Source organism: Vicia villosa, linkage group LG2 (assembly GCF_029867415.1).
Source record: "Vicia villosa cultivar HV-30 ecotype Madison, WI linkage group LG2, Vvil1.0, whole genome shotgun sequence".
Taxonomy (NCBI): domain Eukaryota; kingdom Viridiplantae; phylum Streptophyta; class Magnoliopsida; order Fabales; family Fabaceae; genus Vicia; species Vicia villosa.
In genome coordinates, this window is record NC_081181.1 from 201458037 (window position 1) to 201530125 (window position 72089).

The 72089-nt window shown below is 34.5% G+C and overlaps 3 protein-coding genes and 1 long non-coding RNA gene across 8 annotated transcripts; 1 reads left to right on the plus strand and 3 right to left on the minus strand.

Annotated features, from left to right (window-relative positions):
* Positions 1 to 685: 685 nt before the first annotated feature.
* LOC131653606 (disease resistance protein Roq1-like) lies at positions 686 to 6851 on the minus strand. Of its 5 annotated transcripts, none has more exons than XR_009299110.1 (5): positions 6696 to 6845; positions 6528 to 6611; positions 5769 to 6354; positions 1634 to 3748; positions 686 to 1427 (listed from the first exon to the last, which is right to left on the minus strand). XR_009299110.1 is itself a non-coding variant. In XM_058923849.1 (3 exons), exons 1-3 carry the CDS (start codon positions 6565 to 6567, stop codon positions 3310 to 3312), a joined length of 1065 nt encoding a protein of 354 aa, XP_058779832.1. In that variant the 5' UTR covers positions 6568 to 6851; the 3' UTR covers positions 686 to 3309. The 5 variants fall into 5 exon arrangements, 1 of the variants encoding a protein (XP_058779832.1); XR_009299111.1 differs by having other exon boundaries at positions 6528 to 6606; positions 6696 to 6841; XR_009299112.1 differs by having other exon boundaries at positions 1682 to 3748; positions 6528 to 6851.
* A 12125-nt stretch (positions 6852 to 18976) lies between these two features.
* LOC131653605 (fructose-bisphosphate aldolase, cytoplasmic isozyme 2-like) lies at positions 18977 to 20402 on the minus strand. Its single transcript, XM_058923848.1, has one exon. It carries the CDS (start codon positions 20280 to 20282, stop codon positions 19206 to 19208), a length of 1077 nt encoding a protein of 358 aa, XP_058779831.1. The 5' UTR covers positions 20283 to 20402; the 3' UTR covers positions 18977 to 19205.
* A 10388-nt stretch (positions 20403 to 30790) lies between these two features.
* On the minus strand, positions 30791 to 33263 carry LOC131651083 (toll/interleukin-1 receptor-like protein). Its single transcript, XM_058920754.1, has 3 exons — positions 33256 to 33263; positions 32436 to 33086; positions 30791 to 31257 (listed from the first exon to the last, which is right to left on the minus strand). The coding sequence occupies exons 1-3, from the start codon at positions 33261 to 33263 to the stop codon at positions 31233 to 31235; spliced, it is 684 nt and encodes a 227-aa protein (XP_058776737.1). The 3' UTR covers positions 30791 to 31232.
* A 6216-nt stretch (positions 33264 to 39479) lies between these two features.
* Positions 39480 to 40957, plus strand: LOC131647950 (uncharacterized). The gene is made up of 2 exons (XR_009298003.1): positions 39480 to 40468; positions 40567 to 40957. It is a non-coding gene; the product is annotated as an uncharacterized LOC131647950 (long non-coding RNA).
* Positions 40958 to 72089: the final 31132 nt, after the last annotated feature.

Here is a 72089-nt window from a genome sequence, read left to right on the forward strand (position 1 = left end):
ATTGCTAAGTGGGTCGATTTTCCGGGTTGGAACGTGGAAGAATGTATCCCGTTTTTTATGGAATGACATTCGATAGGCCGTGTTAAAAAAATTAAAGAAGGCAAATTGGGGTGTTTTGGTTAGCCTCTTCTTGGATTATTTGGTTGACAAAAAATGATTTTTGCTTTAGGAATGAGGTTTGGAATGTTTAAAATATGATATGAAATATTAAGATTTTGATATAGAGATGGTCTACTTTTGACAATATTGCTCATTCCAATTGTAGTTTTTACAATTTTAGCAAAGACCATTTGTCTTTTATGTCGTAAGGTTTATCTGTTTGTAATATCATTTTTTTTCGGCTTTGGTCCGTTTCTTGTGTATCAAGGTGGGAGAATTGAATTCTTGCTTAAAATTTTTTTTCCTCAAATGTAATTACTTGTAATTGCAACATGTTAAATATAATTTTTGTTATCATTTTCACATGTTCATCGCATACTAAACTATACTAGCACATTGAATTTTTCTTGTCAAATCCTCTAAAATGAAGTTTAATAATATATCTATGATTAATAATGCACTTTACATTGAATTTTTCTTGTAAAGTCCTCTAAAAATGAAGTTTAATAATATACCTATGACTAATAATGCACGTTTGTATAGATATACAAATTTATCAATTTGTGCATGCTGAAGGCCACCTATAAATGAATCAAAGCTGTCTCAATTATAAGACAGTAAAAACATAATTCCATATGGTCTTGGTATCAATATTTTAAAGACAAATCTTAAATTCTGTAAGTATTATAACTAAAGTTTGAACTAAAACATCTCTATAAAACCCAACAGCAAAGGTGTTAGAATCAGCAATGAAGACAAGTTATGCCACAATTACACGATTCGCGTCGTGATGAAAGTGGAAATCAACTCTACAAATCTGCCTCGTAAAATAATAATTGTCTACACTTCTAATAAATTAATCAAAATGTTCTCATTTCTGTGAAAGAAACTGATATAACTGACCAAAACAAGGGATTTGTAGGTTGGTTTTCTGAACTTACATTCACCAATCAACATTACTCCGGAGAAGAATTTTCAAAACAGAGTTACAATCACAATTACAACTAAAAGAAACTGAAGCAAATTACATACAAACAGAAACACTTAACTGCTAAGGAAATACATAATTGCCCGCTAAACTATCTAATTAGCAGTTTCAATTCCCTTTTCTTTTATACAAATTTTGTGTAAGAGGTCTGTCAGAAACTTATACCATCACATTCGGAATTTGTCCAACATGAGACTTGCAGAGTTGAAGAAATTTCCGAGTTGCAACTGATAACAAACATTCATCCTCCACAAACATAGAATAACAGTACCTATCATGTCTTCATTAATCTGATCAGGTTCATGACAAAACCTTAACCTCAAATAATCAGGCATATTCACTGGACAATAATCAAATTATTGAGAAGGTCACAACATATTAAATAATGAGAAATTATTGGATAAACTAGCAAGTTGTAATGCAAGAGATGGATGTGATATACTAATAATAAATATTATTAGTTATAAAATGAATTATTAATTAGCAATGGTAATGATTAATGAATTATTACTTAACAATATGTTACTGCTTAGGTGAGATAATTACCTCAAGGCTCACAAAACATATTGTGCATTTTAACTGTGGTTGGCATACCTAAAGGCCCAGCTTAGAAAGATCAAATTCTTTTGACTTGACTCCAGAATTTTCAACTTCTTCCTCTTCAGTAACCAACCAATTGTAAGAAAGTTGGATTTTAGTTCCAGACTTTATGCTGGTTTTTTGTACATAATCTAAGAAAAGTTGGGGCGCATCTGTCTCCGGTAAGTGTTCCCAGTCGCTAGGGACAGGATATGATTTCCTTAGATCCTTGAATACCAAGCGTAATCCCCATTTCTTTATTGACAAACCTGGGCAGGCTTTAAATGTGATATGCGCTCCAGTTTTTAAGAAATGGCAGTGCTCTTGAGAGATATAGATTAGCCAAAGATGTTTGGAGCCATCAATTTTGTGCAGTTCCAAACTGAGCGGCATATCGAAGCGCTCCTCTGTGTGTTCACTTTCAAAAGAAAGATAAAAAGGATGTGTGACAAACTAGAAATCGCACAACAATTGTTAACCTCAAATGCCACAAAGAAGGCAAAGCCAAACTTCTTGTCAAACTCGTCAAAATCTATTATCCTTACTATTGAATCACCATCAAATTGGTGATTGAACCATTTTGGAATACTACAACTTGACGGAAAATCAATGTTTTCCCAATCCGAAAGAAAGACAATGTCAAAGCTAGATATGTGTCATCGTATACATGTGCTTTTATTATCTAGAGTTCCGTCAAGTTGTGTGTTATTTTTCTTCTGATACCAGAGTCCCCATCACTTCCCTTCGAAACATATCTTCTTTCCTTCGGAACATATCTAGCTCTAATGCTTTTATTATATAATATAGTTTTATAGGAACATTTAAAAAAAAAATTATATTTTCTTAGTTTATCTTTAGAGTGCCATCGTATACATGTGATTTTATTATATAGAGAGACCCATGAGCCATATATGTGCTTTTATTATCTTCTTTAGGATTTTGTTAGGGTTTAGCATTTAACATATTACCAACAAAAAAAATGGAAGTTGTAGTTGTGGATATGGAGAAATTAAAAAACAATCTTTCTAAGGCTAGACGCACATCATTTCCAAACAAGTCGAAGAAGATGGTAGTCCAAGTAAAGAAAGAGATGAGCTTAAAGGATCTGATAATGGTTGGGGAATTTCTCAGATCTAGTTTACTTACTGCAAAACAAGCCAAAGTAACTTTGCCTGTAACTTCAATCTCACCCAGCTTGGCGAAATATTCAAAAACATTGGATCGACTTGTACTGATCTATAACACTCGACCGATAAAAAAAGAAAAAGAAATGAATCAGATTCTACACCATTTAAACAGACTCATGTCTTTATGGAAAACCAACTGTTTCTCATCTAAAAGAGCATTATACTACAGCAATCCAACCCTTTTTAATAGAAAGCAGGTAATTGAAATTAGTTAATGTTGTGATTTATATTTATGTTGCTATTTATTTGGATTCAGTTAATAAGTTCCTAGTTTTTAGGTTCGCTTAAGTAGAATATAATTTGTTTTTAATTAAAATTAGTTAATGTTGGGATTTATATTTATGTTGGGCAAAAGTGAACTATATTAAAAGTAGGCATCATAAATATAAATCCCAACATTAACTAATTTTAATTAAAAACAAATTATATTCTACGAACCTAAAAACTAGGAACTTATTAACTGAATCCATTGTCAAGAACTAGAAGGACCTTAGTGCAACTGTGAAGCCTATTTATCATAATCCCGGAAATTTCACAAGTATCGTATGAGTCAAGATTTCTTTCGTCTAGAGCTTGTCGAAGAATTTGTCTTTGAATAGCAACAATACCACCATCCATATAAAGTTTGCTTGTGTTATTAATAAAACAACGAGCATCAAACTGATAAGAGATTCTATCGTACAAAAGAGTAGCATGAGTTGTCTTTCCTACTCCACTCATCCCCCAAATTCCTAGAACTCGGAAGTCATCATTCTTTGATCCCAATTTTAGAAGCTTTTCTAATTCTTTTATGCGAGGTTGCATCCCAACAAGATCGCTTGTAGACCCTGAGAATTTATGATTCAAAGATTTTATTACTGCTTGAACAATTGTTTCAATCTCTATAGACTCTGGCCTGAAAGAGGAAAAACAAAAGGGTCATGCTAATGGATTGTTTATAATTTAGTGAGAGTTAAAGAGTGCAACTTGGATTATGAAAGTTGATATGATGACATGCTATCAGACATTGTGATTCAAATAAAGGTCTAAAAACGCTATTGTTCTTGAGGCTGCATAGGCCATATTTCTCCACAAAATCAAGGATTGCATTGCAACTATAACTATTATTGCAACAACTACTTAAAACCATGCTGACTAGATATTGCTAATAATTTGAAAAAACAGAAAGGATTGAATAAAACTTATGCGCGGAAACGTCTACAATAAAAATTGTAGTTGCTAGGAAGATGACTAGTTATTTGCTGGAGTAGTACCAGCATCAGTATAACCAGGGGAAAAAGAGTAAACAGAACATGGGATTTTTATATTCTGAACGGGAAACATCACATATTTATTTTCATAAAGAACGTATAACAAAACTTGAGAGAAGATTTTTTTATTTTTACTTACTTACCTCTAACATAAAATCCAACTAATTTGCCTAACTCAGGCAGAGCTCTCTGCCATTGATCAACCTTGTTGCTTAGGCCATATTTGAATTTCTTAGTGTGTAAATAATAACCATCTTTGAAAACCCCAATATAATTTCAAACATGAGACAGATCAATACCGTAGAAAACAGGGATAACAGTCTTCTTCAAGTTTGTGCGGCCTTTTGCGATAGTATCCACATTTCATTCAAACTCAATGTTAACTTAGAATTTTTTTTTTTAAAGACAACTATAGAATCCCTTGAATCTCAAATTGCTTGTAAAAGTTGTGGTGAAATTAATTCTCCTTTATGGAGATAGAGATGATCGGTCAAAGTGTTGTGAGCGTCAGGGCCTTGGAAACTGAGAAATGTGTCGTATTTACAGATTCATAGAGAGCTGTTGCTAGTAGAATCTATAGCAAAAACTCCTGAGAAATGTCTTTTTTTATTCAAGAACATGAGGTTAAAGAAGCACCAAAAAGGATAGATAATGGAAAGGCATTTGGGCCCGACAACATATCTATTGAGGTATGGAAAAGTCTTAGTCTTGGTAATAGAGGTATTGCCATATTGGGTGGCTCACAAAGCTTTTTAGAGAGTCATACAATAAAGTTAGGAGAAAGAGTGATTGAGCAAAGACGGAGAAATGAGATTAAAATTACGGATAATCAATTTGATTTTATGCCTAGAAGGTCGATTACGGAAGTGATCTAATTACTACGACGTGTGGGGGAGGCATGGAGCGATATCAGATGGATCAAAAAGACTACATTAAGGATTAACTCAAAGGCCTTATTTTTTTATTTTAGTAGTGGACGCACTTACAGAACGCATCCAAGTGTAAGCACCGAGATGCATACTTTTTGTAGATGATATAGTCCTACTCGGAGAATCGAAAAATGAACTAAATGGAAGGTTGGAGACAAGCCTTAAAAGCACATGGTTTCTCTTGAGAAGAAGCATGATGATAGGGATCGAAAATTAAGATAAATGAAAAATGTAATATTGGTTGAATTAAGAACTATTACAGAGACGGATCCCTATAATCCCAGAGCAAATGCTCCTCAGAGGAGAGATGATTCTCTCTCTGCCCAAACCCTAATATGAAAAATAAAAAGTAAAATAATGATGATAGCTACTGCCCCATACACTCCTATTTATATGGGGAATACTAACTAAGCCAACTCCTATTTATTTGGAGAATAAAAACTAACTAACTGAGCTACTCCTAATTATTTGGGGAATAAAAACTAACTAATTGAGCCAACTTCTATTTATTTGGTTTGGACTAAGCCCAAACCAATATCCTAACACGTGACAAAATATATGAAAAGCAATTTTAGTAAAAGGCAAAGCATTTCTAACTTAAGGTGAAAGTTGGAGATTATGGCATTTCACAACTTACACGGTTTAAATATCTTGACTTCATAGTACATAATGATTAAATAAAGGGAATTCAAGTAGAAAATGTAAAACAAGTGGCAAGAAAGGGAATAACACTTACTTGTTCCTGACATCCCAACCGACTAAGTTAGCTATAACTTTCATAGCATTCGTCCATCTCACAACCTTGTTTGGATCGTGCTTGAACTTCTTCTTATGTAAAACAAAGTCATTCTGGTACACCCCAATCTGTTTTCGTACATGAGATGGATCGACATCATAAAAAACAGGAAATACTTTTTGATTGAATTCTTTACAACATTCAGCAATAGTAGCCATCTCTTCCAAACACCACGTAGACTCTGCATATCTTTCAGAGAAGACAACAATAGAAACCCTAGAATTTTGAATTGCTTGAAGAAGTTGCGGCGAAAGGGATTCTCCTTTGTCAAGCCTTTTATCATCCATGAAGGCGAAAATACCCTTTCTTGTTAGATAAGCATAAAGATGATCAACAAAAGTATTGCAGGTATCAGCGCCTCTGAAACTGATAAACACATCATATTTATAGCTATGGACACGGTTGGAATCAGTGGAAGAACTAGAAGAAGCTGAATCTCGCTGGCCCAAATTGGACTGCGAAAAACAACCCAACACTGTTCGAAATGGTTGCAGGAGCAAAGACCTCCGCGAGAGCGACGACGCGTCTGTTGTTTGTATTAGATTGAGAGAACAGTTTAAGGACAATCTATTACATTTCTACAGTTTACCAAATAAAAGAATGATAGTTTAGGTAACAAAGCAGTATTTCGTTCATACATAAACAGAAAGAGAAACCTAGGTTATCCAATTGAAAAAATGATAATGAAGTTAGCTTTACCTGAACATTTAGAGTTTGAATCCATCTTGTTTGATTTCATGGACTTACAAAAATCACTGCATTGGAAGACCTATTCTCCCTGCGCTGAAAGTGTGAATCACATTATGAGAGAGAAACTAATATATTGCAGGTTATTCTAAGAAGGTAGGTCAACAATGTGATGCTAACCTGAGTGGCAAAGTTTTTCATTCATCGGCAAAGAGACCGAGGAAATGATGATGAAAAGACGCAAACGGAGATAGAATAATTAGAATTAAGTCTTTCACTTTGGTGTAAAGTGAGTAGACTTCCCACTTCTGATTTCTCACTCGCTTGGTCCCACAAAGCGATCTCTCGGTCCCGCGGAGTGGAGTGGCGGGGCTAATTTTGTCTTCCCCACCTAGGTTTGAAATCAATAGAGCGGAACTTCTCTCAACTCGGTTCAATTATTATTAGATAAATATTACTAGTTTAGTTCAAAATTTGATTTTAATTTTGAGATGTTTTAGTTTTGGCTCGGTGTTTTTTTTAATTCTTTTTTTGTTAATGATATTCCTTCTTTGTTTTTTTAAAAAAAATTGTAATTTTAATTTCATTATTTTTACATTTTCTTGAGTTTTAGTCTCATTATTTTAAAATCTAATTTTTTTATCCTTTAATTTCACTTTTTTGAATTCGAAGTTAAATTTTAATGAAATAGTGTCCACATTTGTCTGAAGTTTTTCCATGCCATTTTTTTATTATTTTAACTTGATAATTTTTTTTAACAAGAATTTTTTTTAACTTGATAATTATTTTAACTTGATAATTTATTTTATTAATAATATAAATTATAATATTTACAAAAAATAAAGATAAAATTTAAAAAATTTATATATAAAAGTTGTTAAGTTTTTTAGTCCAAAACTTAGGGTAATTATTTTCATATTATTAAATATGCCTTTAATTGATAAGATAGTGGGTAGGATTACACATTGGAGCAGCAAATTACTTAGCTATGCAGGAAAGATTCAGCTTGTCAAAAGTGTTTGCTTTGCCACTGCAAACTATTGGCTACAATGCCTTCCCCTTCCAAGGCATGTACTCCATCATATAAACTCTATCTGCAGGTCTTTTGTGTGGACTTCTGGAAATTCTGTCAGTCGCAAAAGCCCTGTAGCATGGCATGATGTCTGCAAACCACGAAAGGCAGGTGGTCTCAACATAGTTAATCTAGAAGTTTGGAATACAGTTACTATGATGAAGCTTCTTTGGAACATCCATCAAAAGAAAGATAATCTCTGGGTTAGGTGGATAGATAGCTACTATATAAAAGGGCGAGACATTATGCATATGGAGATTAAAGATCAGTTTTCCTGGATCTTTAAATTTATTTTGCGCCATAGAGAGAAGATGAATGGCATACAGGACTGGACAAATTGGCATATTTTCAGCACCAGAGTTGTCTATAAGATTTTGATGAAAGGCTATGCCCAGGTTCCATGGCACAGACTGTTCAGTGGTAATAGTGCACGGCCACGAGCCCTATTCACCTTGTGGATGGCGTGCCACTGCAAATTGGCCACAAGAGCTAGACTGTTTAGATTTGGAATGGTGGACTATGCTACTTGCTGCTTCTGTACACAGGATGAAACCGTGGAGCATCTTCTGTTTGAGTGTCATGTTACAAAGACTATTTGGAAGCAGGTTCTAACTTGGATGGAGTGTTCTCATGAACCTTTAGAATGGACTCAAGAGCTGAACTGGCTAGTGCAGAACTGTAAAGGTAAAACTGTTCGAACGGATTTGCTCAAGCTAGCTCTAGCGGAGACGGTGTATGGCGTTTGGATGTTTAGAAATGCTATAAGTTTTGGGAAGGATATTGATAGATTGACTATTGGTGAAAAGATTATAGATTTAATAGTTTATAGAGGGTGGGGGAAGCAAAAGTTAAGACCCCATTTAGCTAGATTGATGTTATAGTCTCCTTTGCTGGGCTGGATCCCTTTGGATCGCTTTTGTACCTATGGTTTTTGAATTAATACAACAAGTTTTGATTCAAAAAAAAAAATTTATTATTTTTTGATTATTTTGTAAATGATAATTTTCCCACTAAATAGCTAAAATAAATCTAACTTTTGTCCCACTAACTATTTAACCTATACTTTTTAATATATTTTTATTAATTAATTTTACACACTTTTGTATTCACATTAAAGCATTAGCTCTTTCTTTAGTTATATTTTTGAAGGGAAAACGTTCTAACAAAATATATAACATTAATTATATATTTTTTATTGATTCGTTTTGGGTAAATTTTTAGTTCACTTAATAGTTTCTCATGATTATTTTTTAATTTTATATCTACAAGTTGTTAAGTTTTAGAGTCCAAACTTCATATAATTTAGTTATTTTTATATTATTCAATTATTATTATTTAATTATTTTTTTATTGATTCGATTTAGATAAAAGATGTTAGTTTACTTAATAATTTCTCATGATTATTTTTTTTAATATTTTTATATACAAATTATTAAGTTTTGGAGTCAAAACTTGATATAATTTAGTTATTTTTATATTATTTAATTATTTATTTGGAATTAATGGAACGTATAAAAAAATTCTAATCAGAAGATTATATTGACATTGTCATTGAATTATAATTGTAGAATATTATTGGAGTACATACATCATTTTTAAAGAAAAATATTCACAATTTTATTGTTGACAAATTATATGACAAGTGACAGTTTTGTAACACGGTTCATAAAAACATTTAGATAAAAAATACATATATTTATCTATATAAAAATATTTGGATGACTCATTCTAATTTTTTTGTTTCATATAATTTTCAGAAGAAAAAAATAAAGTTTGTTAAAATTTTATTACATTTGATTCCTACAATTATCAAAATTCAGTGTAATTTTCATAATTAGCTCCAACTATAAGTGACATAAACTTGGTGAAAAAATTTAAGCTTAAGTCCTCCTATTTTATCTAATTTATAAAACTGATCTTCATATTTTAAATTTAAGAATGAAGACTCATTTTGGTCCCTCACAAATATTACACGAGTCCAGATTAGTCTCTCACAAAAAAATTGACCCAACTTAATCCCTTACAAAATTTAACCGGATCATATTAGTCATTCTGCTAATATTTTTCTCAAATCGTTTTTTTTTCTAGTTTTAAACCGTGACTGGACTGCCACGTTGGATTTTATTTATTTTCAATTTTTAAATACTAAATTGATTTTTATTTTTAAATAATTATAAATTAATAATATAAAAAAGCCAAAATTATTTCTTATAAGGAGTTGAAGTCAGGCCCATGTGGTTAATCTTAAACAATTCTAAGTTTAAAATACAAAATACAAAATTTGTATCAATATGGTCTCGAACTAAGTCTCTTCATATTAAATGACAGTCAATTTAATACAATAGAAATTGATTTGTCTATTTGTAAATGATAGTCACTTTACTATTAATAGAAATTGATTTGTCTAGTTGTTATTGATAGTCACTTTACTAACCATAGAGATTGATTTGTCTAGTTGTAAATGATAATCACTTTATTAACAATAGAAATTGATTTATCTAGTTGTAAATGACAGTCACTTTACTAACAATAGAAATTGATTTGTCTTGTTGTAAATAATAGTCGCTTTACTAACAATAGAAATTGATTTTTCTAGCTGTAAATGATATTTACTTTATTAACGATAGAAATTGATTTGTCTAGTTGTAAAGTGAAATGTTGTGAAAAACGATGTCAAGATCTAAACCATTTTGCTGTGGAGTACCTGTAGTAGTTCTGTGCCTTGCAATACCAGAGGCAGCACAAAAACTGTCGAATGCCTCATTGCAAAATTCAAGGCCATTGTCGGTTCTCAACCTCTTGACCTTTCTGCCAGTCTAATTTTCAACCAGAGTCTTCCAACTTTTGAAATTCTCAAAAGTTTCATCCTTAGTCTTCTGGATGAATACCCATAATTTTCTGGAATAATCATCTACTATTGATAGAAAATACCTTGCTCCTGAATGTGATGGACACCTTACAGGCCCCCAAAGATCAGCATGGATGTAATCAAGGGATCCATGTGTTCTTTGTTTGCCTTTGTTGAACTTCACTCTGCAAGATTTTCCAAGTACACAGGGTTCACAAAACTTCAGCTTTTCGACTTTGTCTCCACCAAGCAGATTTTGTTTCCCTAATTCGACCAGACCCCTTTCACTGGCATGGCCCAATCTCATGTGCCAGATTTCTGTCTTCGACAAAGGTTTTGTGGATGCAACATTTGTCGAACCACATACAACTTCAGCCTCAAGGGTATACAAGCCTTGTTTCTTCACGCCTCTCAAGACTTCCTTCGAACCCTTCATGACTCTTAGGATACTTTTCTCTCCTTGGAAAACATATCCTTTCTTGTCGAATTCACCAAGAGAAAGTAGATTTCTCTCCAAATCAGGAACATACCTGACTTAAGTCAACAACCTTATTGACTTATCATGGAGTTTGAACCTCACAGATCCAACACTTGTAATCTTGCAAGCCCTGTTGTTTCCCAGCAATACTGATCCACTATCTTGATCACATAATTCCTCGAACAAGTCTTTGTTTGGAGTCACGTGCCAAGTGCAACCTGAATCCATAATCTACTCTCTTCTCGAGTCACTGCTTGAAACCACAAGAACATCAGATGATTCGAAATCATCTTGAACAATGGCTGCATTGCCATTATCCTTACCTCCATGATCTTTCAGGCGTTCAGGGCACACCTTTCTTGTGTGACCCTCCTTCTTACTATGATAGCATCGAATGCCAGATACTTCGCCACTGTAAGACTTCGACTGGCTTTTTCCCTTCTTCTTGTCAAACTTACCATCCTTTCGTAAGATTTTCCTTTAATGGCCAAACCTTCGCCAACAGTCGAAGGTTTATGCTTCTTTCGTTTGTTCAAGTCCTTAGAATACAGGGCTGATTGAACTTCTTCAAAGGTCAGGGACTCCCTTCCATACAGGAGAGTTTCTTTGAAGTGAGCATGTGATCGAGGAAAAGAACACAATAGTAACAACGCTTGATCTTCATCATCGATCTTCACATCAATACTTTCAAGATCAAGAATCAGCTTGTTGAACATATCCAACTGCTCAGCCAACACTTTGTCTTCAATCATCTTGAACGAATACAAAGCTTGCTTCAGGTAGAGTCGATTTACCAGCGATTTGGTCATATATAAACTTTTAAGTTTCACCCATAACCCTGATGTCGTCGTCTCCTTTGATACTTGCCGGAGAACCTTATCACCAAGGCTCAACAAAATTGCAATGTGTGCCTTCTCGATCATATTCGTCTTCTCTGCTGCCGTCAATTCTGCATTCATGTCTGCCTCTCCCTTCAACGCTTCCAAGCAATCCTGCTGAACCAGTAGGGCTTTCATCTTCAAGCGCCACAGACCGAAATCATTCACTCCGGTGAACTTTTCAATCTTATACTTTGTTGAAGGCATCTTATTCACGCTCACCGCACCAATTTGTTGTGAAAAACGATGTCAAGAACAAAATATAATAGGAATTAGGGAATATAAGAAGAACACAAGAATTGGTTATAACTGCTATTCTTTTACTTTCTCTTAAACAAGATTACAAGTTTACAAGAATAACAAATAACCTCTCTCACCCTAAATTAGGATTTGCAGCTTTTTAATGATGAGAGACTAGTATGCTATTTATTATAAAACCTAACATACTAACTAATGCGCTTTTTCAGCAAGGCCCATTACACAAGCCAACTTAATACACAAGCTAACTTAACAAATTAGGGTTTAAACACTAAAACCTAATTTAACATGCTAGCAACCCTAGCATCTTCGACATCTGCATGCTAGACCCATCTTCGACTACAGCATGCACACTTCGACACCAGCATGTGAATAACCTTCGACTTCATGCTTAACTCTGTCGAACCAAGAAGCTACCCTTCGACCATACTAGAGTTCGATCCAATATCTCACATGAAAATCATTTAACTTGAAGGGACTTGGATTTGAGACCTCATAGGTAAAAATTTATGTATAGAATTTGTTAATGTTAGTAGAAATTATGAAAATTACTTGTTTAAAAATTACTTTATAAGAAATAATTTTGACTTTTTTGATATTATTCATTGATAACTGTTTAAAAATGAAATTAAAAATAAAAATTAACTTAGTAAAATCTAATAAAATTGTCCAGTCACGGTTTAAAAGTATGAAAAAAACCAGTTTAGAAGTAGAAAAAACCAATTTGAAAAAAATATTAGCAGAAGGACTAATATGATCCGGTTAAATTTTATAAGGGATTAAGTTGGGTCAATTTTTTTGTGAGGGACTAATTTGGCTCGTGTAATATTTGTGAGGGACCAAAATGGGTCTTCACTCTAAATTTAAACAATGTTGGTCCTCGTGTTTTAAATTTAAACAGTTTTGTTCATTTTTATAAATTGTAAATAGTTTTGGTCTCACTTTCATATTTTTGCATTTAAAAATTAACGATGTTTTCATTTTTTAAATAACAAATTACTTGTGAAAATCATCGTATAGTTTTATACGTAAAATTATAAGTTAAAAAATGAAAATCTCATCGATTTTCTATTTAAAAAAATGTGAGAGGGGACTAAAATTATTAGAATTTAAATAAGAAGATCAAAATTGTTTGAATTTAAAATTTATGGACTAATTTTGTAAATAGTCCATTTTTTAAATTCTAAATAATTTTGGTCTCACTTTCATATTTTCGCACTTAAAATTAACGATGTTTTATTTTTTAAATAACAAATTACTTGTAAAAATCATCGTATATTAACATATTATAAGTTAAAAAATGAAAATCTCATCGATTTTCTATTTAAAAAAATGTGAGAGGGACTAAAATTATTAGAATTTAAATAAGAAGATTAAAATTGTTTGAATTTAAAATTTATGGACTAATTTTGTAAATAGTCCTTTTTTTAAATTGTAAATAATTTTGGTCTCACTTTCATATTTTCGCACTTAAAATTAACGGTGTTTTATTTTTTAAATAAAAAATTACTTGTAAAAATCATCGTATATTAACATAATATAAGTTAGAAAATGAAAATTTCATTGATTTTCTATTAAAAAAATGTGAAAGAGAAATAAAATTGTTAGAATTTAAAATAAGAGTTGTTAGGAATATCGGATAAGCTGACAATTGTGGAGTTGAAGAGATTCTCGGATCACTTTGAAAAAATTAAGGCAAAAGACGAAAGATTAACTGTCGGGTTATTTGGTTCGCGGTTTTATGGAACCTGTGGATGGTGAGGAATGCTATATTATTCAAAGGTTATATTTTTAACTTTGACGAATGTTATAGCTCTATTATTCTTAGCTCGTAGAAATGGTTTAGGACAGTTAACGTTTCTTCTTCGGCTTGTAATTACCACTATTGGAACATTTTACCTCTTGCTTGCTTAAAGGGGTAATTCTATTTGTTTTGTTTCCTTTCTTGAGATTAATACATAACTTATTGAAAGAAAAAAAAATAATAGGACCAAAATTATTTCAATTTAGGCTTAAATGCTTTGGCTCCTATAACTTAGCGAGTTTTTTATTTTCGTCCCTGTAAGTTTTTTCTTTGGTCTGAGTTCATATATTTCACTTTCGTGTTCGTTTTAATCCCTAATATCAAAATCTGCAAAAAATTCGCAAGAAAATCCGCAGAAAACTTGCAGATTTTTCTGCGAATTCCGCAAGCAAAAGGTAAGATATAGGGACTCATTTCAAAAAACATTTTATAGGGACGAAAATCAAAAATTCGCTAACTTACAAGGATAAAAAATGTATTTAAGCCTTGAATTTAAATTTTAGAAATTAATTTCGTGAATCAAATAAAATTGGAGGACACAAACTGTAATTTAGAGGAAAAAATTACATCAATTTGTAAGTGTCATATATCTGAATTAGTGATATACATTTTCCCATAATTACATGAATGAAACACATTTACGATAAATAAATTTATGTATTTATTTTAAAAGTTTTGTTACTTTTTTTTCATTTTTAATGTTTTTTTCAATTTGATAAATAAATTATGTATTTATTTTGTCTATGTTAATTGTATCCCTCATCTTTTATTAAAGAATATTTCTTCAAGAATAAAAATAAAGAAAAGTAAAAAATAAATGAAAATTGAATAACATGGAAAAAATGTGAGAATAAAATTTATAGTGTTATAAAGTCATTTCAATACCTATAAGTGATAATTATAAATTTCAAAAAAGGTTAATTTGAAGTCATTTCAACCCCTACTGTAATAGAAAGTTCAGCAATTTACACAAACAATTAAATTGTGCTGAAGAAATAGTATGAAGTCCACACACACAAAATCAGCCTATAAAACCAAATGGCCTAAATCACCTACATACTAATAATACTCGAGAGCTTAATATCTCTTTCAATTGATTCTTCATACATATATTTGTTCGGTTTCTTAGAATATATGTATGAAGAATCAATTTAGAATATGAATTACTAAGAAACGAATTAGGTATAATGTGTAACCGAACAAAAAAAACCCCACCTCTTGTGATTGTCATGTTGGAATCCAATTGATTGAAAACAAATAACTTATATTTGACATGTCTGCTTCATCCCTCACACATATTAGTGGTTTCCACAGCCCTCAAAGAAATTGATACGAAGTCTTCTTCACTGTTCCGATGTGGACATAGATTAATTCTCCTAAAGCAAAACAATGTCGGATCATAACAAAAAAAACGTAAAATTATACATTGGTAAATCATTTAGCATACCATGGATAACCGCCTAGGACAAAAGACTCTGAGTATATCTTCTTAACTTTCAACTGAGAGAAGTTCACAATGTTCCATTTGAACTTCTCAAATATCTCTATTTCTTGATTCTACATTTCTACATGAGCACAAAATAATATCCAAAATGAGTTTTTTTTTTTTTAACAAAAACCTTAATGATTACAGAGGTCATATAGTATGTTTTTAGCGTTGCGTGTGTAAGAAGCTGTAGAATAATTATTTATTACTAGAGAAATGCTAGTCTTACACTGCATGTTGACACTTACACCGTATTTGTATACGGTTTTGCTTTTTGTATCATATTTAATAATTATATTTTATTTTTTCTGACACAAATAAATACATAATCATGTTGTTGTTTAAATGGTGTAACATTAGGTGTAAGTTTTGTGGTGTACAAATAGCAACTCTCTTGTTACTATATCACTTCAACGTAATAATAATTATACTACTTTCCTGCTACTCTATACTTTATACTACTTTATAGCTAGTTAGTTACTAGATACTATAAATAGCTAGTTAGTTACTAGATACTATAAATGTAATAATAATTATTTATTATTAAAAATTCTCTAAGTATGAAATCCTTACGTTCAACTTTCGCCCTTTAGCTTCGAATTCAGACGACTTGGACACTCTTTTATTTCGACATTTACTTCACTCTTTGTTTGTGAAATTTTCTTGTTAGAATGGAAGGGTCTTCTATTGAGGACACGTGTCCTGCTTTGTCTTCCTGAATTAACAATACATGTGATACAACCAAATCCAACTATTATCTTGTAGTTGAAACTCATTAATCATTACATTCCATTTTGCCTCAAACTCGTCAACATCAAAATCTTCCAGCATACATTGCTTAAACTTGGATACAAATTTTGAATTCTTAATATTACGAGTGGTGTTCCGTAACAAATGTAGACACATAAGCGATGGTGAGCATTTGAAAAAACCTTTTTTTATCTCATTTCTCATGGCCAAATCACCGTCAGTTTAACAGATAGAGGATACTTTCTGCCTATAGCTTCCACAAAACATCTCCAAATGCCAAACATAAGTTTCTTCAGTTTTGTCACCGACTGTTGCACTTGCAAATATTATACTCTTATTGTGATAGTTTACTCCTAAAATATCACTAACGAGGTATCGTATCTTATTTTCCTATAGGTGGCATCGAAAACCAAGAAATCCCCAAAAATAAAGTAGTCCATGCATCTGATACTGTCACACCAAGACATATGTTCAAGCATTCCATTTCAGTGTATGTCTCTAGAACATCATGCCATCCCTATATGACATTCTCTTGAGGAATTCAGGTGTGCTGTCGGCATTTGACTGCTTTGAACCCCTTTGTTTGAACAATTTGTTGTACACGCCTCTCCTAGAATAAGTAAGCTTTGTATATCCTCCTGCTTGGCTTGCAAAAAACCTATAAATGCAGGAGGTTGGAATCTCATATTTCCTCATGGTCTTCATTTAGTATGTGCTGGAAGCATCTGCTCATACTTGTCATCAAGAAATGTGTGGTTATGGACATCATCATAAAATTTAATACACCAACATTTAGTGTTGAAGTCAACATGTACTTGGATTCTTGCCAAACAACCATCCCTGCTAGTTGGTTTATGTTCTCGGTTTCAAACTACATAGTTGTTTTATTTGTTATCTCTAGTACCTCCTATATGGTAGAGAAATGTTTATTGAACTATTTCACCATTCAGATTCATATAATCATACTCTTCCTACCAGCAAATCCATGGAGACATCCATTCCAATTGTAAAACATAAACACTACTTCACGATCTGGAAAATGGTACTACATTATTTGTTCAGAACTAGTTTCTTTGAAATTTATTTTCTCCAAATCAGACACACGATTAAATGCAATTTCTTCATCAAAAATGCAATCCACCAGCCTTGTTGTTATTATCTTCAGCGTCTTCTTCTGATGACAAATTACCATCATCCGAAACAGATATATCACCTAAATTCTATTCAATATATATAATAACACATCAAAGTTGTATTTTTCACTACATCAACGCGAAATATCTTAATCTTTTCTTAAATCTTAATCTACTTACTATAAATTGTAAGGTTGTCATGATGACAACCCTAACATTTGTTTATGTGTCATCTTCACATATCATTTGCTTATGTGTCATCTTCACATAATCTCATGCTTATGTGTAATCCTCACAAAATTCTACCTCCCAAAATTCTCCCAATTAAATATAATTATAATAATAATTAAATATTTTATTATTTAATATTTTGTAACTCTCAAATATATTTCAATTATAAAGTATAAAAATATTAGATAAATTTTTTTATATGTATGTATTTTTATGTTTATATTTCTAATGATATTTTATTATTTAATATTTTGTTACTCTCAAATATATTCTAATTATAAAGTATAAAAATATTAGATAAAAATACTTTTATATGTATATATTTTTAACTTTTATATGTATGTATTTTTATGTTTATATTTTTAATAATATTTTATGATTTAAATTCTATCAATTAAATATAATAATAATAAGAATTATATTTAATTTTTAATGGAGAAAAATTAGTTTTTACATTAACTCAAATTCTTCCAAATTACCCATCTAATGAAAATAATAAAATTTTATTATTTAATTTTTACATTAACTCAAATTCTTTCAAATTACTCCTCTAATGATAATAATAATATTTTATTATTTAATATTTTGTAACTCTCATATATATATATATATATATATATATATATATATATATATATATATATATATATATATATATATATATATATATATATATATATATATATATATATATTCCAATTATAAAGTATAAAAATATTAGATAAAAAACTTTTATTTGTATGTATTTTTATGTTTATATTTTAATAATATTTCATTATTTAATATTTGGTAACTCTCAAATATATTCTAATTATAAAGTATAAAAATATTAGATAAAAATACTTTTATATGTATATATTTTTAACTTTTATATGTATGTATTTTTATGTTTATATTTTTAATAATATTTTATTATTTAAATTCTACGAATTAAATATAATAATAATTATTATTATATTTAATTTTTAATGGATAACAAATTAATTTTTACACTAACTCAAATTCTTCCAAATTACTCATCTAATGATAACAATAATAATATTTTGTAACTCTCAAATATATTCCAATTATAAAGTATAAAAATATTCGATAATTTTTTTTATATGTATGTATTTTTATGTTTATATTTTTAATAATATTTTATTATTTAATATGTTGTTACTCTAAAATATATTCTAATTATAAAGTATAAAAATATTAGATAAAAACAATTTTATATGTATATATTTTTAATTTTATATGTACATATTTTTATATTTATATTTTTAATAATATTTTATTATTTAAATTCTACCAATTAAATATAATAATAATAAAAATTATATTTAATTTTTTGTTGAAAAAAATTAATTTTTACATTAACTCAAATTCTTCCAAATTACTCCTCAAATGATAATAATAATAATAATAATAGTAATAATAATAATAAAAATTAATTTTTACATTAATCTTCCAAATTACTCCTCAAATGATAATAATAATAATTTTCATCAATTAAATGCGAAGAAAGCAAAGCTAGATAATTGCAAAGAAAACAAAGATCTTCACTTTATAATAGTGTCTCATAAAACCAAACTTTTCAAGACATATCCGCCAGATACTTGACAAAATAGATAGAAACAGAAATTATCAAAAGGTACAAAGAAAAAACAAAAACTCCAACCAATTATTTTGTGGTGAGTGAACCCCACTATACTCAAACAAGAAAATTCAACCCTCTTCTAGTCTTTAGGGAGAAGAAACCAACATTGATCAATACTTGTAATCCGCAACATGAAGACTCTCTGTGGCACCAGCACCAAGGTTAGAGGCACCCTTGTAAGTTCCAAGAGTAGCCTCGGAGTTAGCCTTAGCTCTTGTCAACAAAGCATCTTGAGCTGCCTTCACATTTTCTTTCTTTCCACCCCATGCCTTTAGGGTACTCTGTTGAAGTGCCCTTCCGAATGAGAAAGAAAGAGTCCATGGCTTCTTAGCTTTGAATTGGTTGATGGCATTGAGGTTAACACTGGCCTCTTCCTCACTCTGTCCACCAGACAAGAAAACAACGGCGGGAACTGCGGCGGGGACGGTTCTCTGCAAAGCTTTAACGGTGTGCTCGGCGATAACCTCGGGTGCAACCTTTGGTGAGTTGGATCCGGGGGTCACCATGTTTGGTTTCAAGAGAGTTCCTTCAAGGATGACATGATGATCACTCAAGGCCTTGTAAGTTGCGGCAAGGACACGCTCGGTAATGGCGGCACACTTGAGAATATCGTGTGAACCATCAACTAGGATCTCGGGTTCAACAATGGGGACAAGTCCGTTTTCTTGGCAGATGACTGCATAACGGGCCAATCCGTAAGCATTCTCATGGATAGAATGCTTAGATGGTTCGTTGGCACCGATTTTAAGCACGGCACGCCATTTAGCAAAACGTGCACCGGCTTCGTAGTACTTAGCACATCGTGCACCAAGCCCGTCAAGACCCTGAGTGGTGGTTTCTCCATCAGTTCCAGCAAGTTCGACGGTACCCTTGTCAACCTTGATACCAGGAAGAACACCAGCTTCGTTCAAGACATCAACAAAAGGTTTGCCTGCAGCAGTGCTTTGGTAAAGGGTTTCCTCAAAGAGGATAACTCCGCTAAGGTACTGAAGAACACCCGGGGCAGTGAAAAGAAGCTCACGAAGAGCCTGTCTGTTGGATTCAACATTCTCAACATTGATGCTCGATAGACGCTTACCGATTGTTCCAGTTGACTCATCAGCAGCAAGAATACCCTTGCCAGGTGTGCCGATGTAGGCAGCATTGGCAATAAGCTCATCATGGTACTTGCTCTTGAAGTGCGACATGATCGAGGAAGAGGATTTTTTGGAAAAGAATCGAGAGGGTTAGGTTAAGATTTAGGTGAGAGAAGAGAGTGATGAATTGAATGGGAGGGTTTTGGGTTTTTATATATAGTGATATTGATGGATTGGGAAACAAGACAGGAAGTTGAAAAAGGGGAAGATGGCCTAATTTTCGATGTATTTTGGTATCGGTTATGTGTCTCTATGGACTGCCGTTGGATTCGGTAACAACAAAGGCGGTTTTGGTTTTCAATTTCACCGGCCCGGTTTTGTTGCTAACAAAGCCCGTTAGGGTCCACCCGTTTTCAAAGTCGTTTCTTTTCTACTACTCTAATCTAACTTTTTTTTTTAAGCCAAAAATGAGAGTATATTAATAATCAAACAAAAAGATTAAACAGCAAAGCCTAAGTCTAGGAGTACCCGCATTGTCTAACAAGTAATCAGCTTTAATATCCAAATGAACACTATTATAATGTGCTTCTACTCGAAAAAATATCCCTCAATTAAATAATAGGATAAAACATAATTGTATTTTCTTTATAAAACTCTATATTATTTTAACTTTAATTTAAAAAATAAAAAATTAACGTCATTTTAATAATCACTAATGTTATAACTAATACACTACAATAATATTAAAAAATAGAAATAATTTCAATAAAAATAATTTTTATATAAAAGTTTATAATAGAGAAGAAATTAAAAAAATATATAAGTTAAATTATAATATATATTCTACAAAATTATTGTGCTTTCCTCGATAAAAAAAATGAATAATTAAGATTTAAAAAATATTATATCAAAGACTCTTACAAATTTATAATATTACGTCTTTTTTACTTAATAGGTCAAAAAAATATCTTTCAATTAAAAAATAGGATAAAATATATATGAGTACAATATCTCTTCTATTTTTTATTTTTAAACTGAATATCTCTTTTTAATGTTTTCCTTAACTAACCTCATTTTTATAATTTTAACTCTCACCGTTTTTTATTCCATTTTCTTTAATTCTCATTTAAATGGTTATTAAAATTTTAATTAATATGTATTGTAATTATAATAATGAAATTAAAAGTTAAAATTAAATGTATTAATAATTATTATATAATAAAAATTAGAAAGCTATCTTAAACCAGAGAATTGAGGTCCAGAGGCTGAATGACTGGGAGAATATCATGGGTTGGCATAACTTCAACATGAGCAAAATGTATAGAAAACTGCAGGATTTTGGTGTAAAAGTGGATTGGAAAAATCTGGTGTATGGTAATAACGCAAGGCCTCGAGCATGCTTTATGTTATGGCTCACCTGTCATGAAAAATTAGCAACAAAAGACAGATTATACAAGTTTGGCATGATTGATAATTGTTGGAGCGGTAAAGCGGCAAGCAACAAAAGTTTTGGAAGTATTTATCCGGGAAATTATCGTGTCCACAGAGATCGGTGCTACTGAACTGCCGTTCGACAGATTCTTAGTTCTTGAGTTTGGGTTTTGAATGAATTTAAATATGAAATGGAAAAGTAAATATCAACATAAAAAGAATACATTCTTCAAATAGAAGAAACTATCAAGTATTGCATATAATCTACTCTTCACAAACTTAAACTTATCGACCAGTTGCACTCAGTTTACTATACTCCTTAAACCATTCACGTGTTGCCCGTTGTCGGCATTCGTGTCCAAACACCGCCACGAGTTCTATCGTATGCTTAGTTGACGATTTCTCCACCAACCAAACATACGGTAGCTTACCGTATTGCTCGATCGACGATCTCTCCACCAATCAAACAACCCGGTAGCATTACGAACCAACACAAAGTGAACATTAACTCTTCATCTATCTCTACAATCAAGAAGCTAATGATTATCTCTCCTAATCAAGATTTGTGAGGTCTATTTCTACAACAACACAAACCCCTAACATCAAGATGCAAAACAACCCACCAAACATAACCCAAACATCAAGATGTAAAAAATCAGGAAAAACAACAAGTTTATATTGTAAAGCAACTTTATACAACACCATGGGCGACAAATATACATGAGATCAAAGTATATATATACAAAACCCACAAATGAAACCACAAAGAGAAGAAAAGAAGAAAAACCCAAAAATCTCACGGTTTGTCGGCTCCGATTGATGAAGGATTCAACCTCGGATCATCCATTTGACAGCTCCAATGTGTTTTCTAGCATCTTTCCACTCAAAAAATGCTATTGGATGGTTTGGAGCTCTAAAATATCCAACCATGCCCTAAAATATCTGATTTCCGCCTATTTATAAAATTCTGGATCTGGTACAGCGCGCGTCGCGCGCAGGAGCGCGCATCGCGCCCAACTCGCTGAGTTGAAAAATCAGCTTTTAGTAAAAATGGTGTAACTTGAGAACCGTAACTCCGATTTGCGCCCGGTTCGAAGCGTTGGAAAGCTTATTCAATTTCCTATCTAACAATGACAACATATCAACCAAATTGGTGATTTATTATTCTTTGATTTTGAGCTTTATTCGCCGAACGAATTGATTCCGCCGCTCAAAATCGCGCGTTTGAAGCCGTGTCTTCAACACGTCATTGCTCATGCTCCAAATACGCAAGAATACCTACAAAAAGAGTAGAAAACTATCAAAAAGTATAAAAGTGTATGAAAATATATCTATTCACAAAGTATACGTATTTATGCACAAAACGGGATATTATTCAAACGTTATTAACAAAAAGTATCGATAAGTGCCACTATTTACAATCACAAAATAACTACATTTTGGCACTTAACAACTCTCCCCAACTTGAATTTGTTTGTCCTCAAACAAGGCCAAACACTCAAATCGCAAAAGTAAAAATCCAAAGAATCAAGAATCAACAACGTTTAGAAAAACGAAACAATTGTACGGTTCAAACAAAAATGTACGAACAAAGTAAATACTTACCACAACCCTACAACGACAACATGAAAATGAAACGATTCCTAAGTACAAAAATTCATACAAAAAACATTCTAAACAAAACATGCTCAATCACGAATCACGCCTAGCAAAAACTCATCGGTAGATGAAAAACACCGAAAGGTGAGGACTTTGAACACACATCCAACAATCTTGCTAACAAAAGACAAAATTATGCGTTCATCTAAAAATAGTATTGAAAATGCAATGACACGAATCATAAGGGCTTTCAAGGTTGTAATGGGGCTCGGTTAACAAACAAGTGATAAGTCCTAAAGCTAATCGAAACAAAAACTTGCCTAAACCTAAGGGAGTAATTACTTCCACAAAGTTTCAAACAAAGGAACTTCAATCAAACTCTCTTCTTCATCACAAGTTTCACACCAAACACAAAACTTATTAACACAAATCTTATTCCAAACTCTTTTTGTTATTTTCTTTTTTCAAATTTTTCTCTTTTTTCTTTCTTTTTCTTTTCTTTCTTTCTCACATCCTTTTTTTTTTCTTTTTCTTTTCATAACCTCATACCAATCACAACATAAAGTGAATACTCCCTACTTTCTAAGGCAAGGTAAAAATACAACTAAACATCATAGTTAAGGGTTCAAGAAAAACGATAATCAAAATCCATCAAAAATGTGAACTATGTCTCAAGTTCAAAAACAAAATGGACAATGATAAAAAGGCTCAAAGGGGTTACGAATGGTCACACACTCACAAGGTAAATTGACATTTGGCTATGGTAGTTGTGCTCAAAATCAAACAAGTGCCTTGATCACTTTCGTGCATTCACAAAATCAATACAAATGAAAGATTAAACATAATAATATCCAGTTAAAACAAGAAATGTCGGTCACTCACATATATACACAATGGAAAGCCACCTCACATTTATGGTAAAAAGGGGAAACTAATTGTGATTCAAGTCATGAGCAAGTTATGCAAAAAGAATGAGTAATATGAAATTTGTACAAATGAAAAGTCTCAAAAACATGCTATGCTATAGAAAGCGATAAACGAGTACCTTGCCACGTACAAATTTGAACAATCATTACCGCACAATTGGCATGTTGAATCAATCAAAATTGGGGAATTACCAAATGCTACTTCAAGCGATCGGGCAAAAATTTGAATCTAAACACAAACAAAAGAATTAAAAATAAAACTATAAAATACTATACTATAAAGCCTTGGTGTAAGTGGGAAAAGGCTAGCCAAGTGAACCATTAAAAATAGTTCACTAGACAAAAGCAACACAGCGCGCGACGCGCCCTCAAGACCGCGCGACGCGCCCTATGTTCTGCCAAACCAAGCTTTTTAGCTCCCAGGCCGTGCGACGCGCCCTCTTTGCGCGCGACGCGCGCTACACCAGAAAAGTAAAAACCAGTTTAAAAGACTGCACAACTGGTGTAGCCTCCACTTAACACCTACACATCTCATTTTACACAACTAACAGAATTTACAAAAGTCAAAACCGTTGGGGTGCCTCCCAACAAGCGCTTGTTTTACGTCGTAAGCTCGACGCCTTTATTGTTTCGCGAATGGTAAGTAACTTCCCCACGGTACGCCAATGCTTTCGCCTCAAACGCAACCAAAAGAAAGCGACCTGCTCAAACACTTAACAAACGAATCAAAAGCAAAAGTATACACAATTATGTGTAAAAACACAAATATACATAAAACGCAATATTTACAAAATCCTTAATTGGCTAAACAAATTGAAAAGTGAAGATTTAGAATTTACGAACTATCCGAGTTCAATTTGTTTAGCCAACTTCACCTTGCTAAATAGCAAAAGTGAAGAGGAACAAACTCAAACACACAAACATGTATAAGTATGGAAATATAAACATGTATCAATATACAAAAATATACAAGTATGAGAAAATTCACAAATATACGATATTCACAAAACTCAAAAACAAAGAAACTATCGCAATGCGAAATCAATAAAAACACCAATCCCCGGCAACGGCGCCATTTTGTTGGAGCGGTAAAGCGGCAAGCAACAAAAGTTTTGGAAGTATTTATCCGGGAAATTATCGTGTCCACAGAGATCGGTGCTACTGAACTGCCGTTCGACAGATTCTTAGTTCTTGAGTTTGGGTTTTGAATGAATTTAAATATGAAATGGAAAAGTAAATATCAACATAAAAAGAATACATTCTTCAAATAGAAGAAACTATCAAGTATTGCATATAATCTACTCTTCACAAACTTAAACTTATCGACCAGTTGCACTCAGTTTACTATACTCCTTAAACCATTCACGTGTTGCCCGTTGTCGGCATTCGTGTCCAAACACCGCCACGAGTTCTATCGTATGCTTAGTTGACGATTTCTCCACCAACCAAACATACGGTAGCTTACCGTATTGCTCGATCGACGATCTCTCCACCAATCAAACAACCCGGTAGCATTACGAACCAACACAAAGTGAACATTAACTCTTCATCTATCTCTACAATCAAGAAGCTAATGATTATCTCTCCTAATCAAGATTTGTGAGGTCTATTTCTACAACAACACAAACCCCTAACATCAAGATGCAAAACAACCCACCAAACATAACCCAAACATCAAGATGTAAAAAATCAGGAAAAACAACAAGTTTATATTGTAAAGCAACTTTATACAACACCATGGGCGACAAATATACATGAGATCAAAGTATATATATACAAAACCCACAAATGAAACCACAAAGAGAAGAAAAGAAGAAAAACCCAAAAATCTCACGGTTTGTCGGCTCCGATTGATGAAGGATTCAACCTCGGATCATCCATTTGACAGCTCCAATGTGTTTTCTAGCATCTTTCCACTCAAAAAATGCTATTGGATGGTTTGGAGCTCTAAAATATCCAACCATGCCCTAAAATATCTGATTTCCGCCTATTTATAAAATTCTGGATCTGGTACAGCGCGCGTCGCGCGCAGGAGCGCGCATCGCGCCCAACTCGCTGAGTTGAAAAATCAGCTTTTAGTAAAAATGGTGTAACTTGAGAACCGTAACTCCGATTTGCGCCCGGTTCGAAGCGTTGGAAAGCTTATTCAATTTCCTATCTAACAATGACAACATATCAACCAAATTGGTGATTTATTATTCTTTGATTTTGAGCTTTATTCGCCGAACGAATTGATTCCGCCGCTCAAAATCGCGCGTTTGAAGCCGTGTCTTCAACACGTCATTGCTCATGCTCCAAATACGCAAGAATACCTACAAAAAGAGTAGAAAACTATCAAAAAGTATAAAAGTGTATGAAAATATATCTATTCACAAAGTATACGTATTTATGCACAAAACGGGATATTATTCAAACGTTATTAACAAAAAGTATCGATAAGTGCCACTATTTACAATCACAAAATAACTACATTTTGGCACTTAACAATAATATAGGGACTGCTGTTTTTGCGCAAAAGATGAATCGATCAATCATCTTTTCTTCGAATGCAACACTATGAAAAGAATATGGATGGAAGTTTTGAATTGGCTATAGGTGAGGCGCACCCCTCACAACTGGCACAATGAGCGTCAATGGTTAACTCAACAGGCGAAGGGTAAGGGACCCCGAGCTCAAGTGATTAAAATGGCGGCAGCGGAAACGATCTATGAGCTATGGAAGATGAGAAATAATATAAGTTTTGGTAATGACGTAGATACCAATAATATAGTAAAAAACATTATAGATACCGTAATCTATAGAGGGTGGGAAAATAAGAAGATTAGGAGATATTTAGCTATTCTGATGATAGGGGAGTGATACTTTTACTTTCAGTTTTGATTTCTCTTGTCTGCTAGATTATTCTTGAGTTGTTGGATCCATTTTGGATCGCTTGTACAAATCGATCTTTTGAATCAATAAAAGTATATTTATTCAAAAAAAAAATAGAAATAAAAATTAGAAAGGTGTGGCTGGCGCAAGAATGTAGTAAGAAGGGATGGAGACGTCACTTGCTTCGTGTGACACTGGCATAAACAATATATTTTGTTTGGAAAGCAAGAAATGAGGCTATCTTCAATCAAGTGAACCTAGGGACCGAAACAATTCAAAATATTAAGACTAGTGTTATTACTAGGAGTAGTCTATCTAAGCACATACGAGGGTATATAGATGCAATAAATATGAGCATTAGATAGTATGTTTTGGTAGGTTGTGACTTGTTTGTTATTTGGAACCTGGATCTTATAGGATCGGTTTGTATTAACTGTTTTTGTGGAATAAAAGTCTTATATTCTCAAAAAAAAAAATAGAAATAAACATAATGAAGTAAAATTAAAATGATTTGCTATTTTATAGAATTTATTATTTAATAAAATCTATTTTAATATATTTATATTTTGAGAATATATAATACTTAATTTTATCTATTTATATTTTTTATCTATCTACTTCTACTTATATGGTATAATTTTAGATTTTACAAATTTTATATTCCACTATTTTTCTAGCAATATTATCAAAATCATCTTTAGCAATATTATATTAATGTATTTTCTAAAATAAAAATCAACTATTGATATGCTATGAGTTACGATTTTTTTATTCCCATTACTTGAAAAGTTATGAGTTACGCCACATTAATTATCTTTCTATCATTATTTATAACTGTTATAGTTATAACTTTCTATCCTTATTTGTATTAATTTATTTTTATTTTTCATACCAACCACACTAATTTTTTTAATTAATAAAAATCAGTGTAATTAATTCATTAAAATAAATTAAAAGAGAAGTTACTCATTAGTGAGAAGTTACAACTCATCCACTTTTCAAACATATGTATCACCCCATCTCCATCAGTTTATATATGAAAGTTGAAGTCAATTTTAAATTATTCCTTTTTCACAATACAATTATCATTATCAATTCTACATGGAGAATAAACATGACATGGATAAAGGTTTTGTACATGAAATTAAGATTTTTTTAAATTATATTTTTGATTTAATTTTTTTTTTACAATTTATTACATTTTTAAACTTTTATGATATTGAATTATATTTTTGTATTATGAATCAACCTGTCATGGATGAAGGATTTTAACATGAATATGAAGTATTTTTTACATTTTTGAATTTCTCTATTTTATCAATTTAGTATATTATTCATTTTTTCTTCTTCTATTATTTGTTTATATTTTTGTATTAGGAAACAACATGCTATGGATGAAGGATTTTTACATGAAATTAATTTATTAATTTTTTTTGTATTAGGAATCATCATGCCATGGAGGAAGAATTTTTACATGAAATGTATTTTAACATTTTAATTTTTTATTTTATTTTATCAATTTAGCATATTATTCAATTTTTCTTCTTCTATTATTTGTTTTTTTTATTAGGAACCAAAATACCATGGATTCTATAGAGAATTTATACGTTAAATTAAAGGTATTTTTTTAATTATTTTGCTGAACTTTTGTATTTTATCAAATTACTATATTGTTAAATTTTTAACTTATTTTTAATTAACTATAATATAATTGTTTGTTGTCTTACAAGTTTTTAATAATGTATACTTTTCTCTAACTTTGTATAGTTAAATATGTTGTAGATTTATTTAGTCAATTTGTAAGTGATGATACTTATATTAGATTAGAGATTTGACAAATTTATCATTTTACTTATTTGTAATTGTATTAACATTGCAAATTTCCTATATAGTTGTTTACATAATTAAGAACCATGTATAAATACCATTGTCTTTTTTTTTCTATGGAATCGATATATGGATTTTTTGATATACACGTGATAGTTTATTTCTAAATTTACATAAGAAAAAATATTTTATTTATATTTTAACTTTATCTATAAAAAAAATAGTGAGTTTTATTTGTTTAGAATCATAAACACTACATAGATCAATTAAATAATATATTTTGTAAAAATAATTTATATATTCTTATAATTAACACAACACATTAAAATATAAAACGCATAACTCTAAAAAATATTAATATTTTAATATTTTAACTTTATTTTTAATTTTAATATTATTCTAATTCTAATTGTAATAATATGTTTTGGTGTAAATTATTGTAAATATATAAAAATATCTTTTCTATTCCATAATCACCTATAAATTTTCATTTTTACTTTTTTTTATCTTTTTAACTATTCATTAAAGGTGACATAAAAATGCAATATTTTATTTTTGTTTATCGGTTATTATATTTTATTAATTGGTATAATAAAAATTTTAGAAAATGATAGGTCATAATAATAACATTAATAATAATAGTATATGATAACTGTTATAAAATATTGTATTTTTTTTTTGTATTTTTGCACACATTTAATCCTACCTTCATTATTTACTTACTCTTTTTCTATCCATTTCACCTATTCGTTCTTTTTTATAATTTTTCACAATTGGTAGCAATTGATAACAAATTGTAAGTCACCTAACTTAAATATGATTTACTCACAAACATATATATGCGTTGACAAATCGAAAAACCAATTACATATTCCATAAAAGTTTACATGATGGAACAAATTACCACATTTTATATGGAAGAATTTATCAAGAACCATTTTGACCTCCCAAATTTAGATTTTTCTTAATTTTAATTTATCTTTTCAGCTTTTATTTGTTTTGTATTGTTTTTGTCATTTATTTTATTTATTCTTTCATTTGTTAATTTAGTGGGTTAGGTCTTATCCCCCATAATTATAATTCTTTTCCGATTAATTTAGATTGGATTTATAATTAATAATATTATATATTTTGTTGATAATATGTGACTGAATTTATTTTTAATTTAAATCCAATTGAAAAAAATGACAACGACTCATGAAAATGTTGATATGGTGTAAATTAATTTAATGAATAAAAAGTTATATTAATAAATTCATAGTATTGAATATGTTTATAATATATTTATATTAAAGATTATATATATATATATATATATATATATATATATATATATATATATATATATATATATATATATATAACTATAAAATTATTATTAACTTTTTAAGTAAAAAATAAACTCAATATAAAATATCAATTCAAATATATTTTATATTTATCGATAACAATTTATTAAAACGTATCCGCGCATCGTGCGTGTAGCCGTCTAGTATATATAAATCCAAGGTTGTCATGATGCCAACCCTAGACACATGTCATGATAACAATTTTTGGTAAAACTTTAATTATACAATTTACTATATCGTCCCTACACTAAAAATAAATAATAATATTAATAAATATAATAAACATACTCCCTCCGTTCCTTTTTAAGTGTCGTTTTAGAAGAATTTTTTTGTTCCTATTTAAGTGTCGTTTTATAATTTAATGTTATAATTTGTCATTTATACCCTTATTTTTTCAATAACTCCACCTCAAATTTTTCAATTAGTTATTGGAAAAGGAGAGTGTATGATTGAATTTATTTGGAAAGAGAAAAATAAATAAGGGTATAATAGAAAAAGTAACTCTAATAATCCACTATCTTGGTGGAAGAGCTTTTTGCTAAAACGACACTTAAAAAGGAACGGAGGGAGTAATAATTAATACTTTCGAAACCCCAACATGATATCGTCCCTAACATAAAATCCAACTAATTTGCCCAATTCAAGCAGAGCTCTCTGCCATTGATCAACCTTGTTGCTTACGTCATATTTGAATTTATAATCATCTTTGAAAACCCCAATATACTTTCGAACAAGAGACAGATCAACACAGTAGAAAACAGGGATAACGGTCTTCTTCAAGTTTGTGCGACATTACAGCAGCCACATTTCATTCAAACACAACGTTACCTTACAATATTTCTCATAAGAAGACAACTACAAAATCCCTTGAATCTCAAATTGCTTGTAAAAGTTGTGGTGAAATTGATTCTCCTTTATGGAGAGTTTGATTGTCCTTGAATACAGGAATACCACTTTTGATGAGATGGTGATAAAGATGATCGGTCAGAGTTCTGTGAGTGTCAGGGCCTTGGAAACTGAGAAACGTGTCGTATTTACAGATTCATAGAGAGCTGTTGCTAGTAGAATCTATAGCAAAAACTCCTGAGAAGTATCTTTTTTGAATCAAGAACATGAGGTTAAAAAAAGCACGGAAAAGGATAGATAATGGAAAGGCATTGGAGCCCGACAACATATCTATTGAGGTATGGAAAAGTCGTGGTAATAGAGAGTCTTGGGTGGCTCACAAAGCTTTTCAGAGAGTCATTGAGCAAAGAGTTATTGAGCAAAGACGAAGAAAAGAGATTAAAATTACGGATAGTCAATTTGATTTTATGCCGAGAAGGTCGATTACAAAGTGATCTACTTACTACGATGTGTGATGGAGGCATGGAGCAATATCAGATGGATCAAAATGACTACACTAAGGATTAACTCAAAGAGCAAACGCCGAGATGCATACTTTTTGTAGATGATATAGTCCTACTTTGAGAATCGAGAAAGGAACTAAATGGAAGGTTGGAGACAAGCCTTAGAAGCACATGGTTTCTCTTGAGAAGAAGCATGACAAAATATATGAAAAGCCATTTTAGTAAAAGGCAAAGCATTTCTAACTTAAGGTGAAAGTTGGAGATTATGGCATTTCACAACTTACACGGTTTAAATATCTTGAGTCCATGGTACATAATGACTGAAGAAATAAAAGGTGATGTAAACCATTGAATTCAAGTGGGGTGGTTGAAATGGAGAAAGGGTCTCAGATGTCTTATGTGATACAAAAGCACATCTAAAGAAAAAACTGAGTCAGCTATAAAACCAACAATGTGTTGGATGAAGAGTTTGGGCAGTAACAAACCAATACGATAATAAAATAAGTGTAGCGGAAAAGAGGATGTTTCGAGGGTTGTATGGTAGAATTAAACAAAGTAAGATGAAAAATGACAATATAAGAGAGAAAGTTGAGACATCACCTATCGTAGAAAAGATAGTGGAAACTAATCTTAGTAGTTCAGATATGTAAAGAAAAGAACGATAGATTATATAGTAAAGAAAGTAGATCAGATGAAGAGTAAACAAATTATTACAAATAGAGCAAGAATAAGAAAAAAATTTAAAAATTCTATGAACAAAGATATAGTGCTTGATATAATATTGTAAATTTATTTATCACGCGGAAGAATAAAATAAACAGGCTGGATTTGTACTGACTATAAAAAAGGAATAACAAAGGGAATTCGAGTAGAAAATGTAAAACAAGTGGCAAGAAAGGGAATAACACTTACTTGTTCCTGACATCCCAACCGACTAAGTTAGCTATAACCTTCATAGCATTCGTCCATCTCACAACCTTGTTTGGATCGTGCTTGAATTTCTTCTTATGTAAAACAAAGTCATTCTGGTACACCCCAATCTGTTTTCGTACATGAGATGGATCGACATCATAAAAAACAGGAAATACTTTTTGATTAAATTCTTTAGGACATTCAGCAATAGTAGCCATCTCTTCCAAACACCACGTAGACTCTGCATATCTTTCAGAGAAGACAACAATAGAAACCATAGAATTTTGAATTGCTTGAAGAAGTTGCGGCGAAAGGGATTCTCCTTTCTCAAGCCTTTTATCATCCATGAAGGCGAAAATACCCTTTCTTGTTAGATAAGCATAAAGATGATCAACAAAAGTGTTGCGGGTGTCAGCGCCTCTGAAACTGATAAACACATCATATTTATAGCTATGGACACGGTTGGAATCAGCGGAAGAACTAGAAGAAGCTGAATCTCGCTGGCCCAAATTGGACTGCGAAAAACAACCCAACACTGTTCGAAATGGTTGTAGGAGCAAAGACCTCTGCGAGAGCGACGGCGCGTCTGTTGTTTGTATATGAACTAAATTAGTAGATAGAACGAACAATTTAAGGACAAGTTTTATATTTCTATAGTTTACCAAATAAAAGAGAGTTATAATTTAGGCAACAAAGCAGTGTTTCCCTCGGATATAAACAGAAAGAGAAACCTAGGTTATCCAATTAAAAAAATGATAATGAATGATATAAATAAAAGGGGGGAAAAAGCTTATGGTATGGTATATGAAGTTAGCTTTACCTGAACATTTAGAGTTTGAATCCATCTTGTTTGATTTCATGGACTTACAAAAATCACTGCATTGGAAGACCTATTCTCCCTGCTCTGAAAGTGTGAATCACATTATGAGAGAGAAATTAATATATGGCAGGTTATTCTAAGAAGGTAGGTCAACAATGTGATGCTAACCTGAGTAGCAAAATTTTTCATTCATGGGTAAAGAGACCAAGGAAATGATGATGAAAAGTGAAAACGCGCAAACACGTAGAAAGAATAATTAGTTCTTTTGACTTTGGTGTAAAGTGAGTAGACTTCACAGTTCTGATTTCTCACTCACTCGGTCCCGAGAGTGAAGTGGCGGGGCTAATTTTGTCTTCTCCGCTTAGAAATGAGTCGTGGAACTTCTCTCAATTCCACTACAGTACAATATAAGAAAATAAACTGTTCTGGAAAATATTAATATGCCCCTCTGCTTCATTATGGTGTCACGTGGATCCTTCTGCTTTTAGCTTTCGGCTTTCACTCTTATTCTTTCCAGCTCTTTCCAATGCATGAATCTATTTTAAATTAAAAATCTTTCCTTGGAAACATAACTATTTTCTTTCCCCTTCTTTTACTCAATAGTCTTTTCTTACTCCTTCCTATGTTCTTTCCCCAATACACAAGTTTCCAGCCAACTCATACTTTCTTTCTTCTCACTCTTTCATCTCCTTCTTCTCTCTCTTTCATCTCATTCTTCAATAGCTTCTTCCATTTTTTTCAATGTTTCTGTATAGTATTTATTTAACAACTTTAAATTCGATTGATTTTCAGGTTCAATTTCATTGTTTAAGAGATTTTTCGTTTCTATTATTTTCAGGTATTTCCATTTTCTTTGTTAATCAACTTTAAATTTTGTTCCATTTTAATTTTTTTCCATCTTTAGTCATTATGTATTGCTTTTTTGTTCTTCATCTTCGACTAATCAAATCTACAAAGAAGAGAAAATTGATTCAGATCTACAAAAATGGAAAAATAGATCCAGATCTACAAAATCCATTTCTGTGTATCTTCTTCCATTTCAGGAGCTTTAGGTCTCCAAATTTAACATGTTGTCACCACTTTTCAATTCTTATTTTTTTAACCTACCACTTTTTAAAAAAAATCTATTTTTCTTCAACTTCCATACGAAACTCATTTTTCAACCATCCTTACAAATTGTTATCTCTTTGTCTCTGCAACTCTTTTTTAACAAATCAACCTAAAAATTGTTTTTTTAAACAGTTAAAAATTTATATTTTTTATTATACTGTTTAGATCTAAAAAATTAGAACAAAAATTAAATATTTTATTACTAATTTTTGAGAGAGAAAAGACAACTATATAAAAAAATAAATGTTGATGAGATCTCAAAATTGATATATGAACATTTTTTTAAAAAAAATTGATGATAAAATCTTCCGTTTCTTTTTTTATTTTTTAAAACATAACTTTAATATACCTAAATTATTCTATCGTTTTTAATGAATTTTATTGCTATTAATTTTAAATCATTTTTTATTATTAAATTTAAATATTGATTATACAAAAAAAATATAAAATTATAATTTTTTAAAATATTTTATTTTGCAATCTTGTGTGTCATCCTATTCACTAACTACATTTAATAAATTTGAATTGCAGAACAAGTTGTGGAAGAATATTGATGGAGAGAAATATTAAAGAAGGATATTAATGGGTAAAAATATTTGTTGAAATTAAATACACTTAAATGTCATTAATTTGTCATAATTTTTGTAATACTAATTTAATTTTGATTAATAATATATAAATTTGTTTATGTTATATAAGATATATTTAATGATGAATATTTTTTGTTTATGTAAAAATGACATTGAAATAACATTTGTTTTACTTTTAAGAAAAATTAAAATGGAAGGTGGTGATGCACAATGCAAATTGAAAATTACTTTTAATTTAAAATTATTTTTAATTTAAGATACAACATTTATTAAGATGATATTGAAAATTGAAAGAGAATATAATCTTGAAAAGAAGTTGAATTATTATTGAAGATTGAAAGAAATATCGAATAAGTGATGAATATATAAGAATGGGTTAATGCAGTGCAAAATGCTTTCGGACACATCATACCCCTACTTTTTTTCTCAACTATTATTATTATTATTATTATTATTATTATTATTATTATTAAATTCATCTTCTTTCATATCAACCTTGTGTTCTTTATTTATTATTTTGCCTTCATTAGTTTTTTTTGTTTGTCTTGAATTTAAACAATGTCTCCTTTTACATTTTGGAAAAAAGCAAACATCTAATCACTCTCTTTTTTGCAAATGCTTTTTCTGCCCTATTGACTATCTTTTACTCAACCTTCTTCCATCCCATCCTTCATATGTCTCTTCTCTCAAACTCCTCCCAACACTCTTCCTTTCAATACTTCCATCACATCCTTCATCTACTTCTACTTCTGTATTTGATTACAAGTTAATTGTATTAGTAAAAGAAAGATAATATTGTAAGTTAATTTTATTGATAAAAGAAAGATAATATTATAGAAAGTGGTTAAATCATCAATAAAGAAGAAAGATGGAAAAAATTGTGTGGTCCATTACATCTTTTTTCTGGCTTCGATTATGCTTATTGAAGTACTAATAACAATACTTGTGCTTTCATTTTTTTTCAATCTATTTCGACAATTTTAAATAAAAATAGATACACTTAATAAATGTTATTCATCATATTATGTGATTGAAATAACAATTTAATTGATTGTTCTTTTCGTATGCAGGTTAAAAAAACCATTTTATAATAAATTACAAATAAATAAATGGTGATTTTGTCAAAAAAATAAAATAAAAATAAATGAATGATTAAAATATCTTTATTGCATATTTAAATACATTTAAAGATAATATTTATTTATAGAAAAATATTAGAAGTTGTAAGATAAAAAATTATTCAATTCTTTTGAATTATTCAGGTGTCTAGAACCCTTAGTTCTCCTTTGAATACAACTTGCTTACTAAAAAAGAAACCTTTGAATTATTGTTATTATTACCATTATTAACATTTCTTTTTAACATATATCAACACAATTAATTTTAATTACTTATTTTTATGAGCATTTAATATATTTATGAAATTCTTGACATAATTAAATTATTGTTAATGTAAAATTGATATCTTACTAATGGAAGTTTGAAGATATTTTTTATAGTAACTCAATATATAAATTTTATAGGATCAATAATATATAACGTAATTAAATTATTGTTAATGTAATATTGATATTTTACTAATGGAAGTTTGAAGATATTTTTTATAGTAACTCAATATAGTATCCTATGCCCCAAGGGATACGGATGGTTGTGCGCATGAGCTTGCAAGATACGGAAGAACCATGCAGAGTGGTATTCGGATTTTCTAGGAACCTCCTGAGTTTTTGCAGAAATATTTGAAGTTTGATCTTGACGGTATATCCGTGACTAGTGCTGGCGTAGGGTAGTTGTTCTTTTTCTTGGGCTTTGGCCCTCCATCTTAACAAAAAAAAAATTTACTATTAACATATTACCATATTTTTAATATATAATTGGAAATATTTTTACTAACGTAGCTCATTTATGGAGTAGTCCATTTATAATTGTCCTTTTAATACTCTACACAAACGTTTAAAATAAAGGAAATTAAAATAATGTGATATTTTGTTATTTAATTATAAATAATTTTTATAATTATAGTGAGTAAAAGATAATAAAAAAATGAATGATTTTATTTATATTATTTATTATTCATTACTTTTATACTACTCGTTTTTAATAGATTTATATTACTTTTTCATAGTATGTTAAACTGTTGGTGTTGTTACATTGTGTACTTACTATATCAATATCATTGTCTTGAATATAACAAACTTTGCAAAATTTCTCTGACCTAGAAAATTCAGAACTGTATCAATCTACTTTCAATCAATTAGGTCTAAAATTAAGAGAGTCCTGTAGCTACCGCGAAAATTAACAGAGTCGCCACTAACATATTTATCCTGAAAAGGAAGGGAATGCCAGCAAACCACAAAACAAAGCAACGGTCTCACGACCAGAGAAAAATGGTAAGGGAGTCGGTTACGCGAGGGGAAGGTGTTAACACCCCTCGCGCCCATCGTACTCGATGGTATCCACGCATGTGTCTAAAACTATGGGTGTGTAACAAATCTATGCTAATCTGGACTAAAATGCATGCAGAATGTAGGGAAAAGAAAGAGTTATGCTCGCACGGGCCCTACCCCGCTGCCTATGTATCTGTTTTGCAGAATCAGAGCTACCGTAGCTCGGCTAACTAGTTTCTGTTTGTTTTGTGTTTTTTAGGTGAACGAGTTACATTCACACTCCGCTGCTCGACCTTTGGAGACTTAGGCTTGGGAATGGAGCGAAAATAACAAGCTCTTAAGAAAAGAAAATCAAAGAGTGTGGTTTAAGTTTTAAAAGATGCATGAGGAAAACCTAAGCTAAGGGGGAAAGCTTGCTATCTAATGTTATCATACAAAGGGTACAAGTCTAAACTAAACTAGCAACCTACGGGGGAAAGAGGAAGCAAACAATAATATCATACAAACGAGCTCCACTCGTAAAGCAAACAAACAAACGGCACTGGCCGAATGGTAGAAAAGTGGTCCCGCCATAGCCAAGGGGAGCGAATCACCCGAGTCAACCAAGCATTAAACCTCGTGAAAATGATCGGGCCATAAACAAGAGGAGCGAATCCCTCTCAGCAACCAAGCCGTCACGGATCGTAAAGGAAAACGGTGCGTGCGTACACCGAGCATCGACGTCGAGCGACGCGAGCTATAGGAAATGCGGGGGTCCGATTGCATGAACCCTTTTCCTGACATACTCGATAACAAGATCTTGTGCTAGTTCAGAAGCAAGCAACGCGTAGCGTGCGCATACCGAACAGACTCGGTGAGACTGGGCGGGGGTTGATTGCTAACCCTTTCCGCATGCCTTCCATGAGGACTTAACGGAGTGCCATCTGGGACTTATTACACCGTGACTCCCTGCCGCAAAGCACAAATATAAACACACCAACAAAAACAGAGCCTCTTTCGAGGGCTTGGTCAGATGCATGTCTAAGTCCTACTTCTCATGTTATAGGATGATGCGGAAAGCGGTAAAAAGGACAAGGAGACAATACCGAACGGATAGCAAATCCGCAATGAGCTAGCAAGCGTAAGCAGAGAAGTCTGGAATACTTCGCGTAAGCCATCATCAAGCAAGGCAAGTCAGAAAGCGTCGTCGTGAAAATGTATCACAAGCGACATGTGGCACGCGTCGAGCATAACCATATAAGCAACCTGCAAGAGACACAATCCAGATAATACAAGAGTATACATCTCAATGAATGAGAGATCAGGTCATTGGCATCGGAAATAGGTTCGTGTCCCACAAATAAAGTGGAACACGACGCAAATCAAGTCGTAAGACAAATCGCACTGGAAGTGAATTCGTGTCCCACAAATAAAATGGAACACGAAGCAAGTCGAATCATAATTGAAGGCTCTCTCGAAGTATCTCGCACATCTCAGCAAACAAATCAGCAGTAACAAGGAAGCACGCTATAGAAAATACTAGCAATTAAGTTCTAATTAAATCCTAAACAAAAATCTAGCAAGATTAAAATTGTTTTTATGACATTTTCATCTAAAAGTTAGAACAAAACTATGTAACAAAACATTTAAATCCTAACAAAGAAAAGATTACATGTTTTTATATTTTTATCGTGCAAAAGCTAATCACACATAATTGTTTTTATAGCATTTTATTACAAAATTAGAGCTAAACTATGTAACAAAACAATTAAAATCTAACAAGAGAACATGTTTTTTTTTTATTATATTTTTTTATCATGCAAAAGTCTAACAAATGTAATTGTTTTTGCTAAAAAAAAATAATAGAAAGCAAACTAGTTAAAAAAAAATCTAATTTAAAAAAATAAACGCAACAGAGGAGGTTCATGTGAAATCAGGTGGTGCTGGCAAGGTAAGGGCGCTAGGCCCAAGGTAAAGCCCAAGGACAGTTTTTTTTGTCACGGTTTTTGGCACAAAAGAGAACATGATTGGGCTCAGTGGGGGTAAAGTAAATGTAAGCATTTCGGTTTTGGCCCAGTGCATTGTTGATCCAATGCTATTCAGACTTTTTTTAATTCATTTTCAAGTTAAAGATTCAATTAATACTGTTAATGAACTCTAATTAAAATCAATTAATCACATTATGGACATTTAAACCACATCATTATCAAAAACAAGAAAATAAGAAAGAGATTAGGGTTGTGTTTACGTGAGATGCTCACGTTCTTCTTCTTCTCTCGTCTGGACTCGACGGCGCGGCGGTGGAACCATCTCCGGCGAGATCTTTCAATTCGTCATCATAATAAGAAGCAAACACATCCTCCTTCGATCTCATCCTTCACCTCTCAACTCTTTCTTCTTCTCATGAACAGCGGCGGCCGGTGGATCTTCCTTCTCCGATTCTCACTCACCACGACGGCGGCTCTCTCAGCAAGCTCTCTTTTCCGGTCTCGATCTCTTAAGCCTTCGCTCTCTTTTCCGGTCTCGATCTCTTAAGCCTTCGCTCTCTTTTCCGGTCTTCTCTTTTCAGGATGAAGAGGAGAATTGAAAGGTTCTGTATGATTGAAGATGGCGATTGATGATTGATGATGATTGGAGTTTATGTGTGATGCGTCGTAGTGTGGTCGCTGTTGTTGAAGTTGAAGGCGGTGAAGATGAAGCGCGAAGGTTTGCGAGGTAGTGCGGTGACGATCTTGCAGAGCAATTGAGAATCGAACATGTGAAGATGAAGATTGGTTCGAGATTGATTATTCAGAGATGGTGAAGAACGATCGATGTTGGAAAAGTTTGTTACCGATGAAGATTCCAGATGATTCAGAGAGAGTTTGTTGCGTTTTTTTAGAAGTTTTTAGAGAGTTTTCTGTGAATTGAAGTTGTTGGTGAATCGGTGAATGAAGGTTGGAGAGAAAGATTGAAGGTTCGAAGGAGAAAGATGGTTGAAGAATGTGTGAATTCAGAGAAAGGCTTGGAGATTGAAGATTGTGGAGAAAAGTTTGTTACAGGTTTCTGTTGCGTTAGAGAGAGTTCAAGATTGGGAGAGGGTTCGTGCAGAAGATTACCTACCCTTTGTTATGAGTTTGTTCTCTCTTCTCTCGTTGCAATTCTCTCTTGGTGAACTGTTATCTCCTTTTTCTTCTTTTTGTTTTTTTTATTCTGTTATCAATTTCTGCCCCGCCTTTAGTGAATTGATGCCGTTTTTTAACTTGCAGGATTTCGGTTCGTTTTTTATCTACTTCAATTCTCGGTTTTTTCTTCTGTTGGAATTACCGAACCTACTTCAATTCTCGGTTTTTTCTTCTGTTGGAATTACCAAACCGATTTTCTTTTGCTCAGTCATCACGGTTTGAATGAATGCAGGATTGAGGTGCAGCTGCGGTTTATTTTGGTTTCGGAAGCAGCTTGAAGATTAGAGATTATGATAGTTCGCTTGTGATCGAAACCGTTTCGCTTTCTTTTTGTGTACATGCCCTTTTTTTTTCAAATTGAATTTGGAATGTATGGTCTTTTGTTATATCTGCAATGTAATGGATATTTGAATGAACATGTAATGTTGAATGATGAATCTATGAACTTGTGCTTCAATGGTTTTTTTTCATTACATTTCTCTTGAACTTCCAAATTCTCTTGACAAACATAACATTTGTATGGTCTTGAATGGATACAGTGAATAGTGAAGAATTTGATATTGAATGAGGAACGAAATTTTCGGATGGACCATTGTAGTGAATCTTGAGTGAGTCTTGTTGAATAAAGCATGAACATGGCTCGTGAATGAAAATTAACCGATGATTTTGCAACGCCAATATTCGTTCCTTGAATTCAAACTCAATCATGAATGAAATACTTGCATCTTAAGTAGCCTTGATAAATGTTGGAACAAAAATTGTAACAATGGAACCAATTGAATCAATTTTCTTGGACAACCTAAATGCTTAAGCATTTACTTTGAACTCACTCATCTTGCGTCATTAAGAAACTCTTTTTAATTTTCTCTTGATTTTGAGAGACGAAATAAACGTCCTTGATAACTTATAGCACAAAAAAAGAGGGCAGGAGTAGGTGTTGTACAACACTCATGTAGCATGAAAAAAAGATTACATAAAATTTTTCAACCAAAACTTAATTTTTTTTAAAAAATGAACGGTTTTTTAAAAAAATTAATTAGAAATTATTTTAACATGCCAATGAATAGAAATTTGGATAATTAGAATAGAAACTATAATAATATTAATTGATTTTATACAAAAATAATTTATGAATAAAATAATTTTATTAATAATTTTGATTTATATATGATTTATATATGATCTCAAGAAACAACAATACAGATGTATTCTCTTTGGCTTATGATCTCATAAATTTTTTATGAGTTTTTTTTTTCTTTTGATTTCATAGATTTGACAATTAATTACTAACTAAATGCAGATCCAAATTGATTCAATAATTCATTTTCAAGATCACAACTTTTTTTAAAATACATTCTGATTTTTAAGATTACTACTTGCAATTTCAGCACATGTTCTTCTTCTACTCCTATCAATACTCATTTATAGCTTTAAAATCTTTTTCTTCTCTTATTCAAATTTTTTAAGTAAACATTTGGAAATTATGGTATGTATTTAATTTGAATGGTGTGAATTTGATATGTATTTAAGGAGAATAGTTTAAAGTGTAAAAGAATTACTATTTTTTAAAATCATAACTATTTGTGTTTTTTTAAGGACAAAATATATTTGATGAATTTTTTATTTTTTTTCAATTTATTTTTTTCTGATTATATTTTTGTTGAATTTGTTTTTATATGAAATGTCTATATTTTTTTAGAAATAGTTTTAATTATTTCAAGTAAGTATATAATTAGATGAAAAAATTATGTATCAGAATGAAATTTTCTTGCTATTTTTTTGAATTTTTTACTATACAATATAATTTTCTCTTCTTTCTATGGTGTGTAGTGTTTATTGATGATGGAAGTGTTAGGTGAAGAAGTGAAATCAAATTTGACAATTCTCTGACAATAATTGTATTTCCTCCTTTCAATTTAATATTTAATTTCATGTGTAGTACTTTGAAAACTTTCCACACATAGACTGTCAATTTCTCCCTTTCAATTTAATATTTAATTTCATGTGTAGTACTTTGAAAACTTTCCACACATAGACTGTCAAACTACACTGCTATAACTAGGCTGTATCTACTACTGCACTACTTTTTCCAGCTTTTCAAAAGGGATAATAAATACCTATTTACAATAATATCTAAGATAAACTATATTATTGTATATGATTCCCTTGCTATTTCTTAAATAAATATGCTTCGCTTGCTATTACTACAGGCACATAAATTTAAATTTAAAAACTTTTGTTTTATATTTAATTTTAATTAATAATTTTAATTCTTAATTAATTAGAGGAGTAAAGTCTTTTCTATGACAGAAAAACATATTAACTAATAAAAAATAATTACATTTATCAATTTTATTTTATTATAATTAATTAATTTATGATTATTATAATGACGTATATTGGACCGTTGAAACACTAAAAATTTATTAATAGCAAATGTAACATTTTGCCTTTCAACATATACTGCATCATATGGATAATTTATGTATAATGCATTACCTACTTTTGTCTTCTAAATTTAACTAAATTAAATATAACTCTCACATGTTTTTTTATAATATTAAAACAATACTATAAATACTCAATTTTAAAGAAAAAAATAATATATAGTATGATTGTACAAATACTAAGTGTGATTGGACAATTCTATATGAACCAAAAAGAAAATATAATATTTCATGATAAAGATGATAATGATGACTAAAGACAAATGACAGAATTGTAGGCAGAACTAGTCATAGACTCATAAATACAAAAGTGACTAAAGTAGCATTTTTTTCTCACTCCATATATCGTGCAAGGATATGAACCAGATTCTACCAATGGAGCATGCAAAGATATTACACCTTTCATTTACCTTTTAAGTACAACTTTCTCTAACCTCATACTCAACCTTTTTTTTTTTTTGAATCAAGGGATATATTATTAATTCAAAAAACAGTCTAATTACAAGGTGATCCAAGATCCAACCATCCAAAATAACCACCAATACAAGTTAACACATTAAGGTAGCTATTTGCTTTCTTAATTGGGGTGAATACCACCCTCTATATATCACTTTCTCTATGATTCTATTAGCAATATCTCCTCATACTCAACCTTTCTAATCAAAATATTTTAATTAATTAAATTCAAATATTTCTATTACTTTACCTTCTACAATTTATGAGGGAAATAATTAAAAGATTTGTTTTAATACTTAAAAAAATTTACTTGACCTTTTACAATTAATGATTGTTTTTAAATTTTTTATTATTCATTATCATAATAGTTATTTAATGAGTTTGGTAGTAAGTGATTATAAGGCCGATAATTTTTGTGAAAGAATAAACTTAGCCTACATTCTCATTTAAGTAAATAATTTTATAACAGATCATTTCTAATAAATATTTTTTACAATTTTGGATTTTAAAAAGAAAATAATATATAAGAAAATTTATGCTTCTAAAATGAAATTAATAATATTTTTTAAGTTAGTTTTAGTGTATAAAATGTGATAAAAAATAAGATTATATTTTACTGAACCTTTTGTATACGGAAATATGAAGTTATTGATCAAAATATTGATTATTAACGGGACATAAAGTTACTGATCAAAATATTAATTATTAACGGGACATGAAGTTATTGATCAAAATATTTTTTTAGATACACGGAGACATGAAGTTATTGATCAAACTAATATTTGTACACGAGAACATGAAGTTATTGATCAAAATTTGATTATTAACGGGACATGAAGTTACTGATCAAAATATTTTTTTACTAATTATACATTCAATTATTATTTTTTCACGGGTAACCAAATATTTTTGTATTAAAAAATATACATCTAAAACAAATGCGCGTCCCGTACCAGAACCCGTGCGGACGCACGAGTTTGTTACTAGTTAATTAATGAATGATCTATTTGAAATAAAATGATGTTCTAAAACAATGATACATTTTAATTTTTAACATATTTTTTCAATTTTACTCTTTAATTAATTAAAATTTCACCATTTTCAATACATGATAAAGATATTATGGTAAAAATAATATTCTCTTTCTTATTTTTATACACTTTTTTAATCGGTGTGAAATGATATGCTGGGTCACTCATCATGGAACGGAGGAAGTGAATATTGGTTTAGTTTAAAATTTGATTTTAATTTTGAGATGTTTTAGTTTAATTATAATTATAATTATAATTATATTATTTTTACATTTTTTGAGTATTAGTCTCGTTATTTTAAAATCTAAAATTTTTATCCCTTAATTTCAAACTTTTTTTTTTGGATTTGAGGTTAAAATGTTAAATTTTAATGATATAGCATTTTTTATTATTTTAACTTGATAATTTATACTTAATTTATTGGGTTAATACCTATTTTTATCCCTGCCATATTGGGTTGGTTTGAAAAAACCCCTGCCAAAAAAAAAAGTTGCCAGAATTCCCCTAACATTTGAAGATTCTCTCATTTTAAACCTTGTAAAAATTTGTTTTTAAAACCAACCTTGCCATTTGAAGATTCGGTCATTTTAAACCCTCTGGAATATGACGGGCAAGGTTGGTTTTACTAAAAAAAATAAAAATTTACAGGGTTCAAAATGATATAATCCTTCAAGTGGCAAGGTTGGTTTTAAAAGTAAAAATTTTACAAGGTTTAAAACGAGAGAATCTTCAATTGTTAGGGAAATTCTTGCAACTTTTTTTTTGGCAGGGGATTTTTCAAACCAGCCCCATATGGCAGGGGTGAAAATAGGTATTAACCCTAATATTTTAGGGTTAATAGTTATTTACCCCCCTGTCATATGGGGCCTTTAAGAAAAACCCCCGGTAAAAAAAAGTCACATGGATGACCCTAAAATTTGGAAAAAGTCACTCTTAAAACCTTTCCTAGGCCAAGTCACCCTAAATGCTTATGTGTCAATGTTTTTATGATTTTTCCATTTTTTTTAAATGCCACATGTGTTTAGTCAGTTTTGCTTGGACATTTTTACCCTCACATCATGTTTGAATCAAAACCTAATCCCAAAAAGCTATTCACTTACCTTTCCTTCCCCTCATCGTTGTTCAATCTAAACCCTAAATCTACCTAACCCAGTTTCTTGATAATGCATAATTCAGATTTAATAGATTAACTTAAACTCAATTATGCAAAATGGAAAAAGGATTAGGGATTTAGGATGACAAGTATCACGTTCTTCCTTTTTGCAATGAATGGCACCGAATTCATCTTCATCAACTCACGACGCAGCGATAGTCTTCCCCCCCAGCGCGACGGCACAAACTTCTACTCCTCACTGACTCTGATTCGAAATGCGGCCACCGTAACCGTGACGGTCTCATCCCTCCTCTTCCAATCCTACTTGTTCATCTCTCTTCAGTCCAATCATCTCAGTTCTGATTTGAACCAAATACGAAACAAAACCTCAGGTATTTTCACCTTTTCCTCCTCTTGCGATCTGTTGATCATCTTCGTTCTGTTCGGCATAATTTGGTTGAGCTGAGAAAGCTTGAGGATGATAACAGAGCGAGCAGAGTTGTGAATCTCTGCATCTTCAATTTTTTTCTAATTTTGTCAGTTATAGCTTGCAGAGAAGGTGTTTGATGTTTGGTCTTTGGAGTGTGCTTCGAAATGAAGCAAGTGCTGAGGGTGTGCTTAGGAGAAAATGGTGATTTTCATGGAATGTGTAATGAAGAAGAATGTGGTATTATGTTTTTTGTGTGGTTGTTAATTTTGCAGTAAGGGTGGTTTGCTGGTGTTTGCGAGGTGTGGTGGTGGCTCATGATTGAAAGAGAAACAAACTGTTATGGTTTATGTTTGGAGGTGGAAAAGGTGGTATTTGAGTTTGTGAGATGATGCTGGTTGTTTTGAGGTGAAGAAATGGTGGTTTCACCGTTCTGTTGTAATGAGGGAAAAAATGTCCAAACAAAACTGACCAAACACATGTGGCATTTAAAAAAATGGAAAAATCAGAAAAACATTGACACATCAGCATTTTGGGTGACTTGGCATGGAAAAGGTTTTAAGAGTGACTTTTTCCAAATTTTAGGGTCATCCATGTGACTTTTTTTTACAGGGGGTTTTCGTAAAGGCCCTATATGGCAGGGGGTAAATAACTATTAACTCTTTAGTTTATTAATAATATAAATTATTATATTTATAAAAAATTAAGATAATATTTAAAAAAATTATATATAAAAGTTGTTAAGTTTTGGAGTCAAAACTTCGGATAATTTAGTCATTTTCATATTATTAAATTATTTTGTAAAGAGTTGTGTTATTTAATATGAAACAATTTGAAGAGGAAAACAAGAATACACGATTTTAATTTTTTTTAATAGAAATCATGAGATTGTGGTGATAATGAATGATTGGGGAATTTATTCTCACATTTTTTGTTTTCATATGCATTTTCCTTTTGTAAATGATAATTTTTCCACTAAATAGCTAAAATAAATCTAACTTTTGTCTCACTAACTATTTAAACTATATTTTTTATTAATTCATTTTAGGTAAATTTATAAGTTCACTTTTGTATTCACATTAAAGCATCATCTCTTTCTTTAGCTATATATATCATATAAGAAAGTTAGTTGTTCTTGAAATACCAATAATGTCCTTTTTCCAATTCCTCTTCATTTAGACTGTCCACGTGGACAGTCTCTCTTTGCAGCAACTTGCCTTCTCTTTTCAAAGAGACTTTACTTCACTTCTCTATTTTTCTTGCAACTATGTAATAGCTTTCTGCTTCTCTTTTTCCGAAAAATTTTATTCACCTTTTCACTCAAAGAACTCTTTTTGCCTCAACCTTTCCAATCAACTCTTTTTGGCTCAACTTTTCAGGATGGCTTGCAAATAGGGTTTTGCTCCAATGAAACGGTGGTACGACCTCTTTCTCCAATGAAACAACACCGGTTGTTGGTTGAAAGGTTTGTTGCTGAGTTTGCGATGATGTTTATGATGTTGATGGTGACGGTGAACACGTTTGTTGATGATATCGTGATGTTGATTCTGAATCGTTGATGGTTGTTGTTGAAGGTTACGGTTGTGAAAATTGATGATGATGTTGGTGACGCTGAAAGTTATAGAAAATCAGAGAGATCTTTCTTTGTTTATCATATTTTGAGTTCTATAATCTCTCTTCTTCTCTCAATATTTTTCTGAAGGGTTTGTGTAAAAAATGAGGATGATGATAATGAAATAGGGTTTCATGAATGTTAGTTTTTTGTATTTTCGTGAACTGCGTTCTTTTTCTTTCTTCTCATTGTTTTCAGAAAATTTGTATTGATGAGGATGATGATGATGGAATTTTAGGGTTTTGGTTATGTATTTTGCGGATGGGTTATGCAGATGGTGAACAGTAGTCTCCTCTTTGGGAACTGTGCATTGAATCTTTTTATGTGGACAGATTTAGGGTTTTCTGTTACTGTTAGCAGGCCTGGGGAAATTTTGTATTGGGATCTACTAATGTTTCATTCTGATCTTGTGTGAATCGAAATCCCTTGGTACTTAACCGTAACTGTGATTTTATTGTTGATTTGCTGCAGTGAAAAAATGTGACTCAACTGTTAACTTATTCTTTTTCTCTTTACTGTGAACCAAAGTTTATTTGTGATTTGTAGTAAAGATTAGGCCCATGATTATTCTGTGAAACTGTATAAGGCCTTTAACTCGCCAATATATGATTTGAATCATTCCCCTTAAAAATTCTGATTCCTTCACATAAACCCTAATGATGAATTATGAATCTTCTATTGTTGTTGTTAGAAGAGCTTATACTTCATGGTTTATGGATGGTATAATATAATCTTTACAATAATTCTTGATTTCTCATCAAGTAATTAGTTATTCACCATTGATTTTTTATTAAAAATGTGTTTTTTTCTGTTGATGATTTTCAATTTTTCATGTTATTGATCAAAATGGGAAAAAGTGTCTTCAAGAAGATGTTGCTGAAAGAATTCAACAGGTAATAGATCTATGTGTAATACTAATCTGATATTAGTTTTTGGTTTGAAATTTGTTATGATTGTAATTTGAGAGTGGAAATTCTCGGTCGGCAATTGCGGATGCAATACGACCAGAATTGCGTTTGCATCCGCATCGGCCACATTTTCTTATAGTTACCTTAATTTAAGATTTGCAATTTAAACCCATGATACTTTTTGCTTTGCCTTTCACCAGCTGGAACCTCTGGGATCGGACGTGGGATGCCATGTATATAATCATATTGGCGTAGACACCTCTCAGGAAAGTGTCTAGCCACATGGCTCTCCCATCTGACATATCCTGAATAAAAAGTAGATACATCAAAAGGACGATGAGGACGGTGAGCTGTATACGGTGTTCAGATGACAACATCCAAGGTCAAAGCATCCAGCCTCCGCCTGTACTCTATCAACCCTCCTGGAATGGCTTGTTTGGCCTTCCACCTTTTCGCACATGGGTCAGTAGCCATAACAAGTTGGATCTTCCGCTCATAGATGTGAGGGAAGTGCTTGTAGATCCAACACTGCATAAATAAAATCCATTAAATAAATTCACCCAAATAAATAAACACAAAACCATCTAATAAATTATAATATATATGTAACAAGCTCAGGTAACCAGCAAGCTGTCTGGTGTTAGGACGAGATGCAACATCAAGTGTCGTGTACAACATCGTGAATGCCGCCACTCTCCAAGCCCAACATGGGGTGTCAAGGGCGCTGAATAGAGAAAGGTATCAAACATTTATATAAACTCCAAACTTGTCCGCAAAGAGAGTACATGCAACTAGATGTAGCATGTATGCCCTAGCGGCATCCTGATACCTCTCTGCATCCACAAGCACCTGATAAGTAGTCCTCAACCAAGACATCCTAATGTAAAAGCCCCGAGTCTCACCAAACTCACGTAGCACATCCACCTCGTTAACCTCCCAAGCATCCATTACCCAAGTGCACCGCCGTCGCCTGGTCCCTATAAACTGGTGTTAAAAATGTACCAGCAATCAGAATGTGAAATAGGGCATCCACATCATTTAAAGTCACTGTCATCTCATCAAATGAAAGATGGAAGGATGATGTCTCCGAGTGCCACCTCTCAACAAAATCTGATAACAAGGAGGCGTCCAACATCGTCAAGGAGAATCCAGCAAAGTCCATCAGATGGAAATCCTCAACTATCCTCCTCACCTGCTCAGGCATCAGACCCTCGAGGAAGTTCTTCAACTTAGTCCTGTGAGAAGCAGCCTTCAACACTAGACGATGTTGTAACAAAATAATATAATTAAAACAATTAGTATACATTGAATCGCGTAATAAACATAAAAATTAAGCATTTAAACGAGACCAATATTACATACCTCACCTTGCCTTATCCTATAAGCGACATGGTCAGCGTATCCCGTCAACACTGACCTGTCAGAAGGTCCTCTAGGGAAACCTCCATCGGTGTGTTCTTATGGCTCCGTAGATGCACGAGTGATGGTGTCTGTATCCTGAACTATTTGATCCTGAACCAGCCCTCTGTTTTCGGTTAGAACTGACCGGAGGAAGGCGTCCAGCACGTAGCTCTGAGGCATGCGCCTCATCAGCAACTCGAGCAACCGCACCGGCTATATCGATGGTCAATCCCGCAATGGAATCGTCCCTGCCTCTGGTCCTCACTTCAAAATTTAAAAATATAAGAAAAATAGCTTCTTTTTTTTTAAATTGAAATACCGAAAATTTCAAAATTTCCGGTATGATAATAGGTACCAGAAATTTCAAAATTTCCGATAATATTGATAAATGATAATACTGGGAATTTTAAAATTTCTGGTACAAAAATACCAATTTTTTTGAAATTCTCAATAGCAAATACCGGAAAATTTAAAGTTTCTGATACAATATACAGGAAATTTCACAAAATATACCGTAAATCTTACTTGTTTTCGCCAAATTTCTGGTACGCCTTCGAAATTTTCGGTATTGTTAGAGAATTTGAAAAATTCGGTTCTTCCCATAAATTTGTGAAAATGTAGTAATGAAAATTGGTTGGACAATTTGATCTTTTTATAGATTTTAGGGGATGACATGTATAATTGGGGGTGGAAAATAAATTTCATTTGTTTTGAAGTGATTGTGTTAAGGAAAAAACTATGCCCTCAATTTTGTGTTTCATAATTATTTCAAAGAGTGTTAAGTATGTGATTTTGGGATTTGAGCTACTAAGTTAAGAAATACATAAAAAAAATAAAGACATAAAGATTAATTGATAAAAAAATGTAAAAATATTATTAGTCTTTTAGTATATTTATGTTATAGAATGTTAATATCATTAGTCTTTTAATTTATGAATAATTCTTGAATTTAATGGATATGCATTTTACACGGTTATTCAATAAAAAATCATCAATCTACCATGTTATTAACTTTTTTTTTCAAATAAAAAGTGATTTAGTTGAATACATAATTGTGATTGATTTCACTTTAAAATTATTTTATACTTACAGTGTATCACCCATTTTCTCATAATTATTTAAAAATATTTATAATAGTTTTAAAAATCATTTTTATAAATATAAAAAAAAATCAATTTTTTAAAGCTAAAACAAACGGCCCTATAATGTTTTCCTCAAATGAAAGCGTATGATAAAGTTTCTTGGGATTTTCTTCGTTACTTGTTGATTAAAATAGGGTTTGGAGATAAATGGCGGAAGTGGATGGAGTTATTAATTTTCAAAAGTAACATGTCGATGGTGATTAATACTAGTTCAACAAAGGAATTCGTCGTCAAGAGGGGTTTAAGACAAGGGGATTCATTATCACCTTTTCTTTTTATTTTAGTGGCGGAAGCTCTTGCAAGGTTGGTTAGAAAATCCATGGAGATAGGTGAATTTGAGAAGTTCGTAATTAATCGGAGTTGTTGCATGGATATCCTTCAATTTGTGGATGACACTTTGTTGGTCGGAGAGGGGACGTGGAAGCATGTTAAGGCGATTAAGATTGTTTTGAGAGCTTTTGAGTTGGTTTCGGGTCTCGGTATTAATTTTCATAAAAGCAAGTTGATTGGAATTAATGTGTCGCCTAATTTTTTAGAAGCCGACGCTTTCTATCTTTCTTACAAAATTGAAGAAAGTAACTTCTTGTTTCTTGGCATCCATACTGGGCTTAATCCAAAGAAGGTCTCATCTTGGTCTCCGCTTATGGAAAAGATGAAAAAGTGCTTGGCGGGTGGAAGAATCGCTTTCTCAATCTTGGAGGTAGAATCACTCTTTTGAAGTCTATTTTGTGTTCTCTTTCTATCTTCACCTTGTCTTTCTACAAGATGCCGATTAAGGTAGTCAAAGAATTTACTAAGATGCAAAGTAATTTCTTATGGGGAGGGGTGGCGGAAAAAAGGAAAATACATTGGATTAGTTTGAAAGTAGTGACATTACCTTATTTGAAGGGGGGCTTGGCTATTAAGAATATTTCCGACTTTAATCTAGCTCTTTTAAACAAGTGGAGGTGGAAGATTATTAATGACTCTAATTCTTTGTGGTATGAGATTTTGAAGGCCCGGTACAGTGATTTATCCATGAATGTTCTTTGCGGAGGTGATTCTCACATTCGTGCTTCTTCATCTTTTTGGTGGCGTGATATTTTAAAGGTCGGTTTCCTTCCTTCTTCTTCATCTTCCTCTTCTCTGGATCCTTTGGTTTCTAATTGTTGTTTTAAAGTGGGAAATGGTTTCAACATACCGTTTTGAGAGGTTTCTTGGTTTTTTTGGACCAAAATAAACTTAATTCATTTCTAAAAGCAATTGTTGTTCAATACAAGGAGGAATAATATTAAACATACTACGCCTAGTCCAAGAATTGGCCGCCTTAGCAAGAGTATGAGCAACCGAATTCGCTTGGAGATTTATAAACTTAACCTCAAAGTTGGGAAAATGAACTAACAAATTCATAATAAACCCAATAAGGAAACTAATTTCAGAGCTACCAAAATGATTTATTTGAATAGCTTAGACCACCCGTTGAGAATCACTTTCGAAAATCACATTATTGAGTAGCAAAGCTATAGCTGCATAAATAGTCTCTTTTAAGGCTAAAGCTTCTGATTCAATGACGGAGAGAAAACCAATGATTTGTCGGTTAAACAATTGTGTTTTGATTGAGACTTTTCCGAAACTTTTTTTGGCTTCTTCTTTGAAAAAAGTTTCGGTGGCGGCCATGGGTGGTTGGTGTGGGAGTTTGGAAGTGGAGTGATTTAGGCATTTCGGGGATGGCGGTTGATGAGCCGGGTATTCTCATGGAGTACACGGCTTTGCGGGATATTTTGGAGTCTTTTGGGGGAATGCAAGAAGGGAAGAATTTTGTAGAGTGGTCTCTTGATACAGAGAAGGGGTTTACAATGTCGTCGTGTTATTCTCATTATGCTCAATTGCGTATTCCTTTCGGTCCTTATAATAGGTGCGATGAGGCTTTGGAATTGATTTGGAAGATGGAGGTTCCTTTTAGGATTAAAAGCTTCGGTTGGAGACTTTTTGTGAATAGGATTCCCACTAAAGATCTATTGGTGTATAGAGGTATTAACATAACTTCTTCTAATTTTAAGTGTATTTTTTGTGATATGCATTCGGAAGATAGGGATCATACTTTCTTCAAGTGCAATGTGATTAAGTTTGTTTGGAAAGAAATTGCTAAGTGGGTGGATTTTACGGGTTGAAACGTGGAAGAATGTATCCTGTTTTTTATGAAATGGCATTTGATAGGCCGTGTTAAAAGAATTAAAGAAGGCAAATTGGGGTGTTTTGGTTAGCCTCTTCTTGGATTATTTGGTTAACAAGAAATGATTTTTGCTTTAGGAATGAGGTTTGGAATGTTTAAAATATGATTTGAAATATTAAGATTTTGATATGGAGATGGTCTTCTTTTGGCGATATTGCTCATTCCAATTGTAGTTTTTACAATTTTAGCCATAATTCCCCTAACATTTGAAGATTCTCTCATTTTAAACCTTGTAAAAATTTGTTTTTAAAACCAACCTTGCCATTTGAAGATTCGGTCATTTTAAACCCTCTGGAATATGACGGGCAAGGTTGGTTTTACTAAAAAAAATAAAAATTTACAGGGTTCAAAATGATATAATCCTTCAAGTGGCAAGGTCGGTTTTAAAAGTAAAAATTTTACAAGGTTTAAAACGAGAGAATCTTCAATTGTTAGGGAAATTCTTGCAACTTTTTTTTGGCAGGGGATTTTTCAAACCAGCCCCATATGGCAGGGGTGAAAATAGGTATTAACCCTAATATTTTAGGGTTAATAGTTATTTACCCCCCTGTCATATGGGGCATTTAAGAAAAAACCCCGGTAAAAAAAAGTCACATGGATGACCCTAAAATTTGGAAAAAAGTCACTCTTAAAACCTTTCCCAGGTCAAGTCACCCTAAATGCTTATGTGTCAATGTTTTTATGATTTTTACATTTTTTTAAATGCCACATGTGTTTAGTCAGTTTTGCTTGGACATTTTTTACCCTCACCTCATGTTTGAATCAAAACCTAATCCCAAAAAGCTATTCACTTACCTTTCCTTCCCCTCATCGTTGTTCAATCTAAACCCTAAATCTACCTAACCCAGTTTCTTGATAATGCATAATTCAGATTTAATAGATTAACTTAAACTCAATTATGCAAAATGGAAAAAGGATTAGGGATTTAGGATGACAAGTATCACGTTCTTCCTCTTTGCAATGAATGGAACCGAATTCATCTTCATCAACTCACGACACAACGACAGTCTTCCCCCCCAGCGCGACGGCACAAACTTCTACTCCTCACTGACTCTGATTCGAAATGCGGCCACCGTAACCGTGACGGTCTCATCCCTCCTCTTCCAATCCTACTTGTTCATCTCTCTTCAGTCCTATCATCTCAGTTCTGATTTGAACCAAATACGAAACAAAACCTCAGGTATTTTCACCTTTTCCTCCTCTTGCGATCTGTTGTTCATCTTCGTTCTGTTCGGCATAACTTGGTTGAGCTGAGAAAGCTTGAGGATGAGAACAGAGCGAGCAGAGTTGTGAATCTCTGCATCTTCAAATTTTTTTTCTAATTTTGTCAGTTATAGCTTGCAGAGAAGGTGTTTGATGTTTGGTCTTTGGAGTGTGCTTCGAAATGAAGCGAGTGCTGAGGGTGTGCTTAGGAGAAAATGGTGATTTTCATGGAATGTGTAATGAAGAAGAATGTGGTATTATGTTTTTTGTGTGGTTGTTAATTTTGCAGTAAGGGTGGTTTGCTGGTGTTTGAGAGGTGTGGTGTTGGCTCATGATTGAAAGAGAAACAAACTGTTATGGTTTATGTTTGGAGGTGGAAAAGGTGGTATTTGAGTTTGTGAGATGATGCTGGTTGTTTTGAGGTGAAGAAATGGTGGTTTCACCGTTCTGTTGTAATGAGGGAAAAAATGTCCAAACAAAACTGACCAAACACATGTGGCATTTAAAAAAATGGAAAAATCAGAAAAACATTGACACATCAGCATTTTGGGTGACTTGGAATGGAAAAGGTTTTAAGAGTGACTTTTTCCAAATTTTAGGGTCATCCATGTGACTTTTTTTTACAGGGGGTTTTCGTAAAGGCCATATATGGCAGGGGGTAAATAACTATTAACTCTTTAGTTTATTAATAATATAAATTATTATATTTATAAAAATTTAAGATAATATTTAAAAAAATTATATACAAAAGTTGTTAAGTTTTGGAGTCAAAACTTCGGATAATTTAGTCATTTTCATATTATTAAATTATTTTGTAAAGAGTTGTGTTATTTAATATGAAACAATTTGAAGAGGAAAACAAGAATACACGATTTTAATTTTTTTAAATAGAAATCATGAGATTGTGGTGATAATGAATGATTGGAATTTATTCTCACATTTTTTGTTTTCATATGCATTTTCCTTTTGTAAATGATAATTTTTCCACTAAATAGCTAAAATAAATCTAACTTTTGTCTCACTAACTATTTAAACTATATTTTTTATTAATTCATTTTAGGTAAATTTATAAGTTCACTTTTGTATTCACATTAAAGCATCAGCTCTTTCTTTAGCTATATATATCATATAAGAAAGTTAGTTGTTCTTGAAATACCAATAATGTCCTTTTTCCAATTCCTCTTCATTTAGACTGTCCACGTGGACAGTCTCTCTTTGCAGCAACTTGCCTTCTCTTTTCAAAGAGACTTTACTTCACTTCTCTATTTTTCTTGCAACTATGTAATAGCTTTCTGCTTCTCTTTTTCCGAAAAATTTTATTCACCTTTTCACTCAAAGAACTCTTTTTGCCTCAACCTTTCCAATCAACTCTTTTTGGCTCAACTTTTCAGGATGGCTTGCAAATAGGGTTTTGCTCCAATGAAACGGTGGTACGACCTCTTTCTCCAATGAAACAACACCGGTTGTTGGTTGAAAGGTTTGTTGTTCGTTGAGGGTTTTTTGCTGAGTTTGCGATGATGTTTATGATGTTGATGGTGACGGTGAACATGTTTGTTGATGATATCGTGATGTTGATTCTGAATCGTTGATGGTTGTTGTTGAAGGTTACGGTCGTGAAAATTGATGATGATGTTGGTGACGCTGAAAGTTATAGAAAATCAGAGAGATCTTTCTTTGTTTATCATATTTTGAGTTCTATAATCTCTCTTCTTCTCTCAATATTTTTCTGAAGGGTTTGTGTAAAAAATGAGGATGATGATAATGAAATAGGGTTTCATGAATGTTAGTTTTTTGTATTTTCGTGAACTGCGTTCTTTTTCTTTCTTCTCATTGTTTTCAGAAAATTTGTATCGATGAGGATGATGATGATGGAATTTTAGGGTTTTGGTTATGTATTTTGCGGATGGGTTATGCAGATGGTGAACAGTAGTCTCCTCTTTGGGAACTGTGCATTGAATCTTTTTATGTGGACAGATTTAGGGTTTTCTGTTACTGTTAGCAGGCCTGAGGAAATTTTGTATTGGGATCTACTAATGTTTCATTCTGATCTTGTGTGAATCGAAATCCCTTGGTACTTAACCGTAACTGTGATTTTATTGTTGATTTGCTGCAGTGAAAAAATGTGACTCAACTGTTAACTTATTCTTTTTCTCTTTACTGTGAACCAAAGTTTATTTGTGATTTGTAGTAAAGATTAGGCCCATGATTATTCTGTGAAACTGTATAAGGCCTTTAACTCGCCAATATATGATTTGAATCATTCCCCTTAAAAATTCTGATTCCTTCACATAAACCCTAATGATGAATTATGAATCTTCTATTGTTGTTGTTAGAAGAGCTTATACTTCATGGTTTATGGATGGTATAATATAATCTTTACAATAATTCTTGATTTCTCATCAAGTAATTAGTTAATCACCATTGATTTTTTATTAAAAATGTGTTTTTTTCTGTTGATGATTTTCAATTTTTCATGTTATTGATCAAAATGGGAAAAAGTGTCTTCAAGAAGATGTTGCTGAAAGAATTCAACAGGTAATAGATCTATGTGTAATACTGATCTGATATTAGTTTTTGGTTTGAAATTTGTTATGATTGTAATTTGAGAGTGGAAATTCTCGGTCGACAATTGCGATGCAATACGACCAGAATTGCGTTTGCATTCGCATCGGCCACATTTTCTTATAGTTACCTTAATTTAAGATTTGCAATTTAAACCCATGATACTTTTTGCTTTGCCTTTTCCAGTCACTTGGTCCAAGAATTTGCAGTCTTCGCTCCGTGAGAAGTCTGCTGACATTATTAATCTTCATATAATTCTTATAATGATTAAAAAGGATGGTTTATGGGGATGATTTATCTTCTATTTTTGATTTTGATTGGATAAAGTTCCGAAACTAGAATTTATTGTAGCATAAGTTATAAATGCCTCAATGGGACACCAATTTTGATGATCGGATAATTTTATAGTACACTGGTATAATTCTTGTCATCACATATTAATAGTTTTCTCAGAGAGATGAATGGACTATGCTTTGCGACACACTTGCTTCAAAACTCATGGGGGCTGGCAATACATTAGCTGCAACTCTCTTTTATATATGTGCTGGAAATATTGATAAAACAGTTGAAATTTGGTCGAGGAGTCCGTTAGATGAGCACGGGGGGAAAGAATACTTTTACCATTTTTGGATCCACGTAAGTCATTTCCCTAGGCTCTAATCTCTCTTTCTAATCATTTTAATTAAAAAAAAGTTATGTTGGGTAGTCCTTTTATCCGACCTAGGTCTTAGTAGTTTCTTTTCCATATCCCTATAATTTGATTTGTAATATCTAAAGGTTAACTCTGACAGAAATTACTAAGGCAGCTATGAAATTGGGATCAGAAGTAAACAATTAAACTGGTATATTAAGTAAATAATTACTGACTCATAATTGCAGAAATTTTTACTAAAGCACTACAGGAGGAAGATTTCAACAACTTAGAGAGCAATGGGAGTTAAAGAGAAACACATTAAGGGGGGGGTGTTAAAATTAATGTGTTGTAACCACCACCATCTTTAGCAAGCATTATGAATGAAGTGGAACTATCACATTATAATGATTGTCTTTATTTATATTTATGGTAAAGTTGTATCATTAAGATTGAGAGAACCAAAGAGTCCTCATCTTGATTATCAACCTATTTGTATTCTCTATCAATTTCCTTTCAAGCCTATATAAAGGCTTTGTAATGCTAAGTTGATAGCAAGAAATGTGTGGTGAATTCAATAAAAGCAGAGTTTTTCAATGGTCATCCACCAGTAGAAGTATAATGCAAAAAGTGACGAAAAATAGTTTTTCTCTACAGAATCCCGCAACACTATAATTTATCACATACCACCTCTAGAATACCACCAACAATTATTATAGATGTGTTATACTACCTAACTAGTGTGTATGATGCCAATGAAGGTACCTCTTCCAGATTGAGCTCTATAAAGAACACTGTTACTATATCCTACTTTACGTGGAAGAAATCCCAGCATCTTGTTGTGTGAAGACTAAGAATATTATTAGGAATCACGCGGGCAACACCAAGGAATACAAACATAAAGAGAAATTTCTTAAAACTTCTTTCAAAAGTAATATACAATGCTTTACACATAAATATTATCCAGAAGACTGGTCTTGTTGTGGTTAAGCTGTTAAATACCTGCAATGAGATTAGCTTGAGACTGACTCAAAACTGCAGCAAATCCAGAAAAGCCATGCTTATAGGTATACAAGATGGACTTCATAGCATCCCTTTTGCTATTAAAAACAACTCAATTCCAAATATGTTAACTTCATGTAAGTTCAAACAAAAATAAGTAAATTATATATTTTTATTTAATCTTTGTTAAGTCAGTTTCAAATGCACCTGACCTAACAAAGTTACAAATATTTACAAAATTGCTACTGTGTCGCTTCTAAAGTCAGGTGACAGGTGAACTGATTCAACAACCTCTACTAAATACCATTTTTGTACTAGTTTCTTTGAAATCTATTTTCTCCATATCATACACAATTAAATACAGTTTCTTCATAAAAAATGCAACCACCAGCCTTGTTGTTATCATCTTCAACATCTTCTTCTGATGACAAATTATCATCATCTGAAACACCTATATCACCTTGATCTAACCTGATCAGAATGGATTGTCGTGGCAGCTGGTCTGGCTTGATGAACAAGGTGGAGGGGGTACCTGCAAGGTTCTCCAATGCTAAAGTCAGAAGCTATCAGAGAGAGTGAGGGTTTAAGAAGTAGAGAATGAATACCTGACCCTCTAGTGAAAGAGGGTATTTATAGCCCCCAGCGCTGGGCCAAGGTCTCCTAATTGAGCCAAATCCAGTTGGAGGCCCACGTGCTAGGAGACTGCCAGAACAACCTCTGCTAGGGCTGAGTCAGCAGGTGACCCACGTTCTGGGTGAGCATGGCGTAGGATTCAGAGGTGATTGACCGGATCCTTCGCTGAAGTGATACACACGTGGTCTTTATGCTTGACCAATTCGTAACGGCATGATGGGCCCAAATGGATTGGGCCTGCTCGGCTGACAAAGGGAGCTGGGCCTGCTCGGCCCAATCCAGAACAGGAGCCCCCCAAGTCGTTAGTTCAGAGGGAGTGACGACTTTCGCTAAGGTCTGGCTGAGCATACGTCCAAACGTGTTCGTGGTAAACTAAGGTCTTCTTGTCATCTGGTTCCTCGGCTCACGGGGAGCGGAGTTATTGGGGAGAGACGTACGCGTCGAGGAGACGATTGGTTCGACGGTGTACAGTTTGTCCGAGGAGGTGGACGGAGTTACTGTTGGTCTTGAACTGAAACATTTCGACCCGTTCGGTTGAGCCTTGGTTGACAGGTGGCGCCTGTTTGGAACGTCATCATTATTCTGTCGTCTTTTAATTCAGGCATTAATTGCGCCTTGTTGGGCTTCCCAAGGCACCTTATGGTGTCTCTTGTGTTTCCCTATGCTGAGAGCCGCCTCTAGGGGTGGGCAATGATTGCGCCTCCTAGGCTCCCTAGGCAATCATGGCACCCTTTGGCCTTCTACCTCTATATAAAGAGTGAGGAGGCCATTTATTTGTCACTTAGCATTTGAAACTCTCCCAAGACTCGCTCAAGGATTTCGCCCTCTGTCGTGTGTTTTTTCCTCCGCTTTCTCAAGTAAGTTTCCTCGTATTCTCCTTTGCATTTACTTAAGATTTAGGAGATCTAGCTATAAGTGCGCCGAGCGGTTTAGGAAAAGGAGTATATTTTGTATGCGTTTGCCGAGAGGAGTTTAGGGCTGACGAGTGAAAACAATTGCGTGAGCCGAACAGGGCATGGGCTTGGAGGGGAGTTGAATGTGTGTGCCGGCCACGTGTTGAGAATGATCACTGAATTGTGCAAGCGCGTTTTCCTAGGGTAGTTTGATTTTACTTAGTCGGTCTTTGAGGGCCAGCGTCGTTATCGGACTTCAGCCGGCCAGACTCGGTAATCCCGGGCGAGTGTTTCGGAGATGTTGGTCGTAGGTGGGGGTCCTTTTTCGCCTGTTCTCCTCGCCCTTTCACTTGACTTGCGGTGGAAGGGTGGATTTGACAAGTCGAATTCACTGTTTCCTCTACTTTTTAGGTAAATGGCCGACGAAACCCGGGATGATGCTATCTTTGACATATCTGACGAGGACGAGGCGATTGGTCGTTCGCAGGATAAAGAAGTTCCAGTCGTTGAGGTTTCCCCGAGGAAGCTCGAGGATTGGGTGGTTGTTGCTCCGAGAACAATCGCCTCGCATTTTACAGCGCATCCCAAGGAAGCTTTTAATGTTCTCGAAGACCTTGGGCCGGGTATGGAACCTTCCTAGGGTGCTTTCGCGCCGAAGTCTCACCAGAGGATTTGCTCGGCTTTCCCCGGTCCTCGATTTGCTATGTATGAGTTCGTCTTCAAGGAGGCCGGGCTGAGGCTTCCTTTTACGCACTTGCAGCAGAGCGTTTTCAGGTGGTTGCGGTTGTGCCCGTCCCAGCTTCATCCCAATGTTTTCGCTTTTCTAAGGGCCTTTGAAATCGTGTGCGGCTTCTTGGAGATCGATGCGACTCTGCCCATCTTCTTCAGAGTGTTTCATCTTCAGAGGTTGCACGACGCGGATAGTAAATGGAGTTGGGTATCTTTTAAGCAGCCGAAGAAGTTGTTCGCCATATATCAGGATTCTATCAAGCACTTCAAGGGCCGATACTTTATGGTCAAACCTTTCACTCCCGAGGTCGAGGATCATTTGTTTGAGGTCTTCGAATATTACCAGGATGGGGTGAAAAAGGTGGGTCCTTCTGCCCGGTTCCCATTGGAGTGGCAATACGACCATTTCGAGAAGGGGACCGATGCCTACATCTTTAGGGACGAAGATCTAAACGAGCGAGATACGACGGGGTATCAAAGACTTGTCACCTTTGTAGATGGGTTTAGGCCGGCTGTGTGCACGTTGCCCAACGGGGATCCTTTGTTCGAAGAGGATGGGGGTCCTATGCTCGAGCCTCGATATATCAATACCAAGGTTATCCTCGAGTGTGAGGGTTATGGGGATGCAATGATTTTACTTGGTGAGGAAATTATTTTATTTGCTTGAATCATACTCCTTCGTTGCTAATTTCTTTTGTTTTGCAGGATAAATGGCCGATTTACACGACAAGGTCGTGAAGATGAGGGCGAAAAACAAAGCGGCCGCCAAAGGGGCCGGGAAGAGGACGCGGGTCGAGGAGATCAAAGCGGCTGCTGCGGTCGCTGCCGGTGGTAGTTCTCCTTCCTCGGCTGGGACGACATCGGGGGGTTCTCCGGCCGAGAAGAAACAAAGGACTGAGGGGGTCCCGGAGGTCCGTCCCCTCATCAATGACAACCCTACCGATGACGACATCGTGCTGCCTTCTTGCACCTTGCATGGGGGACTTTTCTCGAGGAAGAATCTTTTGCTCGAGCGAGACGAAGTGAAACACATCATTAAGCGGGATAAGGTGGCTCGGGGAAATGATCTGGCCGAGGATGTCGAGGGAATGATGAGGGTGGCTGCTCTGGCCATGGCTCTTAATGCTCAGAGGGTTTGTCCCCAGAAGGACTATGACGCCTTGCTGTAGAAGTATGAGACGTTGGAGCACGAATTTGAAAATTACAAGGACAAATATGAGATTCATACACACGTGGTCGAAGACCTTTGCAAGGCTCAGGACAAAGTCAGGGCTCTGGAGGCCGAAGAGAAGAAGCTGCGCAAGCGGGTTGCTGAGTTGGAGGATTCTCACCTCCCCTCTGCCGAGGAGACTGGAGATGAGAGGACTTTGGAAACCCGTTCTCAGCTGCTGGGCAAGGTGAGAGAGCTTGAAGTTGATTGCGTTGCTACCCTGGGGGTTGGATTCAAAGCGGCTGTGGACCAACTGCGGGTCCTCAACCCACGTTTGGTCACGACGGGGATCAGTCCGTATAACAAAGTTGTGAACGGGCGGATCGAGGCGAACCCGGACTTCGATGATTGGGAAGATGGGCAGGACGTCCAGGGTGGCGAAAGCAACGGGGCCGAGGACGATGATGGTGATGTTTGATTGGTTTGTTTTCTTGTTTTCTGGCCTGTGCGCCGAGACTTTTGTTTGTTTTGTGGCCTGCGTGCCAAGATTTTGTTTGTTTTGTGGCCTGCGTGCCAAGATTTTGTCGGTCTTAAGGCCGTGTAAGCTTTGTATAATGGGCGTTTGCCCGGTACTTTTGGGGCCTTCGGGCCGTTGTAATGCAATTCTCAGTTGTTTATTTTAGCAATTCGCTGTATGTTTGCTTTCTTATGCTCGACCAGTATTTGTCATCCGATTGTGTAGGGAACTAACCGGGTAGGTGGGGTGGATTCCCGACCTGAAGCGAATTCGAGGCTGCGTTCGGAACCAAGAACTCAAAGCGCGGACTATCCATCGTGAGCTGGCGTCTGGCCAATGTGGTACTACGGCGGTGGGGCTAGGTGTAGGTCCCCTCGTCGAATCGCGTGGCTGCTCGTCGGGGGGTGCGACGCGATTTGTGATGTTTGAGAAGAAACGTCTGTACTGGGACGTGCTTCTTGTCCGACCAGATGGTCGGCGTTCTCGATGTGAGTCTTAGCTGTAGTATTGACGGAGTTTTTCGGCGTTCCATGGTCGAGCAAGTTTTTCCCCGAGTAGGTTTTCGAGGTAGTAGACGTCGTGCTCGGTTTTCTCGTAGACACGGTATGGGCCTTCCCAGTTGGGAGCGAGCTTGCCTTCGCGCGAATCCTTTTTGTTTCTGAGGAGGACGAGGGATCCAACCTCAAACTCGCGCTTGATGACGTTTGCATCGTGGCGCAAAGAGATTTGTTGTTTGATTTTGGTTTCTCGGAGTGACGCTCCGAGGCGTATATCCTCGACCATTTCGAGTTCTTCCCTCATTGCTTCGTCGTTTAATTCCTCTTCGAGAGGGAGCTCTGTGCGACGGGACGGTTCGCGGATTTCGACCGGGATTACGGCTTCGGTCCCGTAAGTTAGCCTGAACGGGGTTTCTCCTGTGGTCTATTGGGGAGTGGTTCGGTATGCCCATAAAACGCTGTGGAGTTCTTCGACCCAGGCCCTCTTCGCTTCTCCTAGGCGTCGTTTAAGTCCTCGGAGGATGACCCTATTAGTGACCTCTGCTTGCCCGTTGGTCTGGGGGTGTTCGACAGAAGTGAAGTGTTGTTTTGTGCCAAGTTTGGCGACGAAGTCTTGGAACTTCCTGTCTGTGAACTGTGTTCCGTTGTCGGTGACGAGAGCTTGGGGTACTCCGAATCGTGCGAGCATGTTCCGCTTGTAGAATCGCAGTATGTTGAGGGAGGTGATTTTGGCGAGGGCTTCGGCCTCGATCCACTTTGTGAAGTAGTCTACGGCGACGATCAGATACTTGTTCTGATATGAGCCAACGGGAAATGGTCCCAGGATGTCCATTCCCCACCAGGCGAAGGGCCAGGGTGACGATAACGATGGCAGCTCGTTCGGTGGGGCGAGATGCATGTCGGCATAGCGTTGGCATTTATCGCATCTTTGTACGTGGTTCTTGGCGTCTTGCTGCATTGTCGGTCAATAGTATCCTGCTCGGAGAGCCTTCCGGGCTAGCGAACGTCCGCTGGGGTGCTGTGCGTTTATGCCCTCGTGAATTTCCTGTAGGACCTCGAGGGCTTGTGTGGAGTCGAGACATTTAAGTAAGGGGATGGAGAATCCCCTTCGGTATAGTTTGTCTTCGACCACCATGTAAGAGCAGGATCTTCGCTTTACTACCGCTGCTTCTTTTTGGTCGGATGGGAGTTCGTTCTTCGTTAGGAAATTGTACACGGGGGTCATCCAACAATGAGCTTCTCTGATGGCGTTGACTGTAGGAAGAGGGGTGGTCGTTTCCACACTTGGTCGAGGGAGTGTTTCTTGAATCACGGACCGGTTACTCCCCTTCTTCCTGGTGCTCGCCAGTTTGGATAAGATGTCTGCCCGGACGTTGTGCTCGCGAGGGACGTGTTCGACCTTGACTTGGGCGAAGTTTTTGGTCCTCTCCTTGACCATGGCCAGGTATTCGATTAGGAGTTCGTTTTTAGCTTAATAATCGCCATTTACTTGTGAAGCGACGAGCTAAGAGTCGGTGTAGATGGTTATGATCCGCGCTCCTAAGTCTTCGGCAAGGCGGATTCTCGCCAAGAGTGCTTCGTATTTGGCCTGATTATTAGATGTCTGGAACGACAAGATGAGTGAAACCTCTATGAGGATGCCTTCGTTGTTTTCGAGGATGATGCCTTCCCCGCTTCTTGACAAGTTGGACGCTCCGTCGACGAAAATTGTCCATTCGTCGTTGGCAGATGTTAGGGATCCGGGGGCCGTCATCTCGGCTACGAAGTCGGCTAGGGCTTGTGCTTTCAGGGCCTTTCTGCTTTCATATTGGATGTCGAACTCGGACAACTTGAAGGACCATTTCAGCATCCTGCCGGCCATGTCTGGATGGCCTAGTAGTTGTTTGATAGGCTGGTCGGTTCTCACGACAATGGTGTGCGCGAGGAAATAATATTGCAGTCGTCTCGCCGCGATGAAGAGTGAAAGTGCTACTTTTTCTATTTGCTGGTACCTCACTTCAGGCCCCTGGAGGGCTTTGCTTGTGAAGTACACGGGTTTTTGTCCTTCGTTCGTTTCTCGTATGAGCGCCGCGCTCACGGCCTCGGCAGATAAGGCTAAGTAAAGGTAGAGCGTCTCTCCGACGTCTGGTCGGCTTAGAACGGGCGGTTGTGAGAGTACCTGTTTGAGGTGGGACAGGGCGCTTTCGCACTCGTCAGTCCACTCGAAGGTTGCCTCTTTTCGTAGGAGTTTGAAAAACGGGAGAACGTGCTGGGCGGACTTTGCGATGAAGCGGGATAGTGCGGTGAGCATGCCGTTCAGGACTTGGATTGATTTTTTGCTGTTTGGTGTGGGGAGGTTGGAGAATGCCCGGCATTTGTCCGGATTGGCTTCGATGCCTCGTTCGGTCAGGTGGAAGCCGAGGAACTTCCCGGCCCTAACCCCGAACTTGCATTTTTCGGGGTTGAACCTCATTTTGCATTGTCTTGCTCGAGCAAAGACTCGTTCGAGGTCGTCGGTGTGGGTGATCTCTTCTCGAGATTTGACGATCATGTCGTCCATGTAGACCTCGAGAGTGTCCCCGATTTCTCCTCGGAAAACCGTGTTCATCATCCGCTGGTAGGTTTCCCCGGCGTTCTTGAGCCCGAACGGCATTACGTTGTAATAGTAATTGCCTGATTCGGTCATGAAGGCCGTGTGCTTCCTGTCGCTCCTCGCCATAGGTATTTGATTGTATCCTGAATATGCATCCATAAAAGACAAAAGTTTGTAACCGGCCGAGTTGTCGACCAGTTTATCAATATTAGGTAAGGGATATGCATATTTAGGTCACGCCCTATTGAGATCGGTGTAATCAACGCACATTCTCCATTTTCCATTACTTTTCTTAACGAGTACAACATTTGAGAGCCAAGTTGAATACTTGGCCTCAGAAATAAAGTTTGCCTCTAGGAGGTCTTTTACAGCTTTCTCGGGAGACTGCCTTCTCCTACGTTGAGTTATGGCCCTAGTAGCCGGACTAATAGTAAGGTGATGGCAGGCGACCTCAGGGTCGAGTCCGGGCATCTCAGCGGCGCTCTAGGCGAAGAGGTCGGCATTCTGGCGGAGGCAAGCTTGCAGTTGTTTCTTTGCGATCTCTGGTATCCCTGCTCCGATCTTGACCTTTTTGTTCGGATCGTCTCCCAAGGTGATGAGCTCGAAGTCCCCGTCAGGAATTGGGCGGACGGGGCAGGCGGACTTCCCTTTTACTTTCGTCGGGTCCTCAGAGGCGTTCTTCAGTTCTTCCTCGGAAAACCGTGCGTCCAGGTCGATGGAGTTCACGTCTGGTTTGTTGCTCTGCTCCCTTTCTTCGGCCTTGCTGGAGGTCTTCGGCTGTTTGTTCACGGATTGGTATCCTTTGACTGCCCCATCGAAGCATCTTCTTGTTGTCTCGATATCGCCCCTGATTGTCGCTACTCTGCCCCTCTTTGTGTAGTATTTCATTAGCATGTGGGCGGTGGACGGGACCGCGGTGAGCTCGGCGATGGCAGGCCTCCCTAGTATGCAGTTGTAGAGGGATTCACAGTGGACGACGAGGAATTGAGTCTTGATCACCCTGGCGGTCTCCTCCTCGCCGATTGTCACTAGCAGTTCGACATATCCCCAAGGCTTGGAGGTAGAGCCGTTGAAACCCTGGAGGTCGGCTCCCACGTAGGGGGTTAGATGGGAGTCATCGAGCTAGAGTATCTTGAACAGATGCGAGTACATTGTCGCATGAGCTGCCTTCGTTGACTAGGACTCAACGGACATCAAAGTTCGCCATTTTTGCCCGGGTGAGTAGGGGAATGTTGGCGTTAGGCGATCCACCGGGCAGTTCCTCGAGGTAAAATGTGATTGGTTCGGACTTGCCCTTGAATCTCCTTAGGGTAGGGCCGATGTCGGCGTTGCTGTCGATGAGCTCGTCAAATTTTCTTTTCACTGAACCGACAGACAAGGGGCCGGTGACGGCACCATTTGAGATGACCATTGTCGTGGGGAAACTTTCCCAGCGGCTATATGCCGAGGCCACTTCCGTGGAGGGGAGGAAGTCTTCGGGCCTGGTTACGGAGAGGGCGATCTGGAACGACCTCTGGTCGGGGGAGTTGTCTTCGTCGGGCTTGTCCGACCTCCTTTTGTCTTTCTTGGCAGTGTCCCCTCTTTTTGTGTACTTCGAGAGGCGCCCTTCCTTGATGAGCATTTCGATTGCGTCTTTTAAGTGGACACAATGCTCGGTCAGATGTCCATAGGATTTATGGTACTTGCAGCACTTGGATTTGTCAGCTCCTGGTCTCGGGGCCCCTGGTTTTGGAACGCGGACCCCACCGTCCTTGAATTTGGTGCTTCTGCATTCAGTCCAGACGCGCTCGCGGGGAGCGGTGAGAGGCGTATATTCTGCGAAGCGTCCAGATGGGCCTCGGTTCTCTTTGCTGTCTCTGGACCTCCCCTCCCTTCTTTTTTCTTCGCCACGGCGGGGAGGTGTGTCATCGCTGTCATACCCCGAAATTTGCCCATCCTATTCTAACATTTAACTTTTTTATTTTTTTTATTTTTATTTTTTAACTTTGGTTTTATTAGAGTTTGGTTCAATTTTACTAACATTAGCCTTTTTAAATAGCTTGTTTAAAATATTTGTTTATTTTAAAATAAGTTTATCTTTACTAATCTAAATTCATTTATATAATTGTTTGTTTCAAATTATTTTTAAGTTTAGTAATTATTAGTTTGTTGATATTTTTATGTCTTATTTTTTATAGTTACTATTTCTACTTTTACTTAGAATAGATTTACCTTTGTTATTTTTTAGATTCATATTATTATTATCACTAATTATTATTACTATTAATTATTATTATTATTATCATATTGTTAAAATAAAAAAAAATAGAAAAAGGGAAAAAGAGACCAAAACAAAATAAGTTTACGTTTCATGAAGAAGGGGGATCGGATTTGCAAGAACAAGGAATATCCAAAAACAAATATGGCAATAGAATCCCAAACTTCTAAATTAGCAAGATTCAAACCATATTTGTTGACCTAAAGAGATCACATATAAGAGACAGAAGGTTTTCATAGGGGGAAATTTTGGCCGCTGAGAACTATGCCCCCGAGCTTGAAAAAACCGTAAAAAACCAGCGCCATGGCAGAAGAAGTTTGGGGAGAATTCAAGCGGTTTTAAGGATCAATAACATGACTACGACCTCCCCTGGATTAAACCTGATGGTCGCAGACACTCGAAGTGCCCGGAATGGTCCCCCACGCTTGCTCACGTTTGGTCCTCTTGCCTTATGCTCAATCATGCTCGTGGAGGCATCATAAACAGGTTTTGGTTATGCAGTTATGTTTGGATTGGTGGTAAGATTGTTTCTGCACAGTTAATTTGATTATTGTTGCGATTTGAACAATTCACCATAGCTAGGGTTCATGTTCTTGATTTTAGGGAAATTGTTTATAAGCATTTTCAGGTTAAATTAAGAGGTTTATAAGGTTCGGGATGTGCTATATGGTTAGTCTGGGCTCATGTTTATGGTTTATTATGTTGGTATTATACGTTTGAAATCTGCAGGCCTATAGCAATAGCAAGGAAACGTTGCTGTGTTTCTGAAAAGAATATCCACGAAGAAGAAGAGCAACACGCGCTGGTTTCGTTTCTCATTTGTTAGCGTCGATTGATTGATTAAATACGTTTCGCTCCAAAATAAAGTCAGCGAATGAAGCTGGCTGGGTTGGCGAAGCGTGTATGCCATTGAGACACATGACCTGGGTTCGAGTCTTACTAAAGACTCCTATTTTTTTAACAATTGCAAGTACAAGTGTGATAAGGGATCCTGTTGTTAGAACAAGATTTGTTCTGATCAATTATCTTAGTTTTGATGATAACAATAATATGAATTTTGCTTAAGATAATATGGTACTCTAATCCAATGCAATTTCCTTTTCAGGAAATATATAAAGAGTATGCATAATTCAGCGCTCAGAAGCTTTGTCTCAAGGGTTCAGCATGCAACATCAGAACATGGTCTGGCAAGACATCAGAAGATGGTCGAAGCAGAATCAGAACATGGGTCTATGGAAGCATCAGAAGAACATGAGATCAGAAGCACTGAAGTTCTGATGGTATCACGCTCAGAAGCACTTCAAGGTCAGAAGATCAGAAGATGCTTTGCACCAAGCTGTTTGACTCTGATGATATTCAAACGTTGTATTCACAAACATCAGATCAGAAGGAAGTACAAGTGGCAAGCTACGCTGACTGACAAAAGGAACGTTAAAAGCTATTAAAGGCAACGTCAGTAGACACAGCGTGAACAAGGCTCGAGGTAGTTGACAAAAGCGTATAACATTAAATGCGATACTGTACGGAACACGCAAAGCATTAAATGCACTCAACGGTCATCTTCTCCAACGCCTATAAATATGAAGTTCTGATGAGAAGCAAGGTTAACGATTCTGAACAAAACAACTCATATTAACTTGCTAAAACTTTGTTCTATTCAAAGCTCAGAATCTTCATCTTCATCAAAGCTCACTACATTGCTGTTGTAATATATTAGTGAGATTAAGCTTAAACGTTAAGAGAAATATCACAGTTTGTGATTATAGCTTTTAAGAAGCAATTGTAATACTCTTAGAATTGATTACATTAAGTTGTAAGGAACTAGAGTGATCGTGTGGATCAGAATACTCTAGGAAGTCTTAGAGGTTATCTAAGCAGGTTGTAACTAGAGTGATCGTGTGGATCAGAATACTCTAGAAAGTCTTAGAGGGTATCTAAGCAGTTGTTCCTGGAGTGATCAGTGTGTGATCAGAAGACTCTGGAAGACTTAGTTGCTGACTAAGTGGAGAACCATTGTAATCCGTGCGATTAGTGGATTAAATCCTCAGTTGAGGTAAATCATCTCTGCGGGGGTGGACTGGAGTAGTTTAGTTAACAACGAACCAGGATAAAAATAACTGTGCAATTTATTTTTATCTGTCAAGTTTTTAAAGCTACACTTATTCAAACCCCCCCTTTCTAAGTGTTTTTCTATCCTTCAATTGGCATCAGAGCGCCGGTTCTAAGGTGCAAGCACTTAACCGTGTTTAGAAAAGATTCAGGAAGAGAAAAACGCTTCAGTAAAAGATGGCTGATGAAACCGCAAAGTCTACATCTACATTTGGCTCTGCTGAGCAACACAACGGTAACAATGGTTATACTAGACCACCGGTATTTGATGGTGAAAACTTTGAATACTGGAAAGATAAACTGGAAAGTTACTTTCTTGGTCTAGATGGTGATCTATGGGATCTTCTGATGGATGGTTACAAACATCCAGTAAATGCCAGTGGCGTAAAGCTGACAAGGCAAGAAATGAGTGATGATCAGAAAAAGCTTTTCAGGAATCATCATAAATGCAGAACTGTTTTGCTGAATGCTATCTCTCATGCTGAGTATGAGAAGATATCTAACAGGGAAACGGCCTATGACATATATGAGTCCTTGAAAATGACTCATGAAGGAAATGCTCAAGTCAAGGAGACTAAAGCTCTCGCTTTAATCCAGAAGTATGAAGCCTTCAAGATGGAGGATGATGAAGACATTGAAAAGATGTTTTCAAGATTTCAAACTCTTACTGCTGGATTGAGAGTTCTTGACAAGGGATACACCAAGGCTGATCACGTAAAGAAGATCATCAGAAGCTTACCCAGAAGATGGGGTCCTATGGTGACTGCATTCAAGATTGCAAAGAATCTGAATGAAGTTTCTCTGGAAGAGCTTATCAGTGCCTTGAGAAGCCATGAAATAGAGCTGGACGCAAATGAGCCTCAAAAGAAAGGTAAGTCTATTGCATTAAAATCCAATATCATGAAATGCACTAACGCTTTTCAGGCTAGAGAAGAAGATCCTGAAGAATCAGAATCTGAAGAAGAAGATGAACTGTCCTTGATCTCCAGAAGGCTAAATCAACTCTGGAAGAACAAGCAAAGGAAGTTCAGAGGCGTCAGAAGTTCAAAGAAAATTGAACGTGGAGAATCTTCTGATGACAGAAGATTTGACAAGAAGAAGGTCATGTGCTATGAATGCAATGAGCCTGGACACTTCAAGAATGAATGTCCAAAACTTCAGAAGGAAAATCCCAAGAAGAAGTTTCATAAGAAGAAAGGTCTTATGGCAACCTGGGATGAGTCAGAAGATGATTCAGACTCTGAAGATGAGCAGGCTAACTGTGCGCTGATGGCGACAGAAGATGACGGATCAGAATCTACATCAGAATCAGATTCTGAAGAGGTATTTTCTGAACTTACTAGAGATGAGTTAGTTTCCGGTCTAACAGAACTTCTGGAATTCAAGTCTCAGATTAGTCTCAAATACAAAAAGCTGAAAAAGCTATTTGAATTTGAAACAAAGAAGCTTGAGTTGGAGAATTCTGAATTAAAAGAAAAACTTTTAAAATTATCCAATAATGTTGGATCTCCTTCTGATTCAGAAAAATCCACTCCTAGTCTAAACCATATTCTGAAAGAATATGATTTAAGTTTCAGGAAGTTCTTATCTAGAAGTATTGGCAGAAGTCAGCTAGCTTCTATGGTATATGCTGTGTCTGGAAACAAAAGAGTTGGCATTGGTTTTGAGGGTGAAAACCCATACAAACTTGAACCTGTTGATGAAATGAAATTCACATACAAGCCATTGTATGATCAGTTCAAGTATGGCCACTCCCATGATATTAGGCACACTTCACATGCTCAAAGTTTTCACATAACACACACCAAAAAGCATGTGACACAACCTAGGAAATATCATGAAAATCACATTAAAAATTATCATGCTGTTCGTCCTATTGCTTACAATGTTAAACCCAAGTTCAATCAGAACTTGAGAAAATCTAACAAGAAAGGACCCAAGAAGATGTGGGTACCAAAGAAAAAGACTATTTCTTTTGCAGATTCTCTTGGCGACAAAGAAGATAAAAGTCAACATGTCATGTCACCTGGACTCAAGTTGGTCTCAACACTTGAAGGGAAAAAGGACTGTCTTCCAAGTTCTGGTACTTAAATCTGTTGAAGAAACTATGTTCGTAGGAGATC

What these genes read in the sequence shown, in the direction of transcription:
- LOC131653605 (XM_058923848.1), bottom strand. Translation starts at nt 20,282, where the DNA reads ATGTCGCACTTCAAGAGCAAGTACCATGATGAGCTTATTGCCAATGCT.
- LOC131651083 (XM_058920754.1), bottom strand. An exon ending in GGTTGGGATGTCAGGAACAA is followed by an intron (nt 31,258 to 32,435) that starts GTAAGTGTTATT and finishes GATACTTCTCAG; the next exon opens with GAGTTTTTGCTATAGATTCT.
- LOC131653606 (XM_058923849.1), bottom strand. Translation starts at nt 6,567, where the DNA reads ATGAAATCAAACAAGATGGATTCAAACTCTAAATGTTCAG. An exon ending in TTCAAACTCTAAATGTTCAG is followed by an intron (nt 6,355 to 6,527) that starts GTAAAGCTAACT and finishes TACAAACAACAG; the next exon opens with ACGCGTCGTCGCTCTCGCGG. An exon ending in GGTTGGGATGTCAGGAACAA is followed by an intron (nt 3,749 to 5,768) that starts GTAAGTGTTATT and finishes TTCCTCTTTCAG; the next exon opens with GCCAGAGTCTATAGAGATTG.